General features: G+C 38.2%; 5 protein-coding genes across 5 annotated transcripts in view; all 5 read left to right on the top strand.

Annotated features, from left to right (window-relative positions):
- Positions 1-6,579, top strand: part of LOC142940915 (nuclear GTPase SLIP-GC-like) — a 9,502-nt gene extending 2,923 nt beyond the window's left edge. The window contains exons 8-22 of the mRNA XM_076083118.1: positions 279-495; positions 592-819; positions 1,316-1,522; positions 1,635-1,819; positions 2,066-2,159; positions 2,247-2,334; positions 2,476-2,597; positions 2,901-3,074; positions 3,169-3,323; positions 3,525-3,648; positions 3,928-4,036; positions 4,158-4,291; positions 4,520-4,601; positions 4,744-4,822; positions 4,907-6,579. Of these exons, the coding sequence (XP_075939233.1) occupies positions 279-495; positions 592-819; positions 1,316-1,522; positions 1,635-1,819; positions 2,066-2,159; positions 2,247-2,334; positions 2,476-2,597; positions 2,901-3,074; positions 3,169-3,323; positions 3,525-3,648; positions 3,928-4,036; positions 4,158-4,291; positions 4,520-4,601; positions 4,744-4,822; position 4,907 (1,999 nt within the window). The 3' untranslated portion in view covers positions 4,908-6,579. The remainder of the gene's footprint in view (positions 1-278; positions 496-591; positions 820-1,315; positions 1,523-1,634; positions 1,820-2,065; positions 2,160-2,246; positions 2,335-2,475; positions 2,598-2,900; positions 3,075-3,168; positions 3,324-3,524; positions 3,649-3,927; positions 4,037-4,157; positions 4,292-4,519; positions 4,602-4,743; positions 4,823-4,906) is intronic.
- Positions 6,580-14,704: 8,125 nt separating this feature from the next.
- Positions 14,705-25,569, top strand: LOC142940916 (nuclear GTPase SLIP-GC-like). The gene is made up of 20 exons (XM_076083119.1): positions 14,705-14,782; positions 15,077-15,167; positions 15,771-15,987; positions 16,084-16,311; positions 16,808-17,014; positions 17,127-17,311; positions 17,558-17,651; positions 17,739-17,826; positions 17,968-18,089; positions 18,393-18,566; positions 18,661-18,815; positions 19,017-19,140; positions 19,414-19,522; positions 19,644-19,777; positions 20,006-20,087; positions 20,230-20,308; positions 20,393-22,110; positions 23,391-23,472; positions 23,595-23,673; positions 23,758-25,569. Coding segments are annotated over exons 2-17 (2,058 nt in total). The 5' UTR covers positions 14,705-14,782; positions 15,077-15,108; the 3' UTR covers positions 20,394-22,110; positions 23,391-23,472; positions 23,595-23,673; positions 23,758-25,569.
- Positions 25,570-28,097: 2,528 nt separating this feature from the next.
- Positions 28,098-40,974, top strand: LOC142940913 (nuclear GTPase SLIP-GC-like). The gene is made up of 24 exons (XM_076083116.1): positions 28,098-28,169; positions 29,167-29,248; positions 29,473-29,585; positions 29,768-29,815; positions 29,958-29,991; positions 30,167-30,259; positions 30,455-30,557; positions 31,161-31,377; positions 31,474-31,701; positions 32,198-32,404; positions 32,517-32,710; positions 32,957-33,050; positions 33,138-33,225; positions 33,367-33,488; positions 33,792-33,965; positions 34,060-34,214; positions 34,416-34,539; positions 34,819-34,927; positions 35,049-35,182; positions 35,411-35,492; positions 35,635-35,713; positions 35,798-37,515; positions 39,000-39,078; positions 39,163-40,974. Coding segments are annotated over exons 2-22 (2,466 nt in total). The 5' UTR covers positions 28,098-28,169; positions 29,167-29,181; the 3' UTR covers positions 35,799-37,515; positions 39,000-39,078; positions 39,163-40,974.
- A 2,528-nt stretch (positions 40,975-43,502) lies between these two features.
- LOC142940914 (nuclear GTPase SLIP-GC-like) lies at positions 43,503-56,379 on the top strand. The gene is made up of 22 exons (XM_076083117.1): positions 43,503-43,574; positions 44,572-44,653; positions 44,878-44,990; positions 45,173-45,220; positions 45,363-45,396; positions 45,572-45,664; positions 45,860-45,962; positions 46,566-46,782; positions 46,879-47,106; positions 47,603-47,809; positions 47,922-48,115; positions 48,362-48,455; positions 48,543-48,630; positions 48,772-48,893; positions 49,197-49,370; positions 49,465-49,619; positions 49,821-49,944; positions 50,224-50,332; positions 50,454-50,587; positions 50,816-50,897; positions 54,405-54,483; positions 54,568-56,379. Coding segments are annotated over exons 2-22 (2,466 nt in total). The 5' UTR covers positions 43,503-43,574; positions 44,572-44,586; the 3' UTR covers positions 54,569-56,379.
- Positions 56,380-59,116: 2,737 nt separating this feature from the next.
- On the top strand, positions 59,117-71,303 carry LOC142940918 (nuclear GTPase SLIP-GC-like; the record flags this gene model as incomplete). Its single annotated transcript, XM_076083120.1, has 12 exons — positions 59,117-59,198; positions 67,111-67,192; positions 67,417-67,529; positions 67,712-67,759; positions 67,902-67,935; positions 68,111-68,203; positions 68,498-68,588; positions 69,170-69,386; positions 69,484-69,699; positions 70,405-70,611; positions 70,694-70,869; positions 71,144-71,303. Coding segments are annotated over exons 2-12 (1,422 nt in total), but the record flags the coding sequence as incomplete, so codon positions are not given.
- Positions 71,304-71,309: the final 6 nt, after the last annotated feature.

Here is a 71,309-nt window from a genome sequence, read left to right as displayed (position 1 = left end):
AATGATGAAGTGATGACAATTTGGAAAGACATGGATGCAAACTGCAACTTGACTGTTTGTCTGAGGGATTCAGTCGTGAGGCGTTAATTCTAGTTCTGTTTGAAAAAAAAGTCTTAATTTACCCAAAATGTACAGTAAATGACTTCTACTGAAGATAGTACAATATGCTGAAGAGGGCTGTTCATAGACGGATCTCTTTCTGACTTTGACACATTCTATCAGTGTTTTTATGTTTTGAAACAAATTAATTAACCCGCACATAAACTCTTATACAACAGGAAAAAAATCAGTGATTTGAAGACGGACAAGAGGGAGGTGGTTGGTGTCTTTGGCAGAACCGGGGCTGGAAAGAGCTCTTTGATAAATGCCGTCATTGGAGAGAAGGATCTCCTGCCCTCTGGAGACATCAGAGCATGTACCTCAGTCATGATTAAAGTGGAGGCTAACATGCAGAACTCAAAGTATGAGGCAAACATTGAGTTCATTACAAAAGAGGTAAAATGAGCTGAATATGTTTGTTTACGTGAAACTATGCCAAATGTATGCCATATGATTTAACGAAGTTAAAGGTATTTTTTAAATTCTATTTAGGAGTGGAAAGATGAGTTGTGGTTCTTTAAAAATTTCCTTGGGGATAATGCGGATCAGGAAAGTGATCAGGAAAGTGACGATGATTGTCGGGACATAGATGACAAGCTGTCAGCGCTGTATGGAGAAGACTGGAAAATCAAATCTGTTGATGACCTCATGAATGACAGATATTTCAAAGAGATCCCAGAATTTCTCCTTTCCAAGAGGAAGATTTTGACAGTAAAAACAGTGAGTAAGAGTAAAAATCTTGTATCACTTCATAAGAAGCCTTCTTGTCTGTCTGACAGAGGGAAATGTTATTGAGGTTTATGTACAAATGTAAAAGTAAAATCAGTATGTGAAATTTAAAAACAGAGCCTTGATGCACCTGTCCTCGAAAACTACAAACCCATAGAAAATGTCCCCTTTATAGAAAAATCATGAAGAAGTTTGTCTACCGGTAGATAAATATATTTATATAACTGTTTTAACAACATCCAATCAGGATTTTTCCTCCATCTTTGTGCCCAAACATTTTACATTAGCATTAAATGACATCTTGTATTATTAAATCTCAACACTGCTTTTGTTGTTTCAATGATGGGGTAATTTAATTGCTCTTATTTTATATATTTTCTTGTTTTAATTCTTTTGTACAATTTGTAAAGCAGTTTGAAGTTGGGGTCTGTGCATATGAATGAAATATTCTTACGTTGCATTAATCTCATTTTATTATTTATTGCAGGCTAAAGAGCTATCTGCAAAATTAGTCAGATACACAAGAAGCGACCCAAAAGATGGAGAAGGTGAAGAAGTAAAGAGTTGGTATTGGCCACTAGTGAAGTGTGTGACTATCAAGGTGCCAAATAATGATCTTCTGAAGCACGTCACACTTGTGGATCTTCCTGGAAATGGGGATCGTAACAAGAGCAGGGACAAGATGTGGAAAACGGTAATTCATCACATGCAGTGCTGTTTAGTGTATTACTGTGTTAAACTGTGACATCATGATATTACAAAGTACTGATGACCATCATAATTAACTTGCTGTCATGTCCCTTCAGGTCGTTGGAAGTTGTTCCACTGTGTGGATCGTGACTGAAATGAATCGAGTTGCATCAGAGCGAGAAGCCTGGGAGATCCTGGAAAGTGCCTCTAGCTTCATGGGAAATGGTGGCCAGTGTCAGCACATTCACTTTATCTGCACCAAGTCTGACCTCACGGAAGATTCAGACGATTCAAAAGAGCAGTAAGTGATTTAAGATGCCAACAGTACATATACATATATGTTAAAAGAAAACTTCCTATTAGATCACGGACCTGTAAATTAAAGTGATGCACGTTTCAGTATAAATGGTGGATTCGATAGTTACAGCTGCAGGTTTAAAAGAGATCATTTAGACTTTTATTCTCGATGCAAAAAAAGTTGGAATTTGAGGTTTCAGTTCTCCAAAAACTGTTTGAGGTGCAAAATAATGCAAATATTTTCATTTAGTTCAGCAGCTGGTGTTCGTGCTTTGATATTGAAAAAAAACGATCGAGCCAAGAAAGAAGTGAGAGGAGAATTCAGCAAACTAAAGGAGGTTAAGGTGAGTTTTATAGACTGACAGAAAGTATAACATAAAGATTGTCTACGACTCTAAGCATTCCTTAAAACCAAAACGTTTTCTTTTCAGAAACATTTCAGTGATGGAAGTCTAAAAGTGTTCACAGTGAGCTCCAAAGAGTTTCTAAAACAGAAACGTCTAGATCCAGACGACACTGGTAGGTGAAGTCTTCATATATGAGCACATTTAGATTTACTTTACTTTAACAAAACAAACAAGAATGACTATTTGGATTATGGCAATAAAATGTTCGTCTGTTTTGTAACTATGTAAGATGCAAACTACATTTTTTTTACAGAAATACCCAAACTTCAGAAATTTCTGCAGGATCTCAATGACTGTCACTCAGAGACGTTAAACTGTGTGTCTGGAGCTCGTGGGATTCTCTCTCTGATTCAAGGGGCCCGCCGTAGAGGAGGGGTAAGATCAAGAAATAAAATCTCTTTCTTTGTCTTTAATCATTAATATTGACAGAAAATAATGTGAAAACATAAAGTCAAAGACAGACTACTTACATGTAATGTCATCCATACATATATTTTATCAATAAAGTTTCCTGATTTCGTGTTGCTTCAGAGAGGCTGCATAACGACAGTAATTAAAGGGTGGTCTCACTCAAAATCAACAACAGTTTGTATAAATGTGAATAACTCAAGAAAACTCAGTCAAGTAACAGAATGGTTTCATTGCTTTGAATACTGAATGTGTTGTTGTTGATTTCAGGCTGACACAAAGACAGCTGTGTACACAGTCCTTCAACAAAAGATGAGGGATGAACTTGATAAAGTCAGGAAACCAATGGAAGAGACTAATCAGGCTTTTGAAAAGTGCCTCAGTGAGGGGGTTGAAAAATCTAAAAGTTCATGTGAAAAAGCCTTGAAGTCTGTGATACATCCTGTACGTATTTGAATTATTACAACATCATTACAACGGATTTTGCACTTTATATGAATGTCTTAAAAATGTTTCTGTTTTTTCTGTTTTGTTTCAGAATAAGTCAGGTAGGGGTTTCCACAAGACACTGAAGTGTATAGTACAACATGATGGCATACACAAGACAACAAAGGGGAAACAAATAAACCTCAATATGAAGTTATCTTCATGCCTGACTGAGAGCATTGATGAGGAATTCAAGAAGACCTTCCCGTAAGAAATGACTTAATAAAGACATAAAACCCTGAGCAGGCTAATTGTACAAACTATGGAGAATGTCTAGAAATAACAAATTGTACATTATACAGTTATACAAGTTATGAGATATAATGCATACATACAAATTACATTATTGAAATACAAACTTGTCAATGATGCATTTATGAAACATTTCAACTTGTTAACATGTTTCAGAAATGAAGGAAAATGTGGACCTTTCAGCGGAGTCCTCAATTCATTTTCACTTGACACGAAGATGATGAAAGAGAAGACAGAGTACAAAGATGTCGAACTGCAATTGATATTTCTCATTACAGAGGTAAAAGAGGAGAATAGTACCGTTAATCTTTATTAAGCTATTAGTCCAGGTCAGAAAGGCTTCAGCAGACATGAAGAATGTCATTAGACATTAGAGAATAAATGAAATATAGATGTTTTTAGCTGTTAACATATATACACTGAATATGAAGAAGTCTATCAATACAGTCAATGTCAGTTACAACTGGAGACGCCCTTTGAAAAATGATGAGCCTTATTTGTATATTACCTTGATTTTATCTAAAATATGTGGATCTACGATTCATATTCTCTCTCTTAGGAAGAACAGATTAAGACAAAACTCAACAAAATCATCTGTGACCGTAAGAAAACAATCTACAGCAGTCTGACGACAACAATTGAGACAAACATGCAGAAATGCTATGACGGTACGATAAAGATCATCACATATAAAACCTGACACTGTAAAGATGCACATTATTCATCATAATTGTGCAGAATGTAATTATAATAACATTTAATTGACGAATGTTTTCTGTTTTATTGTAGAAGCAAAACAAATTGAGGGAACGGACATGCTGAATAAAATGAGAGAAACTATGGTGAAGCACGTACTTGATCCAAAAAACGTCATGTTTCAGAAAGCTAAAGCTGTTATGTTGAAACAGCTGAGGGACTTGATGGTTTGTAACATTTTATAATAAGTCGTACGATGAGGATATAGTAAAACATGTTGTGCTGCTTATCTTTATCTACAATTCTAGGTCATCATATATATAATCAAGTGGAATATGCCTCTTTTTGAATGCAGCTTTTACTACTAACACACTGCAGGCCCTTTCACAAACATTCAGCTATTGTTATAAGACACATTTTGTCTGTGAGTGATAAAGATTTTTATGCTAATTTAGAATGACATCCTGAAAAATCTGGAAGAATCAATGCAGGAATCAATCGAGCTGTCGCTCAAGACAGATGGTGTCTCAATCCCAGGTAAAGACAACGTTACAAAATAATAACATGATGATCACTAAAATTACTCAAAATATTTGATTGAAATGAATAGGTCAACAAATTTCCAATATTGTGATTAATAGTGAACTTGATGTTAACATTATGTTGTTGTTGTTTTAAGACGTTGAATTGGAACTTGTGATGGTGAAGAAACACTACAAAGAACTGAAGGGAAGCCCAGATCAAGAACCACTAATTTGGTAAAACTGTAGTTAAAATATCTACATAATGCCTCCAGATTGAGCTGTTCTGGATAATGCTAACAATGCTTTTTATTACACTAGAGCTGTTCCGCCCAGCCCGGCAGCTGCACAGCTGACAACCAACTGAAGAGCCCTGCATGCACGCTGGTTAGAGACGTGAGGCCTCTGGATTTGGTCTCAACCATTTTTGTCAACTCATCTTATCCAGGTTCTCTTTGAGTGTTGTTTTGATATGTACTTTGAATTAGCTTGTTGTGAAAGACATAGAAATTCTATATTTTCTATCTTTTGTAGGACATTTTTGCTTTTAAATGATTAATGATCAGATGCAGACAGAAAATGTGTGTGGGGTACAGGTCTTAGAGACTGGTCCACTATGATGTCCCAGATACATTTTGTTTTAATGATTTAACATTTTTTTCTTGATTTCTATACGTTTTTAGTCCAATTTTAATTGACATTCCAATGATTTTATGGGTGTTTAACATAAATCCTGAACCTTGATCACAGTACGTACTGTATGTTTAATTTTCAAAGAATGATCTGACCTTCTTTCTATTGTTGAAGTGTCCACCAAGAATGTCCGAGACACACTACACCCTAGAAACCCATCTCTCTATTCTGCAATTAAAATAATTGATACACCAAATGATTAACACCTCTCTGCCTGAGGAGCGAGAGGCGAGACCCCAAAAAGCGTTAAGGCAGCATCCTGTGGTTTGAGCATCTGGCTGACACTTACACAATTTAGTCTTCTAGGCGTGTTGTAGATTCACACCTAAACCGGCATGTATGAAACATGACCCCTGTGACCTCGAGCCAGACAGGAGGTCCTATCTTAATGTGTTGTTTGTATTTCATACAAGTTGTTTATCCTCTATTGTCTTTCCATTGTCTATGATGAGTTACGATCTATTGTTTATTATCAAGCTAAGAGTTGTATTTTCAGATATCAATATACTCGTTACATGTAATCCCATATTGTTTAGGGATGGTTCAATGATTTTGATTTAATGTGTGACTTTCTATCATTTACCAAAATATAATCATACGTGCTTGTAGTGTTGACTGTTTGTTAAAACTAATGAAATAAGTGAACTTTTAGTGAACTCACTCTGACAGGATGATTGACAGTCACCAGGAGAGAAAGGCTGTAAACTCAGGAAACTAATCAGTTAGTAGAGAGACATCCTGTTCAATGGGGCCTGTGTACTGGAACATCCTGCTTCAGGCCGTAAAGTTAGAGAAGCATAAGAAGTGCTTTATCTGTGTAACAGACACACCGATATATACATTTTATCCTTAAAGCGTAGAACATGAGAATATACAATAAGTAGTTCTTAACGTCTCAGAAGAAGAGGACATATGTGCAGGCAGTCAGCTGCATGGATCACAAGTTCCCACTACACACCTTCCACAAAGGGGGGGGTTGTTTACCCTAAAAAGTAGGTCTGTCAGAAGTGATAAGACTATTAGGACTGTTTCGTCCAATGATTTGAGAATGATCTGTTGTCTACCATATATGGACCTGGAGGTTGCAGGAAGCGCCAAGGAGAAGCGTATATATAGGAGACAGCAAAGGATCGAGGCTTTTTGGCCTTTTTTGGATGACTTCTGGTGGGTTCATACTCTTAACATTTGACATTTTGTATTAACTTTTACATCGATTTTTTGGTATTCATTTTTGTTAATCTTTTTTTCCTTTCTGTAAAAAACAAATAAAACTGGTTTGTATTTTGTGCATTCCAACCAAAGTCCAGTGTTGCTCATCTCTGGTGGGGTCCTCTAGTCTCCTAAAGGTAGAGTGCTCTTCCCCTGGGATAGGCTGTCCTGATAATGATTGCTCTTCATGTACAAACAGGTTTAGTAAAGGTGTGTTGTTATTAATTAACGATTGATGGTAGTGGAATGTATTATGCTTGTTCATGCATTGTTCATGCAAGTGCCACTTAATGATGCAAGAACATGGAACATGCGGACACACAGATGGGCCTTAAATAGGGACGGGCATCATTTTGCACAATTATAGTTCCTTTCTTATTACTGTGCAAGAAAAATAATAACATAATGCAATAATAATTGAACAAAATAGAAAGAAAAGAGGGATCATAGAGGCCATTACATCAGGTCACCACTAAAACCTTTAACTACCGACCACACTGCATCATGAGAGTTTCTCCCCTGCGATGCTCGTTGGGTCAATCCAGTTTCACTGTAAACATTTTATTTTAATTTTATAATCAGAGACCAGAAAATTCAAAATAATTTCAGAATTTATTCTGGTAATAAAAAACATTAAAAAGTACCTTTTCTTTTTTTTAAAGAGAGAGTACAGCAATGTCATCAAACAACATCAAGACACTGAATACTTTTGACGTAGAAATGATGTCTGTGTGGTATCACAGTGAACTAGTGGGTGTACCAATTCCTTAACAACAATATATTCTTATATTTAGTCTGACCCTCAGTGTTGACATGGCAGTCGACAATGAGGGAAAACTTACAGAGAATTTGACTCAATCGTCTCAGTAATTTAGTTTCACTCAGTGTTGCTGTGCATCTCCTGTTGTGTGAAGCTACATTAATGTAACAGTGCGCCACTGTGTAAAAAGAAATATCACCAATGTTGAAACACACTGAAATGCCTCAGAGTAATGTAAACTCAGCACCATTTAATACAGAAACAAAGAAGAAGAAGTTTTCTGTTTTATTGCAGTTTCAAAACAAATTAAAGGAGACGGCATGCTGAGTAATATGAGGGACACTATTGTGAAGCACGTACTTGGGTTAAAAAACGTCATGTTTCAGGAAGCTAAAGCTGATATGTTGAAACAGCTGAGGGACTTGATGGTTTGTAACATTTTATAATAAGTCGTACGATGAGGATATTGTAAAACATGTTGTGCTGCTTATCTTTATCTACAATTCTAGGTCATCATATATATAATCAAGTGGAATATGCCTCTTGTTGAATGCTGCTATTGCTACTAACACACTGCAGGCCCTTTCACACACATTCAGCTATTGTTATAAGACACATTTTGTGTGTGAGTGATCAAGATTTTTATGCTAATTTAGAAATACATCCTGGTCAATCTGGAAAAAACAGTGCAGAAATCAATCGAGCTGTCGCTCAAGACAGATGGTGACTCAATCCCAGGTAAAGGCAACGTTGCAAAATAATAACATGATAATCATTAAAAATATTGACTGAAATGAATATGTCAACAAATTTCCAATAGTGTGATTAATAGTGAACTTGATGTTAACATGTTTTTTTAGACGTTACATCGGAGCTTGTGATGGTGAAGAAACACTACAAAGAACTAAAGGGAAGCCCAGACGAAGAACCACTAATTTGGTAAAACTGTAGTTAAAATATCTACATAATGCCTCCAGATTGAGCTGTTCTGAATAATGCTAACGATGCTTTTTATTACACTAGAGCTGGTCCGCCCAGCCCGGCAGCTGCACAGATGACAACCAACTGAAGAGCCCTGCATGCACGCTGGTTAGAGACGTGAGGCCTCTGGATTTGGTCTCAACCATTTTTGTCAACTCATCTTATCCAGGTTCTCTTTGAGTGTTGTTTTAATATGTACTTTGAATTAGCTTGTTGTGAAAGACATGCATAAAGATTATATGTGTTGTTGGGCATTTTTGCTTTTGAATGATTAATGATCAGATGCAGACAGAAAATGTGTGGGGGGTGAGAGCGGGATTTCATGCAGCAAAGGTCCCCAGTCTGATTCAAACCAGGTACATTGTGGTTTACACTGTACAGGTCTAATGCCGTGTTCACATTCGCGTCATTCGCGCCACCGGTCTCGCCGGGGACTATTTGTGTTCATTCGCGCGAACCGCGCTGGACGTGCCGAAGAGGGGGCGTGGCTTATTGCCCTGAAAGCCGTTCAACTGTCCGCCATTAACCATGGAAAAAATAACCTCTATTTCTGCTTAGTACGTGTTGTGGAAGTCACAGATATCCCGGGAAACTAAATGCCGTCTTGTCTGGGTTTATAATATTGTCCAGAGGAGCTCCGTGGATTTTATCGAGCTGTATTCACTGTGTCTAGCAAGCCACACGTCGCTGTTTACTACAGCTGTATGAACACAAAATAAACAGATTTGGCTGTGATTTAACGACAATAAACCGACAAAAAGGGACTCCGAAACAACTACGTAATGATGCCGATTTGTAGGCTACTTGTCTTCTCAATGGAGCTCGGATGGTGCTAGGCTAAGCTAACATTGTAGCAGCTCCATCAACACTCAACATAACGTCACACAGGCGTAAATACGGCAGCATTTATTCATTGTTTGTACCGGATGGTTTACACAAATATTTATACACATAGTTTGGTCCGGTCTCTATTGATATGTGGTATTGTAGAGCTCTGGGTGAACACAGACGGCTACAGTATTTATTTCCTGATTCAACAACGGCAGGAAGTCAGTGATGACAGGAGCATCTCAACGCTGATAGGCTATCGCGCTGGGGCGTAACGCGAATATTTCGCTGAAGTTGAAAAATTTCAACTCACACGCTTGGGGCGATTTGCCGTTTGACGCGAATTCGCATCAATCGCGTCGCGCCATTGCAAATTCGCGCCGCGGCAGTCTCATTGCATCTGTGCATAGACTTTGTATGTATGTATTTCATGATTTAACATTTTTTTCTTCATTCATCAATGTTCTTAATTGTTTTTAAATCTCCTTTTCTTTTGCCTTATGTTTTGATGTTTTTAATGGTTTTATGTGACGAACTTTGAATTGCCTTGTTGATGAAATGTGCTATACAAATAAACTTGCCTAGCCTATGTTGTAAAATTATCTAAAACTTAAAACTTCTCATCTTAGATCTGACCTAAAATTGAATTGCCTGAAACAAATCTACATCAGTTCCCAAGCATTTTTAGTAACACACACCACAAATACTATATATATTATAAATGTGTGATAAATCCTGAACCTTGATCACAGTACATACTGTATGTTGAATTTTCAAAGAATGATCTGACCTTTTTTCTTTCATGTTCAAGGACAAAACTTTATTACTGCAAAATAATGTTTTCTAAGTGTGTTAATTCATATATCAAAAATTGGATAGAACTAGATGATAGTAATAAACCATTCTATGTTTTCTCATTATTTACTTAAAAATATTTTTTTCTTAATCTACACTGATTCTAAATTAATTGAATGTATTTGACATGGTATACTGACCAATAAAGTTCACTTTTAAAGTGCCACATGTACTTTGGCTTCTTTGTTGTTTATGTTGTAAAATTATCTAAAAGCTTCTTTATGTTCTCACTAACATCAGCTTTTATTGTGAGATGAACAAATGATTTTCCAACTTTGTTCTTTTCAAATTCTTCTTACTTAAAACTTCTCGTCTTAGATTTGACCCTAAAATTAAATTGCCTGACACAAACCTACATTACATTACAGTCATTTAGCAGACGCTTTTATCCAAAGCGACTTAAAATTCAGATTCAGATCACATTTCTACACCGTAGGCACAACTACGGGAGCAATTTTGGGGTTAAGTGTCTTGCTCGAGGACACATCGACATGCGACTAGCAGAGCCGGGGATTGAACCGCCGACCCTCTGAAAGACGGCCCTGCTATCCACAGTCGCCCCACTGTTCCCAAGCATGCAGTTCCCAAGCATGTTTAGTAACACACACCAGAAATACTATATATATATTATAAATGTGTGATCAATTATAACATAGTAGTTAAGACCTGTTAGTAGGTGTGTTCACACAGGAGCCTAATGCTCTTGAAACAGAACGTGTCAACGTGTAAAGATGTGTAATTCTGCATGTTTGTGGCTAATTTACTCAGCAACTATGAGGATTATGTCTATAAACTGATATGACATTAACATTGTCATTGAAAAGTCATGTTGTTTTTGCACCTAATTTTAAACATGTAGAAAAAACTTATCTCCACAATCCAGATGCTGTAAATCTCCAAACCAGTTTGTCCTGATAATGATTGCTCTTCATGTACAAACAGGTTTAGTAAAGGTGTGTTGTTATTCATTTAGGATTCATGCTTGTTCATGCTTCAAACTGCCACTTATTGATGCAAGAACATGGAACATGCAGACACATGTAGGGACGGGCATCATTAATACTGCTTTTTGGTCCAGAGGTTTATCACAACTCTTATAACTTCCTTTCTAATTACTGTCCAAGTAAAATAACAACTTCTCACAGAGACAATAACATCAGTGTCATCATATCAGACCACCAGTAAACCTTCTTTTTAACAAGTGGCTGACCTTGTATGCCTTCAGGTTAGTTTCTCTTCAGGATAAACTATTTGCATGAGTTTGTTTGTTTTGGGTGTGTGCTTTGGTGAGTAATCTGCTGTTGATCCCAGGGAGTTATAAATGATGTGTACACACGATAGGAACAATATCAGTACACAAACAGATTCACTTTTTTAGCTATACTGTATATAATAATCATTAAGATGATTATTTACAATCAAGGACAAAACTTTCTTACTGCGAAATAATGTTTTCTAAGTGTGTTAATTCATATCAAAAATGTGATAGAACTAGATGATAGTAATAAACCAGCCTATCTGGTTTCTCATTATTTACTGAACAATTATGTTTTGACAAAATGAGTCCTGTTTTTAATACTGTGCTTAAGCAATCATAAAATAACTGTATAGCGCTTACATCCTGATTGATTAGTTGACAATCAAGCTATTAGGTGTTTGACCAGGTGACACATGTATTGGTCAATTGGTCCATGGCTGTGGCATTTGATTGGCAGTGTTTTGAAAGACAAGTGACTTTATGTGAGAGTCCTGTGTCTCATGTAGTGAACTGTGTGCAGTGTGTTACAAAAAGTGTCACTTTGAATTGCAAATTAAATGTAAAGCAGAAAATGTGTTTAGAGTTTTGGAGACTTGACCTTAGGTTTTGCTCTCACAGTGTTAGTCTCAGTAATTGTGCTTTATGTGTCATGTTAGTGTGTTAGCATTGAAAACAACTGTAATCACAGAAGTTGATTATGTATTTGCAAATTTTGTAATAAGCGCTGACTTTTACTTGTAACCATTTCTAACCTGGGTGCTGTGGCTCAGAGTTAAAGCTGGTTGTCTTTCAATCAAAAGATCAGCGGTTGGATCGGATCCTCCAGTCCATGTCCTAAATAACCCTAAATAAATCAATGTGATGAATGGGTGTGAATGATAATGGATCAAATGACACCTGTACAAATACAAGTCTATTTACCATTTATGAACCATGTCTAACCTGTTTATGACTTTGTCATAGTACTTTTCAGGTAGTTCGCATATAAAACATACTTCATACACCAGCACACTTAACTGACAACTGCAGTTAGTTGCTTTTCAGAGTAAGATTTTACATTAAAATATTTGATAAACTCATAAAATGTAATGTTCAAGATTAAAACAGTGGTTTCCAGCCTGTTACAACCTGTTCCAGCCTGTTCCAACGGTTGTGTCCCCTTTACACAACCGTTCCTCCCTTTAATGTTTCAGTTGTCAGTATTTAGTTCAGTATGTTCAAACATGTCATTTACAGTTTGAGGCTCAAAAAGCTAAATTATACATCATTTTACCCACATTATTTGAGAAAAGTACAAACAAATTTGTGTAGCAGAACACGGTCTTGTGTCGACAATTTTCATAAGAACGAATAAAAGAAATACATAAGTAGGGAGATTCATCATGGGAGGAGTTTCACAACCAGGAATCAAAAACACTTTAGGTTTCTTTTTCCTGTGTGGTGTCGGACAACTATTGAGAACAAAGGACTGCTCCACCTTGGAGGACCGGCATCGATCTACATCTATTGCCTACACGCTACAAGTAACTGCTGGAATTAATATTATGATGTTAAGGAAATCAAACACCGCGGGTGATTCTTATTTACATTTTGTCTTTTAATCTCTTATTGACCGTTTGAAAGCCGGAAGATCTCCTCCGTGAATAACAAACAAAAGGCTGTAAAGTTACACGCTAGAATTTAAATAATGAAGTGCCCTTATCCCGACTTGATGAAAAGTTGGTACTCTTGGGGACAAACAACATATTGCCAGATATCTAACGCTACATGGGAGATTGCGTAAACGTAACGTATGCTGATAGCGACGCACCCTGCATTAGAGTATTTAAACAGGCCTGGTGCTGCAGTGGTTTATTCAGGAACAGGTACTGAATGTATTTCAATGCAGAACAATAGCCCGTATGCCTGTTATTCAATTATATCATTAGATTCTCATAACTCCTGCAGGAAGCAGGATTTTATTGTTGTAGTTAATTAATTGGTGTAGGACGGCAATTTATTATCATTTTCATCATGGATTAATCTGCTGAACATTTTCTCTTTTAATCGTTTGTTTGTTTGGTTTGTAAACAAATTGAGAAAATAGTGAGAAATGCTGTCACAATTACCCAGATGCCAAAAGTGACACCTTCACAATGGTCCAACAAGCATTATTTTTATTTAATATTTTTTAAATTAGGACTGTTGCCAAAGCTAAACATATTAAATATAAAATAAGATAAAGAGAACCTGGAGCCATAAAATGTTTTAACATGAAAATTGACTTTATCAAAATAGTTGCAAATTATTTTTCTGGCAATTGACTAGTTGATGAATTGATTAATCATTTCAGTTGTTGTATGAACTGATGTATGTCTATATGAGGTGTACCGTTCATTGTGACGTGACTCGTTTTTTCAGTCTTTGCTTTTTCCTTGAGTCTGATAATAGAAGTTTCATAACTTCTTTTCCTTCAGTGAAATGTAACTCTCCAAAGTTGCAGTGGTTGATTTAAAACATGATTATTTGTTTACCTTCCAGTTGCCGTTCGTGGTCATGGATGATTTTGTTCGTAATAAATTAACTGAATGGGGTCTCAGCCAGTTGATACCAATATTTGAAGGTAAAGTATTACCATGACTCTTTTATGGGCACAGATTTTATACAGTGTTTATATGACCTAACAATACTGAAACGTATAAGCATCTACAGAACTAAAAGAACTATGAAAAATGCTGCAATGTTGTTCTTCAGTACAATGCTGACATATTCTTGACAGACATAGTTTTAGGAAAATGGGGGAGCTCAGTTCTGACTAATCCTGGAAATTCTTCTTGTTAATTGCAGAACATGGCTTTAACACAGAAAGTCTTTACCTTCTGAATGATCAACAAATTGACAAGTTGATCCCAAAAATGGGACCAATGTTAATTTTCAAGAACAGACTCAAGTTGTTGAAGGTAACGTTCTGTACTGTGAACACAATTTACACAAATACTGTATTTACAATTTACAAGAGCACAGACTTCTGTTTTCATGACACATAATTGATAATAATAACTCATTAACAATAATAGCATGTGCTAGAATTTTAGCATTTATTTACTATTATGGATTTGCAACTATTGTCTTTCATGTCTAAAAGGAACAAAACACAGCAAATCCAGAAACAGTTGATTCATCTGCTCAAGTAAGTTGAATAAAGTTTAAGCACTCAGGTATCATAAGGCATTTATTATAATTATATAGATCATGTTTTCATTGTCTATTCAAACTTTTACATGTTACACTTAGTATTGATTTAAGACACAAATGTTCATGTTCACCCTCAGGTTTGTCCGTCCACCAGTGACACAAGTGATAAAGGTGAGACACACTTTATCTTATTGGTTACATGTAGTGTTCATTGAAGTTTTTTGAGGAGGTAATATCTTACTTTGACTAAGAAACGATATCGAGACCATGTTTTAATATTGTGAGAGGCAGATGCAACAAACCTTTCTTTCTGCTTTTTTTTTTCCAACTAAAAATATCCAAAAAGTAAAGAGAAAGTCAGATCTTCAGGATGAGTCCAGCCAACGTCAATCACCAACTAGAAAACAACGACTTGTCATCAAACCAGGATCAGACTCAGGTATTTATAATACTTTACAAACAATGGCAACCTACAACTTACTATAGGGTTAACTTTTTTATGTAATAACATTTTTACTTAGCTTACTTACATAGCAAATGTGTGTTTCTATAGCTTGGCCACAAAAAATACTCTCATTTGCTGCCATATGCAATCTTGTCATCTTATCAATCTTATCCTACATGGACCTGGCAGAGAAAGTCCCTCTCACGCTCTCCTCATTGTGCATTACCGCTTACTTGATACACTGGTTCATGGTTCCTGCTGAACAGTTCTTTACTTTCACTCTGACAGAAGAAATCATACTGTCTGATGTGAAAAACATCATGAGATGTGTCAGTCTGAAAATACCTCCCCAAGACAACAAGCTCAACAACTTCCTGAAGTAAGTATAAAGTTTATTAAAGTTTCCATATTAATATGTTATACGGGCCTGGTTCCACTGCTGACCAGAGGCCAGTTTCACTAAGAGATTTAAGACTGATAGTGTTGAGCCAGACATCATGGGTTTGTCCGTCCGTACGTACGTACGTACGTATGTCCATTTCTCACCAACGTCTCGAAGGAATTTGTTTTGGACTCAAGGATGAACTGATTACAATTTGGTGGTCACAGGTCAAGGTCACTGTGACCTCACAAAACACATTTTTGATCATAACTGAAGAATTCAGTTAATTATGACAATTCCACACAAATGTCTAATAGGATAAAATGATGAAGTGATGACAATTTGGAAAGACATGGATGCAAACTGCAACTTGACTGTTTGTCTGAGGGATTCAGTCGTGAGGCGTTAATTCTAGTTCTGTTTGAAAAAAAAGTCTTAATTTACCCAAAATGTACAGTAAATGACTTCTACTGAAGATAGTACAATATGCTGAAGAGGGCTGTTCATAGACGGATCTCTTTCTGACTTTGACACATTCTATCAGTGTTTTTATGTTTTGAAACAAATTAATTAACCCGCACATAAACTCTTATACAACAGGAAAAAAATCAGTGATTTGAAGACGGACAAGAGGGAGGTGGTTGGTGTCTTTGGCAGAACCGGGGCTGGAAAGAGCTCTTTGATAAATGCCGTCATTGGAGAGAAGGATCTCCTGCCCTCTGGAGACATCAGAGCATGTACCTCAGTCATGATTAAAGTGGAGGCTAACATGCAGAACTCAAAGTATGAGGCAAACATTGAGTTCATTACAAAAGAGGTAAAATGAGCTGAATATGTTTGTTTACGTGAAACTATGCCAAATGTATGCCATATGATTTAACGAAGTTAAAGGTATTTTTTAAATTCTATTTAGGAGTGGAAAGATGAGTTGTGGTTCTCTAAAAATTTCCTTGGGGATAATGCGGATCAGGAAAGTGATCAGGAAAGTGACGATGATTGTCGGGACATAGATGACAAGCTGTCAGCGCTGTATGGAGAAGACTGGAAAATCAAATCTGTTGATGACCTCATGAATGACAGATATTTCAAAGAGATCCCAGAATTTCTCCTTTCCAAGAGGAAGATTTTGACAGTAAAAACAGTGAGTAAGAGTAAAAATCTTGTATCACTTCATAAGAAGCCTTCTTGTCTGTCTGACAGAGGGAAATGTTATTGAGGTTTATGTACAAATGTAAAAGTAAAATCAGTATGTGAAATTTAAAAACAGAGCCTTGATGCACCTGTCCTCGAAAACTACAAACCCATAGAAAATGTCCCCTTTATAGAAAAATCATGAAGAAGTTTGTCTACCGGTAGATAAATATATTTATATAACTGTTTTAACAACATCCAATCAGGATTTTTCCTCCATCTTTGTGCCCAAACATTTTACATTAGCATTAAATGACATCTTGTATTATTAAATCTCAACACTGCTTTTGTTGTTTCAATGATGGGGTAATTTAATTGCTCTTATTTTATATATTTTCTTGTTTTAATTCTTTTGTACAATTTGTAAAGCAGTTTGAAGTTGGGGTCTGTGCATATGAATGAAATATTCTTACGTTGCATTAATCTCATTTTATTATTTATTGCAGGCTAAAGAGCTATCTGCAAAATTAGTCAGATACACAAGAAGCGACCCAAAAGATGGAGAAGGTGAAGAAGTAAAGAGTTGGTATTGGCCACTAGTGAAGTGTGTGACTATCAAGGTGCCAAATAATGATCTTCTGAAGCACGTCACACTTGTGGATCTTCCTGGAAATGGGGATCGTAACAAGAGCAGGGACAAGATGTGGAAAACGGTAATTCATCACATGCAGTGCTGTTTAGTGTATTACTGTGTTAAACTGTGACATCATGATATTACAAAGTACTGATGACCATCATAATTAACTTGCTGTCATGTCCCTTCAGGTCGTTGGAAGTTGTTCCACTGTGTGGATCGTGACTGAAATGAATCGAGTTGCATCAGAGCGAGAAGCCTGGGAGATCCTGGAAAGTGCCTCTAGCTTCATGGGAAATGGTGGCCAGTGTCAGCACATTCACTTTATCTGCACCAAGTCTGACCTCACGGAAGATTCAGACGATTCAAAAGAGCAGTAAGTGATTTAAGATGCCAACAGTACATATACATATATGTTAAAAGAAAACTTCCTATTAGATCACGGACCTGTAAATTAAAGTGATGCACGTTTCAGTATAAATGGTGGATTCGATAGTTACAGCTGCAGGTTTAAAAGAGATCATTTAGACTTTTATTCTCGATGCAAAAAAAGTTGGAATTTGAGGTTTCAGTTCTCCAAAAACTGTTTGAGGTGCAAAATAATGCAAATATTTTCATTTAGTTCAGCAGCTGGTGTTCGTGCTTTGATATTGAAAAAAAACGATCGAGCCAAGAAAGAAGTGAGAGGAGAATTCAGCAAACTAAAGGAGGTTAAGGTGAGTTTTATAGACTGACAGAAAGTATAACATAAAGATTGTCTACGACTCTAAGCATTCCTTAAAACCAAAACGTTTTCTTTTCAGAAACATTTCAGTGATGGAAGTCTAAAAGTGTTCACAGTGAGCTCCAAAGAGTTTCTAAAACAGAAACGTCTAGATCCAGACGACACTGGTAGGTGAAGTCTTCATATATGAGCACATTTAGATTTACTTTACTTTAACAAAACAAACAAGAATGACTATTTGGATTATGGCAATAAAATGTAAGTATGTTTTGTAACTATGTAAGATGCAAACTACATTTTTTTTACAGAAATACCCAAACTTCAGAAATTTCTGCAGGATCTCAATGACTGTCACTCAGAGACGTTAAACTATGTGTCTGGAGCTCGTGGGATTCTCTCTCTGATTCAAGGGGCCAGCCGTAGAGGAGGGGTAAGATCAAGAAATAAAATCTCTTTCTTTGTCTTTAATCATTAATATTGACAGAAAATAATGTGAAAACATAAAGTCAAAGACAGACTACTTACATGTAATGTCATCCATACATATATTTTATCAATAAAGTTTCCTGATTTCGTGTTGCTTCAGAGAGGCTGCATAACGACAGTAATTAAAGGGTGGTCTCACTCAAAATCAACAACAGTTTGTATAAATGTGAATAACTCAAGAAAACTCAGTCAAGTAACAGAATGGTTTCACTGCTTTGAATACTGAATGTGTTGTTGTTGATTTCAGGCTGACACAAAGACAGCTGTGTACAAAGTCCTTCAACAAAAGATGAGGAATGAACTTGATAAAGTCAGGAAACCAATGGAAGAGACTAATCAGGCTTTTGAAAAGTGCCTCAGTGAGGGGGTTGAAAAATCTAAAAGTTCATGTGAAAAAGCCTTGAAGTCTGTGATACATCCTGTACGTATTTGAATTATTACAACATCATTACAACGGATTTTGCACTTTATATGAATGTCTTAAAAATGTTTCTGTTTTTTCTGTTTTGTTTCAGAATAAGTCAGGTAGGGGTTTCCACAAGACACTGAAGTGTATAGTACAACATGATGGCATACACAAGACAACAAAGGGGAAACAAATAAACCTCAATATGAAGTTATCTTCATGCCTGACTGAGAGCATTGATGAGGAATTCAAGAAGACCTTCCCGTAAGAAATTACTTAATAAAGACATAAAACCCTGAGCAGGCTAATTGTACAAACTATGGAGAATGTCTAGAAATAACAAATTGTACATTATACAGTTATACAAGTTATGAGATATAATGCATACATACAAATTACATTATTGAAATACAAACTTGTCAATGATGCATTTATGAAACATTTCAACTTGTTAACATGTTTCAGAAATGAAGGAAAATGTGGACCTTTCAGCGGAGTCCTCAATTCATTTTCACTTGACACGAAGATGATGAAAGAGAAGACAGAGTACAAAGATGTCGAACTGCAATTGATATTTCTCATTACAGAGGTAAAAGAGGAGAATAGTACCGTTAATCTTTATTAAGCTATTAGTCCAGGTCAGAAAGGCTTCAGCAGACATGAAGACTAAACATTAGAGAATAAATGAAATATAGATGTTTTTAGCTGTTAACATATATACACTGAATATGAAGAAGTCTATCAATACAGTCAATGTCAGTTACAACTGGAGACGCCCTTTGAAAAATGATGAGCCTTATTTGTATATTACCTTGATTTTATCTAAAATATGTGGATCTACGATTCATATTCTCTCTCTTAGGAAGAACAGATTAAGACAAAACTCAACAAAATCATCTGTGACCGTAAGAAAACAATCTACAGCAGTCTGACGACAACAATTGAGACAAACATGCAGAAATGCTATGACGGTACGATAAAGATCATCACATATAAAACCTGACACTGTAAAGATGCACATTATTCATCATAATTGTGCAGAATGTAATTATAATAACATTTAATTGACGAATGTTTTCTGTTTTATTGTAGAAGCAAAACAAATTGAGGGAACGGACATGCTGAATAAAATGAGAAAAACTATGGAGAAGCACGTACTTGATCCAAAAAACGTCATGTTTCAGAAAGCTAAAGCTGTTATGTTGAAACAGCTGAGGGACTTGATGGTTTGTAACATTTTATAATAAGTCGTACGATGAGGATATAGTAAAACATGTTGTGCTGCTTATCTTTATCTACAATTCTAGGTCATCATATATATAATCAAGTGGAATATGCCTCTTTTTGAATGCAGCTTTTACTACTAACACACTGCAGGCCCTTTCACAAACATTCAGCTATTGTTATAAGACACATTTTGTCTGTGAGTGATAAAGATTTTTATGCTAATTTAGAATGACATCCTGAAAAATCTGGAAGAATCAATGCAGGAATCAATCGAGCTGTCGCTCAAGACAGATGGTGTCTCAATCCCAGGTAAAGACAACGTTACAAAATAATAACATGATGATCACTAAAATTACTCAAAATATTTGATTGAAATGAATAGGTCAACAAATTTCCAATATTGTGATTAATAGTGAACTTGATGTTAACATTATGTTGTTGTTGTTTTAAGACGTTGAATTGGAACTTGTGATGGTGAAGAAACACTACAAAGAACTGAAGGGAAGCCCAGATCAAGAACCACTAATTTGGTAAAACTGTAGTTAAAATATCTACATAATGCCTCCAGATTGAGCTGTTCTGGATAATGCTAACAATGCTTTTTATTACACTAGAGCTGTTCCGCCCAGCCCGGCAGCTGCACAGCTGACAACCAACTGAAGAGCCCTGCATGCACGCTGGTTAGAGACGTGAGGCCTCTGGATTTGGTCTCAACCATTTTTGTCAACTCATCTTATCCAGGTTCTCTTTGAGTGTTGTTTTGATATGTACTTTGAATTAGCTTGTTGTGAAAGACATAGAAATTCTATATTTTCTATCTTTTGTAGGACATTTTTGCTTTTAAATGATTAATGATCAGATGCAGACAGAAAATGTGTGTGGGGTACAGGTCTTAGAGACCGGTCCACTATGATGTCCCAGATACATTTTGTTTTAATGATTTAACATTTTTTTCTTGATTTCTATACGTTTTTAGTCCAATTTTAATTGACATTCCAATGATTTTATGGGTGTTTAACATAAATCCTGAACCTTGATCACAGTACGTACTGTATGTTTAATTTTCAAAGAATGATCTGACCTTCTTTCTATTGTTGAAGTGTCCACCAAGAATGTCCGAGACACACTACACCCTAGAAACCCATCTCTCTATTCTGCAATTAAAATAATTGATACACCAAATGATTAACACCTCTCTGCCTGAGGAGCGAGAGGCGAGACCCCAAAAAGCGTTAAGGCAGCATCCTGTGGTTTGAGCATCTGGCTGACACTTACACAATTTAGTCTTCTAGGCGTGTTGTAGATTCACACCTAAACTGGCATGTATGAAACATGACCCCTGTGACCTCGAGCCAGACAGGAGGTCCCATCTTAATGTGTTGTTTGTATTTCAGACAAGTTGTTTATCCTCTATTGTCTTTCCATTGTCTATGATGAGTTACGATCTATTGTTTATTATCAAGCTAAGAGTTGTATTTTCAGATATCAATATACTCGTTACATGTAATCCCATATTGTTTAGGGATGGTTCAATGATTTTGATTTAATGTGTGACTTTCTATCATTTACCAAAATATAATCATACGTGCTTGTAGTGTTGACTGTTTGTTAAAACTAATGAAATAAGTGAACTTTTAGTGAACTCACTCTGACAGGATGATTGACAGTCACCAGGAGAGAAAGGCTGTAAACTCAGGAAACTAATCAGTTAGTTAGAGAGACATCCTGTTCAATGGGGCCTGTGTACTGGAACATCCTGTTTCAGGCCGTAAAGTTAGAGAAGCATAAGAAGTGCTTTATCTGTGTAACAGACACACCGATATATACATTTTATCCTTAAAGCGTAGAACATGAGAATATACAATAAGTAGTTCTTAACGTCTCAGAAGAAGAGGACATAGGTGCAGGCAGTCAGCTGCATGGATCACAAGTTCCCACTACACACCTTCCACAAAGGGGGGGTTGTTTACCCTAAAAAGTAGGTCTGTCAGAAGTGATAAGACTATTAGGACTGTTTCGTCCAATGATTTGAGAATGATCTGTTGTCTACCATATATGGACCTGGAGGTTGCAGGAAGCGCCAAGGAGAAGCGTATATATAGGAGACAGCAAAGGATCGAGGCTTTTTGGCCTTTTTTGGATGACTTCTGGTGGGTTCATACTCTTAACATTTGACATTTTGTATTAACTTTTACATCGATTTTTTGGTATTCATTTTTGTTAATCTTTTTTTCCTTTCTGTAAAAAACAAATAAAACTGGTTTGTATTTTGTGCATTCCAACCAAAGTCCAGTGTTGCTCATCTCTGGTGGGGTCCTCTAGTCTCCTAAAGGTAAGAGTGCTCTTCCCCTGGGATAGGCTGTCCTGATAATGATTGCTCTTCATGTACAAACAGGTTTAGTAAAGGTGTGTTGTTATTAATTAACGATTGATGGTAGTGGAATGTATTATGCTTGTTCATGCATTGTTCATGCAAGTGCCACTTAATGATGCAAGAACATGGAACATGCGGACACACAGATGGGCCTTAAATAGGGACGGGCATCATTTTGCACAATTATAGTTCCTTTCTTATTACTGTGCAAGAAAAATAATAACTTAATGCAATAATAATTGAACAAAATAGAAAGAAAAGAGGGATCATAGAGGCCATTACATCAGGTCACCACTAAAACCTTTAACTACCGACCACACTGCATCATGAGAGTTTCTCCCCTGCGATGCTCGTTGGGTCAATCCAGTTTCACTGTAAACATTTTATTTTAATTTTATAATCAGAGACCAGAAAATTCAAAATAATTTCAGAATTTATTCTGGTAATAAAAAACATTAAAAAGTACCTTTTCTTTTTTTTAAAGAGAGAGTACAGCAATGTCATCAAACAACATCAAGACACTGAATACTTTTGACGTAGAAATGATGTCTGTGTGGTATCACAGTGAACTAGTGGGTGTACCAATTCCTTAACAACAATATATTCTTATATTTAGTCTGACCCTCAGTGTTGACATGGCAGTCGACAATGAGGGAAAACTTACAGAGAATTTGACTCAATCGTCTCAGTAATTTAGTTTCACTCAGTGTTGCTGTGCATCTCCTGTTGTGTGAAGCTACATTAATGTAACAGTGCGCCACTGTGTAAAAAGAAATATCACCAATGTTGAAACACACTGAAATGCCTCAGAGTAATGTAAACTCAGCACCATTTAATACAGAAACAAAGAAGAAGAAGTTTTCTGTTTTATTGCAGTTTCAAAACAAATTAAAGGAGACGGCATGCTGAGTAATATGAGGGACACTATTGTGAAGCACGTACTTGGGTTAAAAAACGTCATGTTTCAGGAAGCTAAAGCTGATATGTTGAAACAGCTGAGGGACTTGATGGTTTGTAACATTTTATAATAAGTCGTACGATGAGGATATAGTAAAACATGTTGTGCTGCTTATCTTTATCTACAATTCTAGGTCATCATATATATAATCAAGTGGAATATGCCTCTTGTTGAATGCTGCTATTGCTACTAACACACTGCAGGCCCTTTCACAAACATTCAGCTATTGTTATAAGACACATTTTGTGTGTGAGTGATCAAGATTTTTATGCTAATTTAGAAATACATCCTGGTCAATCTGGAAAAAACAGTGCAGAAATCAATCGAGCTGTCGCTCAAGACAGATGGTGACTCAATCCCAGGTAAAGGCAACGTTGCAAAATAATAACATGATAATCATTAAAAATATTGACTGAAATGAATATGTCAACAAATTTCCAATAGTGTGATTAATAGTGAACTTGATGTTAACATGTTTTTTTAGACGTTACATCGGAGCTTGTGATGGTGAAGAAACACTACAAAGAACTAAAGGGAAGCCCAGACGAAGAACCACTAATTTGGTAAAACTGTAGTTAAAATATCTACATAATGCCTCCAGATTGAGCTGTTCTGAATAATGCTAACGATGCTTTTTATTACACTAGAGCTGGTCCGCCCAGCCGGCAGCTGCACAGCTGACAACCAACTGAAGAGCCCTGCATGCACGCTGGTTAGAGACGTGAGGCCTCTGGATTTGGTCTCAACCATTTTTGTCAACTCATCTTATCCAGGTTCTCTTTGAGTGTTGTTTTGATATGTACTTTGAATTAGCTTGTTGTGAAAGACATGCATAAAGATTCTATGTGTTGTTGGGCATTTTTGCTTTTGAATGATTAATGATCAGATGCAGACAGAAAATGTGTGGGGGGTGAGAGCGGGATTTCATGCAGCAAAGGTCCCCAGTCTGATTCAAACCAGGTACATTGTGGTTTACACTGTACAGGTCTAATGCCGTGTTCACATTCGCGTCATTCGCGCCACCGGTCTCGCCGGGGACTATTTGTGTTCATTCGCGCGAACCGCGCTGGACGTGCCGAAGAGGGGGCGTGGCTTATTGCCCTGAAAGCCGTTCAACTGTCCGCCATTAACCATGGAAAAAATAACCTCTATTTCTGCTTAGTACGTGTTGTGGAAGTCACAGATATCCCGGGAAACTAAATGCCGTCTTGTCTGGGTTTATAATATTGTCCAGAGGAGCTCCGTGGATTTTATCGAGCTGTATTCACTGTGTCTAGCAAGCCACACGTCGCTGTTTACTACAGCTGTATGAACACAAAATAAACAGATTTGGCTGTGATTTAACGACAATAAACCGACAAAAAGGGACTCCGAAACAACTACGTAATGATGCCGATTTGTAGGCTACTTGTCTTCTCAATGGAGCTCGGATGGTGCTAGGCTAAGCTAACATTGTAGCAGCTCCATCAACACTCAACATAACGTCACACAGGCGTAAATACGGCAGCATTTATTCATTGTTTGTACCGGATGGTTTACACAAATATTTATACACATAGTTTGGTCCGGTCTCTATTGATATGTGGTATTGTAGAGCTCTGGGTGAACACAGACGGCTACAGTATTTATTTCCTGATTCAACAACGGCAGGAAGTCAGTGATGACAGGAGCATCTCAACGCTGATAGGCTATCGCGCTGGGGCGTAACGCGAATATTTCGCTGAAGTTGAAAAATTTCAACTCACACGCTTGGGGCGATTTGCCGTTTGACGCGAATTCGCATCAATCGCGTCGCGCCATTGCAAATTCGCGCCGCGGCAGTCTCATTGCATCTGTGCATAGACTTTGTATGTATGTATTTCATGATTTAACATTTTTTTCTTCATTCATCAATGTTCTTAATTGTTTTTAAATCTCCTTTTCTTTTGCCTTATGTTTTGATGTTTTTAATGGTTTTATGTGACGAACTTTGAATTGCCTTGTTGATGAAATGTGCTATACAAATAAACTTGCCTAGCCTATGTTGTAAAATTATCTAAAACTTAAAACTTCTCATCTTAGATCTGACCTAAAATTGAATTGCCTGAAACAAATCTACATCAGTTCCCAAGCATTTTTAGTAACACACACCACAAATACTATATATATTATAAATGTGTGATAAATCCTGAACCTTGATCACAGTACATACTGTATGTTGAATTTTCAAAGAATGATCTGACCTTTTTTCTTTCATGTTCAAGGACAAAACTTTATTACTGCAAAATAATGTTTTCTAAGTGTGTTAATTCATATATCAAAAATTGGATAGAACTAGATGATAGTAATAAACCATTCTATGTTTTCTCATTATTTACTTAAAAATATTTTTTTCTTAATCTACACTGATTCTAAATTAATTGAATGTATTTGACATGGTATACTGACCAATAAAGTTCACTTTTAAAGTGCCACATGTACTTTGGCTTCTTTGTTGTTTATGTTGTAAAATTATCTAAAAGCTTCTTTATGTTCTCACTAACATCAGCTTTTATTGTGAGATGAACAAATGATTTTCCAACTTTGTTCTTGTCAAATTCTTCTTACTTAAAACTTCTCGTCTTAGATTTGACCCTAAAATTAAATTGCCTGACACAAACCTACATTACATTACAGTCATTTAGCAGACGCTTTTATCCAAAGCGACTTAAAATTCAGATTCAGATCACATTTCTACACCGTAGGCACAACTACGGGAGCAATTTTGGGGTTAAGTGTCTTGCTCGAGGACACATCGACATGCGACTAGCAGAGCCGGGGATTGAACCGCCGACCCTCTGAAAGACGGCCCTGCTATCCACAGTCGCCCCACTGTTCCCAAGCATGCAGTTCCCAAGCATGTTTAGTAACACACACCAGAAATACTATATATATATTATAAATGTGTGATCAATTATAACATAGTAGTTAAGACCTGTTAGTAGGTGTGTTCACACAGGAGCCTAATGCTCTTGAAACAGAACGTGTCAACGTGTAAAGATGTGTAATTCTGCATGTTTGTGGCTAATTTACTCAGCAACTATGAGGATTATGTCTATAAACTGATATGACATTAACATTGTCATTGAAAAGTCATGTTGTTTTTGCACCTAATTTTAAACATGTAGAAAAAACTTATCTCCACAATCCAGATGCTGTAAATCTCCAAACCAGTTTGTCCTGATAATGATTGCTCTTCATGTACAAACAGGTTTAGTAAAGGTGTGTTGTTATTCATTTAGGATTCATGCTTGTTCATGCTTCAAACTGCCACTTATTGATGCAAGAACATGGAACATGCAGACACATGTAGGGACGGGCATCATTAATACTGCTTTTTGGTCCAGAGGTTTATCACAACTCTTATAACTTCCTTTCTAATTACTGTCCAAGAAAAATAAAAACTTCTCACAGAGACAATAACATCAGCATCATTATATCAGGCCACCAGTAAACCTTCTTTTCAACAAGTAGCTGACCTTGTATGCCTTCAGGTTAGTTTCTCTTCAGGATAAACTATTTGCATGACTTTGTTTTTGTGCTTTGGTGAGTAATCTGCTGTTGATCCCAGGGAGTTATAAATGATGTGTACACACGATAGGAAGAATATCAGCACACAAACAGATTCACTTTTTTAGCTATACTGTATATAATAATCATTAAGATGATTATTTACAATCAAGGACAAAACTTTCTTACTGCGAAATAATGTTTTTTAAGTGTGTTAATTCATATCAAAAATGTGATAGAACTAGATGATAGTAATAAACCAGCCTATCTGGTTTCTCATTATTTACTGAACAATTATGTTTTGACAAAATGAGTCCTGTTTTTAATACTGTGCTTAAGCAATCATAAAATAACTGTATAGCGCTTACATCCTGATTGATTAGTTGACAATCAAGCTATTAGGTGTTTGACCAGGTGACACATGTATTGGTCAATTGGTCCATGGCTGTGGCTTTTGATTGGCAGTGTTTTGAAAGACAAGTGACTTTATGTGAGAGTCCTGTGTCTCATGTAGTGAACTGTGTGTAGTGTGTTACAAAAAGTGTCACTTTGAATTGCAAATTAAATGTAAAGCAGAAAATGTGTTTAGAGTTTTGGAGACTTGACCTTAGGTTTTGCTCTCACAGTGTTAGTCTCAGTAATTGTGCTTTATGTGTCATGTTAGTGTGTTAGCATTGAAAACAACTGTAATCACAGAAGTTGATTATGTATTTGCAAATTTTGTAATAAGCGCTGACTTTAACTTGTAACCATTTCTAACCTGGGTGCTGTGGCTCAGAGTTAAAGCTGGTTGTCTTTCAATCAAAAGATCAGCGGTTGGATCGGATCCTCCAGTCCATGTCCTAAATAACCCTAAATAAATCAATGTGATGAATGGGTGTGAATGATAATGGATCAAATGACACCTGTACAAATACAAGTCTATTTACCATTTATGAACCATGTCTAACCTGTTTATGACTTTGTCATAGTACTTTTCAGGTAGTTCGCATATAAAACATACTTCATACACCAGCACACTTAACTGACAACTGCAGTTAGTTGCTTTTCAGAGTAAGATTTTACATTAAAATATTTGATAAACTCATAAAATGTAATGTTCAAGATTAAAACAGTGGTTTCCAGCCTGTTACAACCTGTTCCAGCCTGTTCCAACGGTTGTGTCCCCTTTACACAACCGTTCCTCCCTTTAATGTTTCAGTTGTCAGTATTTAGTTCAGTATGTTCAAACATGTCATTTACAGTTTGAGGCTCAAAAAGCTAAATTATACATCATTTTACCCACATTATTTGAGAAAAGTACAAACAAATTTGTGTAGCAGAACACGGTCTTGTGTCGACAATTTTCATAAGAACGAATAAAAGAAATACATAAGTAGGGAGATTCATCATGGGAGGAGTTTCACAACCAGGAATCAAAAACACTTTAGGTTTCTTTTTCCTGTGTGGTGTCGGACAACTATTGAGAACAAAGGACTGCTCCACCTTGGAGGACCGGCATCGATCTACATCTATTGCCTACACGCTACAAGTAACTGCTGGAATTAATATTATGATGTTAAGGAAATCAAACACCGCGGGTGATTCTTATTGAAATGTTCTCTTTTAATCTCTTATTGACCGTTTGAAAGCCGGAAGATCTCCTCCGTGAATAACAAACAAAAGGCTGTAAAGTTACACGCTAGAATTTAAATAATGAAGTGCCCTTATCCCGACTTGATGAAAAGTTGGTACTCTTGGGGACAAACAACATATTGCCAGATATCTAACGCTACATGGGAGATTGCGTAAACGTAACGTATGCTGATAGCGACGCACCCTGCATTCGAGTATTTAAACAGGCCTGGTGCTGCAGTGGTTTATTCAGGAACAGGTACTGAATGTATTTCAATGCAGAACAATAGCCCGTATGCCTGTTATTCAATTATATCATTAGATTCTCATAACTCCTGCAGGAAGCAGGATTTTATTGTTGTAGTTAATTAATTGGTGTAGGACGGCAATTTATTATCATTTTCATCATGGATTAATCTGCTGAACATTTTCTCTTTTAATCGTTTGTTTGTTTGGTTTGTAAACAAATTGAGAAAATAGTGAGAAATGCTGTCACAATTACCCAGATGCCAAAAGTGACACCTTCACAATGGTCCAACAAGCATTATTTTTATTTAATATTTTTTAAATTAGGACTGTTGCCAAAGCTAAACATATTAAATATAAAATAAGATAAAGAGAACCTGGAGCCATAAAATGTTTTAACATGAAAATTGACTTTATCAAAATAGTTGCAAATTATTTTTCTGGCAATTGACTAGTTGATGAATTGATTAATCATTTCAGTTGTTGTATGAACTGATGTATGTCTATATGAGCTGTACCGTTCATTGTGACGTGACTCGTTTTTTCAGTCTTTGCTTTTTCCTTGAGTCTGATAATAGAAGTTTCATAACTTCTTTTCCTTCAGTGAAATGTAACTCTCCAATGTTGCAGTGGTTGATTTAAAACATGATTATTTGTTTACCTTCCAGTTGCCGTTCGTGGTCATGGATGATTTTGTTTGTAATAAATTAACGGAATGGGATCTCAGCCAGTTGATACCAATATTTGAAGGTAAAGTATTACCATGACTCTTTTATGGGCACAGATTTTATAAAGTGTTTATATGACCTAACAATACTGAAACGTATAAGCATCTACAGAACTAAAAGAACTATGAAAAATGCTGCAATGTTGTTCTTCAGTACAATGCTGACATATTCTTGACAGACATCGTTTTAATAAAATGGGAGAGATCAGTTCTGACTAATGCTGGCAATTCTTCTTGTTAATTGCAGAACATGAAATTAACACAGAAAGTCTTTACCTTCTGAATGATCACGAAATCGACAACTTGATCCCAAAAATGGGACCAAGGTCAATTTTCAAGAACAGACTCAAGTTGTTAAAGGTAACGTTCTGTACTGTGAACACAATTTACACAAATACTGTATTTATAATTTATAGGAGCACAGACTTCTGTTTTCTTGACACATAATTGATAATAATAACTCATTAACAATAATAGCATGTGCTAGAATTTTAACATTCATTTACTATTGTGGATTTGCAACTATTGTCTTTCGTCACTAGGATGAACAAAACACAGCAAATCCAGAAACAGTTGAATCATCAGCTGAAGTAAGTTGAATAAAGTTTCAAGCACTCAGGCATCATAAGGCATTTATTATAATTATATAGATCATATTTTCAATGTCTGCTCAAACTTTTACTTGGCCACTTAGTATTGATTTAAGACACAAATGTTCATGTTCACCCTCAGGTTTGTCCGTCCACCAGTGACACAAGTGATAAAGGTGAGACACACTTTATCTTATTGGTTACATGTAGTGTTCATTGAAGTTTTGTAAGGTGGTAATATCTTACTTTGACTAAGAAACTATATCGAGAACATGTTTAAATATTGTGAGAGGTAGATGCAACAAACTTTTCTTTTTGCTTTTATTTTACCAAATAAAAATATCCAAAAAGTAAAGAGAGAGTCAGATCTTCAGGATGAGTCCAGCCAACGTCAATCACCAACTAGAAAACAACGACTTGTCATCAAACCAGGATCAGACTCAGGTATTTATAATACTTTACAAACAATGGCAACCTACAACTTACTATAGGGTTAACTTTTTTATGTAATAACATTTTTACTTAGCTTACTTACATAGCAAATGTGTGTTTCTATAGCTTGGCCACAAAAAATACTCTCATTTGCTGCCATATGCAATCTTGTCATCTTATCAATCTTATCCTACATGGACCTGGCAGAGAAAGTCCCTCTCACGTCTGTAGTGTCTAAGGTGAAAGACATCATGAGATGTGTCAGTCAGAAAATACCTCCCCAAGACAACAAGCTCAACAACTTCCTGAAGTAAGTATAAAGTTTATTAAAGTTTCCATATTAATATGTTATACGGGCCTGGTTCCACTGCTGACCAGAGGCCAGTTTCACTAAGAGATTTAAGACTGATAGTGTTGAGCCAGACATCATGGGTTTGTCCGTCCGTACGTACGTACGTACGTATGTCCATTTCTCACCAACGTCTCGAAGGAATTTGTTTTGGACTCAAGGATGAACTGATTACAATTTGGTGGTCACAGATCAAGGTCACTGTGACCTCACAAAACACATTTTTGATCATAACTGAAGAATTCAGTTAATTATGACAATTCCACACAAATGTCTAATAGGATAAAATGATGAAGTGATGACAATTTGGAAAGACATGGATGCAAACTGCAACTTGACTGTTTGTCTGAGGGATTCAGTCGTGAGGCGTTAATTCTAGTTCTGTTTGAAAAAAAAGTCTTAATTTACCCAAAATGTACAGTAAATGACTTCTACTGAAGATAGTACAATATGCTGAAGAGGGCTGTTCATAGACGGATCTCTTTCTGACTTTGACACATTCTATCAGTGTTTTTATGTTTTGAAACAAATTAATTAACCCGCACATAAACTCTTATACAACAGGAAAAAAATCAGTGATTTGGAGACAGACAAGAGGGAGGTGGTTGGTGTCTTTGGCAGAACCGGGGCTGGAAAGAGCTCTTTGATAAATGCCGTCATTGGAGAGAAGGATCTCCTGCCCTCTGGAGACATCAGAGCATGTACCTCAGTCATGATTAAAGTGGAGGCTAACATGCAGAACTCAAAGTATGAGGCAAACATTGAGTTCATTACAAAAGAGGTAAAATGAGCTGAATATGTTTGTTTACGTGAAACTATGCCAAATGTATGCCATATGATTTAACGAAGTTAAAGGTATTTTTTAAATTCTATTTAGGAGTGGAAAGATGAGTTGTGGTTCTCTAAAAATTTCCTTGGGGATAATGCGGATCAGGAAAGTGATCAGGAAAGTGACGATGATTGTCGGGACATAGATGACAAGCTGTCAGCGCTGTATGGAGAAGACTGGAAAATCAAATCTGTTGATGACCTCATGAATGACAGATATTTCAAAGAGATCCCAGAATTTCTCCTTTCCAAGAGGAAGATTTTGACAGTAAAAACAGTGAGTAAGAGTAAAAGTCTTGTATCACTTCATAAGAAGCCTTCTTGTCTGTCTGACAGAGGGAAATGTTATTGAGGTTTATGTACAAATGTAAAAGTAAAATCAGTATGTGAAATTTAAAAACAGAGCCTTGATGCACCTGTCCTCGAAAACTACAAACCCATAGAAAATGTCCCCTTTATAGAAAAATCATGAAGAAGTTTGTCTACCGGTAGATAAATATATTTATATAACTGTTTTAACAACATCCAATCAGGATTTTTCCTCCATCTTTGTGCCCAAACATTTTACATTAGCATTAAATGACATCTTGTATTATTAAATCTCAACACTGCTTTTGTTGTTTCAATGATGGGGTAATTTAATTGCTCTTATTTTATATATTTTCTTGTTTTAATTCTTTTGTACAATTTGTAAAGCAGTTTGAAGTTGGGGTCTGTGCATATGAATGAAATATTCTTACGTTGCATTAATCTCATTTTATTATTTATTGCAGGCTAAAGAGCTATCTGCAAAATTAGTCAGATACACAAGAAGCGACCCAAAAGATGGAGAAGGTAAAGACGTAAAGAGGTGGTATTGGCCACTAGTGAAGTGTGTGACTATCAAGGTGCCAAATAATGATCTTCTGAAGCACGTCACACTTGTGGATCTTCCTGGAAATGGGGATCGTAACAAGAGCAGGGACAAGATGTGGAAAACGGTAATTCATCACATGCAGTGCTGTTTAGTGTATTACTGTGTTAAACTGTGACATCATGATATTACAAAGTACTGATGACCATCATAATTAACTTGCTGTCATGTCCCTTCAGGTCGTTGGAAGTTGTTCCACTGTGTGGATCGTGACTGAAATGAATCGAGTTGCATCAGAGCGAGAAGCCTGGGAGATCCTGGAAAGTGCCTCTAGCTTCATGGGAAATGGTGGCCAGTGTCAGCACATTCACTTTATCTGCACCAAGTCTGACCTCATGGAAGATTCAGAAGATTCAGACGATTCAAAAGAGCAGTAAGTGATTTAAGATGCCAACAGTACATATACATATATGTTAAAAGAAAACTTCCTATTAGATCACGGACCTGTAAATTAAAGTGATGCACGTTTCAGTATAAATGGTGGATTCGATAGTTACAGCTGCAGGTTTAAAAGAGATCATTTAGACTTTTATTCTCGATGCAAAAAAAGTTGGAATTTGAGGTTTCAGTTCTCCAAAAACTGTTTGAGGTGCAAAATAATGCAAATATTTTCATTTAGTTCAGCAGCTGGTGTTCGTGCTTTGATATTGAAAAAAAACGATCGAGCCAAGAAAGAAGTGAGAGGAGAATTCAGCAAACTAAAGGAGGTTAAGGTGAGTTTTATAGACTGACAGAAAGTATAACATAAAGATTGTCTACGACTCTAAGCATTCCTTAAAACCAAAACGTTTTCTTTTCAGAAACATTTCAGTGATGGAAGTCTAAAAGTGTTCACAGTGAGCTCCAAAGAGTTTCTAAAACAGAAACGTCGAGATAAAGACGACACTGGTAGGTGAAGTCTTCATATATGAGCACATTTAGATTTACTTTACTTTAACAAAACAAACAAGAATGACTATTTGGATTATGGCAATAAAATGTTCGTCTGTTTTGTAACTATGTAAGATGCAAACTACATTTTTTTTACAGAAATACCCAAACTTCAGGAATTTCTGCAGGATCTCAATGACTGTCACTCAGAGACGTTAAACTGTGTGTCTGGAGCTCGTGGGATTCTCTCTCTGATTCAAGGGGCCAGCCGTAGAGGAGGGGTAAGATCAAGAAATAAAATCTCTTTCTTTGTCTTTAATCATTAATATTGACAGAAAATAATGTGAAAACATAAAGTCAAAGACAGACTACTTACATGTAATGTCATCCATACATATATTTTATCAATAAAGTTTCCTGATTTCGTGTTGCTTCAGAGAGCCTGCATAACGACAGTAATTAAAGGGTGGTCTCACTCAAAATCAACAACAGTTTGTATAAATGTGAATAACTCAAGAAAACTCAGTCAAGTAACAGAATGGTTTCATTGCTTTGAATACTGAATGTGTTGTTGTTGATTTCAGGCTGACACAAAGACAGCTGTGTACACAGTCCTTCAACAAAAGATGAGGGATGAACTTGATAAAGTCAGGAAACCAATGGAAAAGACTTATCAGGCTTTTGAAAAGTGCCTCAGTGAGGGGGTTGAAAAATCTAAAAGTTCATGTGAAAAAGCCTTGAAGTCTGTGATACATCCTGTACGTATTTGAATTATTACAACATCATTACAACGGATTTTGCACTTTATATGAATGTCTTAAAAATGTTTCTGTTTTTTCTGTTTTGTTTCAGAATAAGTCAGGTAGGGGTTTCCACAAGACACTGAAGTGTATAGTACAACATGATGGCATACACAAGACAACAAAGGGGAAACAAATAAACCTCAATATGAAGTTATCTTCATGCCTGACTGAGAGCATTGATGAGGAATTCAAGAAGACCTTCCCGTAAGAAATGACTTAATAAAGACATAAAACCCTGAGCAGGCTAATTGTACAAACTATGGAGAATGTCTAGAAATAACAAATTGTACATTATACAGTTATACAAGTTATGAGATATAATGCATACATACAAATTACATTATTGAAATACAAACTTGTCAATGATGCATTTATGAAACATTTCAACTTGTTAACATGTTTCAGAAATGAAGGAAAATGTGGACCTTTCAGCGGAGTCCTCAATTCATTTTCACTTGACACGAAGATGATGAAAGAGAAGACAGAGTACAAAGATGTCGAACTGCAATTGATATTTCTCATTACAGAGGTAAAAGAGGAGAATAGTACCGTTAATCTTTATTAAGCTATTAGTCCAGGTCAGAAAGGCTTCAGCAGACATGAAGAATGTCATTAGACATTAGAGAATAAATGAAATATAGATGTTTTTAGCTGTTAACATATATACACTGAATATGAAGAAGTCTATCAATACAGTCAATGTCAGTTACAACTGGAGACGCCCTTTGAAAAATGATGAGCCTTATTTGTATATTACCTTGATTTTATCTAAAATATGTGGATCTACGATTCATATTCTCTCTCTTAGGAAGAACAGATTAAGACAAAACTCAACAAAATCATCTGTGACCGTAAGAAAACAATCTACAGCAGTCTGACGACAACAATTGAGACAAACATGCAGAAATGCTATGACGGTACGATAAAGATCATCACATATAAAACCTGACACTGTAAAGATGCACATTATTCATCATAATTGTGCAGAATGTAATTATAATAACATTTAATTGACTAAAGTTTTCTGTTTTATTGTAGATGCAAAAAAGATTAAAGGAGACGGCAGCATGAATAATATGAGAGAAACTATGGTGAAGCACGTACATAGGTTAAAAAACGTCATGTTTCAGGAAGCTAAAGCTGTTATGTTGAAACAGCTGGATGACTTGATGGTTTGTAACATTTTATAATAAGTCGTACGATGAGGATATAGTAAAACATGTTGTGCTGCTTATCTTTATCTACAATTCTAGGTCATCATATATATAATCAAGTGGAATATGCCTCTTGTTGAATGCAGCTTTTACTACTAACACACTGCAGGCCCTTTCACACACATTCAGCTATTGTTATAAGACACATTTTGTCTGTGAGTGATAAAGATTTTTATGCTAATTTAGAAATACATCCTGGTCAATCTGGAAGAATCAATGCAGGAATCAATCGAGCTGTCGCTCAAGACAGATGGTGTCTCAATCCCAGGTAAAGACAACGTTACAAAATAATAACATGATGATCACTAAAATTACTCAAAATATTTGATTGAAATGAATAGGTCAACAAATTTCCAATATTGTGATTAACAGTGAACTTGATGTTAACATTATGTTGTTGTTGTTTTAAGACGTTGAATTGGAACTTGTGATGGTGAATAACCACTACAAAGAACTGAAGGGAAGCCCAGATCAAGAACCACTAATTTGGTAAAACTGTAGTTAAAATATCTACATAATGCCTCCAGATTGAGCTGTTCTGGATAATGCTAACAATGCTTTTTATTACACTAGAGCTGTTCCGCCCAGCCGGCAGCTGCACAGCTGACAACCAACTGAAGAGCCCTGCATGCACGCTGGTTAGAGACGTGAGGCCTCTGGATTTGGTCTCAACCATTTTTGTCAACTCATCTTATCCAGGTTCTCTTTGAGTGTTGTTTTGATATGTACTTTGAATTAGCTTGTTGTGAAAGACATAGAAATTCTATATTTTCTATCTTTTGTAGGACATTTTTGCTTTTAAATGATTAATGATCAGATGCAGACAGAAAATGTGTGTGGGGTACAGGTCTTAGAGACCGGTCCACTATGATGTCCCAGATACATTTTGTTTTAATGATTTAACATTTTTTTCTTGATTTCTATACGTTTTTAGTCCAATTTTAATTGACATTCCAATGATTTTATGGGTGTTTAACATAAATCCTGAACCTTGATCACAGTACGTACTGTATGTTTAATTTTCAAAGAATGATCTGACCTTCTTTCTATTGTTGAAGTGTCCACCAAGAATGTCCGAGACACACTACACCCTAGAAACCCATCTCTCTATTCTGCAATTAAAATAATTGATACACCAAATGATTAACACCTCTCTGCCTGAGGAGCGAGAGGCGAGACCCCAAAAAGCGTTAAGGCAGCATCCTGTGGTTTGAGCATCTGGCTGACACTTACACAATTTAGTCTTCTAGGCGTGTTGTAGATTCACACCTAAACCGGCATGTATGAAACATGACCCCTGTAACCTCGAGCCAGACAGGAGGTCCTATCTTAATGTGTTGTTTGTATTTCATACAAGTTGTTTATCCTCTATTGTCTTTCCATTGTCTATGATGAGTTACGATCTATTGTTTATTATCAAGCTAAGAGTTGTATTTTCAGATATCAATATACTCGTTACATGTAATCCCATATTGTTTAGGGATGGTTCAATGATTTTGATTTAATGTGTGACTTTCTATCATTTACCAAAATATAATCATACGTGCTTGTAGTGTTGACTGTTTGTTAAAACTAATGAAATAAGTGAACTTTTAGTGAACTCACTCTGACAGGATGATTGACAGTCACCAGGAGAGAAAGGCTGTAAACTCAGGAAACTAATCAGTTAGTTAGAGAGACATCCTGTTCAATGGGGCCTGTGTACTGGAACATCCTGCTTCAGGCCGTAAAGTTAGAGAAGCATAAGAAGTGCTTTATCTGTGTAACAGACACACCGATATATACTTTTTATCCTTAAAGCGTAGAACATGAGAATATACAATAAGTAGTTCTTAACGTCTCAGAAGAAGAGGACATATGTGCAGGCAGTCAGCTGCATGGATCACAAGTTCCCACTACACACCTTCCACAAAGGGGGGGGTTGTTTACCCTAAAAAGTAGGTCTGTCAGAAGTGATAAGACTATTAGGACTGTTTCGTCCAATGATTTGAGAATGATCTGTTGTCTACCATATATGGACCTGGAGGTTGCAGGAAGCGCCAAGGAGAAGCGTATATATAGGAGACAGCAAAGGATCGAGGCTTTTTGGCCTTTTTTGGATGACTTCTGGAGGGTTCATACTCTTAACATTTGACATTTTGTATTAACTTTTACATCGATTTTTTGGTATTCATTTTTGTTAATCTTTTTTTCCTTTCTGTAAAAAACAAATAAAACTGGTTTGTATTTTGTGCATTCCAACCAAAGTCCAGTGTTGCTCATCTCTGGTGGGGTCCTCTAGTCTCCTAAAGGTAAGAGTGCTCTTCCCCTGGGATAGGCTGTCCTGATAATGATTGCTCTTCATGTACAAACAGGTTTAGTAAAGGTGTGTTGTTATTAATTAACGATTGATGGTAGTGGAATGTATTATGCTTGTTCATGCATTGTTCATGCAAGTGCCACTTAATGATGCAAGAACATGGAACATGCGGACACACAGATGGGCCTTAAATAGGGACGGGCATCATTTTGCACAATTATAGTTCCTTTCTTATTACTGTGCAAGAAAAATAATAACTTAATGCAATAATAATTGAACAAAATAGAAAGAAAAGAGGGATCATAGAGGCCATTACATCAGGTCACCACTAAAACCTTTAACTACCGACCACACTGCATCATGAGAGTTTCTCCCCTGCGATGCTCGTTGGGTCAATCCAGTTTCACTGTAAACATTTTATTTTAATTTTATAATCAGAGACCAGAAAATTCAAAATAATTTCAGAATTTATTCTGGTAATAAAAAACATTAAAAAGTACCTTTTCTTTTTTTTAAAGAGAGAGTACAGCAATGTCATCAAACAACATCAAGACACTGAATACTTTTGACGTAGAAATGATGTCTGTGTGGTATCACAGTGAACTAGTGGGTGTACCAATTCCTTAACAACAATATATTCTTATATTTAGTCTGACCCTCAGTGTTGACATGGCAGTCGACAATGAGGGAAAACTTACAGAGAATTTGACTCAATCGTCTCAGTAATTTAGTTTCACTCAGTGTTGCTGTGCATCTCCTGTTGTGTGAAGCTACATTAATGTAACAGTGCGCCACTGTGTAAAAAGAAATATCACCAATGTTGAAACACACTGAAATGCCTCAGAGTAATGTAAACTCAGCACCATTTAATACAGAAACAAAGAAGAAGAAGTTTTCTGTTTTATTGCAGTTTCAAAACAAATTAAAGGAGACGGCATGCTGAGTAATATGAGGGACACTATTGTGAAGCACGTACTTGGGTTAAAAAACGTCATGTTTCAGGAAGCTAAAGCTGATATGTTGAAACAGCTGAGGGACTTGATGGTTTGTAACATTTTATAATAAGTCGTACGATGAGGATATAGTAAAACATGTTGTGCTGCTTATCTTTATCTACAATTCTAGGTCATCATATATATAATCAAGTGGAATATGCCTCTTGTTGAATGCTGCTATTGCTACTAACACACTGCAGGCCCTTTCACAAACATTCAGCTATTGTTATAAGACACATTTTGTGTGTGAGTGATCAAGATTTTTATGCTAATTTAGAAATACATCCTGGTCAATCTGGAAAAAACAGTGCAGAAATCAATCGAGCTGTCGCTCAAGACAGATGGTGACTCAATCCCAGGTAAAGGCAACGTTGCAAAATAATAACATGATAATCATTAAAAATATTGACTGAAATGAATATGTCAACAAATTTCCAATAGTGTGATTAATAGTGAACTTGATGTTAACATGTTTTTTTAGACGTTACATCGGAGCTTGTGATGGTGAAGAAACACTACAAAGAACTAAAGGGAAGCCCAGACGAAGAACCACTAATTTGGTAAAACTGTAGTTAAAATATCTACATAATGCCTCCAGATTGAGCTGTTCTGAATAATGCTAACGATGCTTTTTATTACACTAGAGCTGGTCCGCCCAGCCGGCAGCTGCACAGCTGACAACCAACTGAAGAGCCCTGCATGCACGCTGGTTAGAGACGTGAGGCCTCTGGATTTGGTCTCAACCATTTTTGTCAACTCATCTTATCCAGGTTCTCTTTGAGTGTTGTTTTGATATGTACTTTGAATTAGCTTGTTGTGAAAGACATGCATAAAGATTCTATGTGTTGTTGGGCATTTTTGCTTTTGAATGATTAATGATCAGATGCAGACAGAAAATGTGTGGGGGGTGAGAGCGGGATTTCATGCAGCAAAGGTCCCCAGTCTGATTCAAACCAGGTACATTGTGGTTTACACTGTACAGGTCTAATGCCGTGTTCACATTCGCGTCATTCGCGCCACCGGTCTCGCCGGGGACTATTTGTGTTCATTCGCGCGAACCGCGCTGGACGTGCCGAAGAGGGGGCGTGGCTTATTGCCCTGAAAGCCGTTCAACTGTCCGCCATTAACCATGGAAAAAATAACCTCTATTTCTGCTTAGTACGTGTTGTGGAAGTCACAGATATCCCGGGAAACTAAATGCCGTCTTGTCTGGGTTTATAATATTGTCCAGAGGAGCTCCGTGGATTTTATCGAGCTGTATTCACTGTGTCTAGCAAGCCACACGTCGCTGTTTACTACAGCTGTATGAACACAAAATAAACAGATTTGGCTGTGATTTAACGACAATAAACCGACAAAAAGGGACTCCGAAACAACTACGTAATGATGCCGATTTGTAGGCTACTTGTCTTCTCAATGGAGCTCGGATGGTGCTAGGCTAAGCTAACATTGTAGCAGCTCCATCAACACTCAACATAACGTCACACAGGCGTAAATACGGCAGCATTTATTCATTGTTTGTACCGGATGGTTTACACAAATATTTATACACATAGTTTGGTCCGGTCTCTATTGATATGTGGTATTGTAGAGCTCTGGGTGAACACAGACGGCTACAGTATTTATTTCCTGATTCAACAACGGCAGGAAGTCAGTGATGACAGGAGCATCTCAACGCTGATAGGCTATCGCGCTGGGGCGTAACGCGAATATTTCGCTGAAGTTGAAAAATTTCAACTCACACGCTTGGGGCGATTTGCCGTTTGACGCGAATTCGCATCAATCGCGTCGCGCCATTGCAAATTCGCGCCGCGGCAGTCTCATTGCATCTGTGCATAGACTTTGTATGTATGTATTTCATGATTTAACATTTTTTTCTTCATTCATCAATGTTCTTAATTGTTTTTAAATCTCCTTTTCTTTTGCCTTATGTTTTGATGTTTTTAATGGTTTTATGTGACGAACTTTGAATTGCCTTGTTGATGAAATGTGCTATACAAATAAACTTGCCTAGCCTATGTTGTAAAATTATCTAAAACTTAAAACTTCTCATCTTAGATCTGACCTAAAATTGAATTGCCTGAAACAAATCTACATCAGTTCCCAAGCATTTTTAGTAACACACACCACAAATACTATATATATTATAAATGTGTGATAAATCCTGAACCTTGATCACAGTACATACTGTATGTTGAATTTTCAAAGAATGATCTGACCTTTTTTCTTTCATGTTCAAGGACAAAACTTTATTACTGCAAAATAATGTTTTCTAAGTGTGTTAATTCATATATCAAAAATTGGATAGAACTAGATGATAGTAATAAACCATTCTATGTTTTCTCATTATTTACTTAAAAATATTTTTTTCTTAATCTACACTGATTCTAAATTAATTGAATGTATTTGACATGGTATACTGACCAATAAAGTTCACTTTTAAAGTGCCACATGTACTTTGGCTTCTTTGTTGTTTATGTTGTAAAATTATCTAAAAGCTTCTTTATGTTCTCACTAACATCAGCTTTTATTGTGAGATGAACAAATGATTTTCCAACTTTGTTCTTGTCAAATTCTTCTTACTTAAAACTTCTCGTCTTAGATTTGACCCTAAAATTAAATTGCCTGACACAAACCTACATTACATTACAGTCATTTAGCAGACGCTTTTATCCAAAGCGACTTAAAATTCAGATTCAGATCACATTTCTACACCGTAGGCACAACTACGGGAGCAATTTTGGGGTTAAGTGTCTTGCTCGAGGACACATCGACATGCGACTAGCAGAGCCGGGGATTGAACCGCCGACCCTCTGAAAGACGGCCCTGCTATCCACAGTCGCCCCACTGTTCCCAAGCATGCAGTTCCCAAGCATGTTTAGTAACACACACCAGAAATACTATATATATATTATAAATGTGTGATCAATTATAACATAGTAGTTAAGACCTGTTAGTAGGTGTGTTCACACAGGAGCCTAATGCTCTTGAAACAGAACGTGTCAACGTGTAAAGATGTGTAATTCTGCATGTTTGTGGCTAATTTACTCAGCAACTATGAGGATTATGTCTATAAACTGATATGACATTAACATTGTCATTGAAAAGTCATGTTGTTTTTGCACCTAATTTTAAACATGTAGAAAAAACTTATCTCCACAATCCAGATGCTGTAAATCTCCAAACCAGTTTGTCCTGATAATGATTGCTCTTCATGTACAAACAGGTTTAGTAAAGGTGTGTTGTTATTCATTTAGGATTCATGCTTGTTCATGCTTCAAACTGCCACTTATTGATGCAAGAACATGGAACATGCAGACACATGTAGGGACGGGCATCATTAATACTGCTTTTTGGTCCAGAGGTTTATCACAACTCTTATAACTTCCTTTCTAATTACTGTCCAAGAAAAATAAAAACTTCTCACAGAGACAATAACATCAGCATCATTATATCAGGCCACCAGTAAACCTTCTTTTCAACAAGTAGCTGACCTTGTATGCCTTCAGGTTAGTTTCTCTTCAGGATAAACTATTTGCATGACTTTGTTTTTGTGCTTTGGTGAGTAATCTGCTGTTGATCCCAGGGAGTTATAAATGATGTGTACACACGATAGGAAGAATATCAGCACACAAACAGATTCACTTTTTTAGCTATACTGTATATAATAATCATTAAGATGATTATTTACAATCAAGGACAAAACTTTCTTACTGCGAAATAATGTTTTTTAAGTGTGTTAATTCATATCAAAAATGTGATAGAACTAGATGATAGTAATAAACCAGCCTATCTGGTTTCTCATTATTTACTGAACAATTATGTTTTGACAAAATGAGTCCTGTTTTTAATACTGTGCTTAAGCAATCATAAAATAACTGTATAGCGCTTACATCCTGATTGATTAGTTGACAATCAAGCTATTAGGTGTTTGACCAGGTGACACATGTATTGGTCAATTGGTCCATGGCTGTGGCTTTTGATTGGCAGTGTTTTGAAAGACAAGTGACTTTATGTGAGAGTCCTGTGTCTCATGTAGTGAACTGTGTGTAGTGTGTTACAAAAAGTGTCACTTTGAATTGCAAATTAAATGTAAAGCAGAAAATGTGTTTAGAGTTTTGGAGACTTGACCTTAGGTTTTGCTCTCACAGTGTTAGTCTCAGTAATTGTGCTTTATGTGTCATGTTAGTGTGTTAGCATTGAAAACAACTGTAATCACAGAAGTTGATTATGTATTTGCAAATTTTGTAATAAGCGCTGACTTTAACTTGTAACCATTTCTAACCTGGGTGCTGTGGCTCAGAGTTAAAGCTGGTTGTCTTTCAATCAAAAGATCAGCGGTTGGATCGGATCCTCCAGTCCATGTCCTAAATAACCCTAAATAAATCAATGTGATGAATGGGTGTGAATGATAATGGATCAAATGACACCTGTACAAATACAAGTCTATTTACCATTTATGAACCATGTCTAACCTGTTTATGACTTTGTCATAGTACTTTTCAGGTAGTTCGCATATAAAACATACTTCATACACCAGCACACTTAACTGACAACTGCAGTTAGTTGCTTTTCAGAGTAAGATTTTACATTAAAATATTTGATAAACTCATAAAATGTAATGTTCAAGATTAAAACAGTGGTTTCCAGCCTGTTACAACCTGTTCCAGCCTGTTCCAACGGTTGTGTCCCCTTTACACAACCGTTCCTCCCTTTAATGTTTCAGTTGTCAGTATTTAGTTCAGTATGTTCAAACATGTCATTTACAGTTTGAGGCTCAAAAAGCTAAATTATACATCATTTTACCCACATTATTTGAGAAAAGTACAAACAAATTTGTGTAGCAGAACACGGTCTTGTGTCGACAATTTTCATAAGAACGAATAAAAGAAATACATAAGTAGGGAGATTCATCATGGGAGGAGTTTCACAACCAGGAATCAAAAACACTTTAGGTTTCTTTTTCCTGTGTGGTGTCGGACAACTATTGAGAACAAAGGACTGCTCCACCTTGGAGGACCGGCATCGATCTACATCTATTGCCTACACGCTACAAGTAACTGCTGGAATTAATATTATGATGTTAAGGAAATCAAACACCGCGGGTGATTCTTATTGAAATGTTCTCTTTTAATCTCTTATTGACCGTTTGAAAGCCGGAAGATCTCCTCCGTGAATAACAAACAAAAGGCTGTAAAGTTACACGCTAGAATTTAAATAATGAAGTGCCCTTATCCCGACTTGATGAAAAGTTGGTACTCTTGGGGACAAACAACATATTGCCAGATATCTAACGCTACATGGGAGATTGCGTAAACGTAACGTATGCTGATAGCGACGCACCCTGCATTCGAGTATTTAAACAGGCCTGGTGCTGCAGTGGTTTATTCAGGAACAGGTACTGAATGTATTTCAATGCAGAACAATAGCCCGTATGCCTGTTATTCAATTATATCATTAGATTCTCATAACTCCTGCAGGAAGCAGGATTTTATTGTTGTAGTTAATTAATTGGTGTAGGACGGCAATTTATTATCATTTTCATCATGGATTAATCTGCTGAACATTTTCTCTTTTAATCGTTTGTTTGTTTGGTTTGTAAACAAATTGAGAAAATAGTGAGAAATGCTGTCACAATTACCCAGATGCCAAAAGTGACACCTTCACAATGGTCCAACAAGCATTATTTTTATTTAATATTTTTTAAATTAGGACTGTTGCCAAAGCTAAACATATTAAATATAAAATAAGATAAAGAGAACCTGGAGCCATAAAATGTTTTAACATGAAAATTGACTTTATCAAAATAGTTGCAAATTATTTTTCTGGCAATTGACTAGTTGATGAATTGATTAATCATTTCAGTTGTTGTATGAACTGATGTATGTCTATATGAGCTGTACCGTTCATTGTGACGTGACTCGTTTTTTCAGTCTTTGCTTTTTCCTTGAGTCTGATAATAGAAGTTTCATAACTTCTTTTCCTTCAGTGAAATGTAACTCTCCAATGTTGCAGTGGTTGATTTAAAACATGATTATTTGTTTACCTTCCAGTTGCCGTTCGTGGTCATGGATGATTTTGTTTGTAATAAATTAACGGAATGGGATCTCAGCCAGTTGATACCAATATTTGAAGGTAAAGTATTACCATGACTCTTTTATGGGCACAGATTTTATAAAGTGTTTATATGACCTAACAATACTGAAACGTATAAGCATCTACAGAACTAAAAGAACTATGAAAAATGCTGCAATGTTGTTCTTCAGTACAATGCTGACATATTCTTGACAGACATCGTTTTAATAAAATGGGAGAGATCAGTTCTGACTAATGCTGGCAATTCTTCTTGTTAATTGCAGAACATGAAATTAACACAGAAAGTCTTTACCTTCTGAATGATCACGAAATCGACAACTTGATCCCAAAAATGGGACCAAGGTCAATTTTCAAGAACAGACTCAAGTTGTTAAAGGTAACGTTCTGTACTGTGAACACAATTTACACAAATACTGTATTTATAATTTATAGGAGCACAGACTTCTGTTTTCTTGACACATAATTGATAATAATAACTCATTAACAATAATAGCATGTGCTAGAATTTTAACATTTATTTACTATTGTGGATTTGCAACTATTGTCTTTCGTCACTAGGATGAACAAAACACAGCAAATCCAGAAACAGTTGAATCATCAGCTGAAGTAAGTTGAATAAAGTTTCAAGCACTCAGGCATCATAAGGCATTTATTATAATTATATAGATCATATTTTCAATGTCTGCTCAAACTTTTACTTGGCCACTTAGTATTGATTTAAGACACAAATGTTCATGTTCACCCTCAGGTTTGTCCGTCCACCAGTGACACAAGTGATAAAGGTGAGACACACTTTATCTTATTGGTTACATGTAGTGTTCATTGAAGTTTTGTAAGGTGGTAATATCTTACTTTGACTAAGAAACTATATCGAGAACATGTTTAAATATTGTGAGAGGTAGATGCAACAAACTTTTCTTTTTGCTTTTATTTTACCAAATAAAAATATCCAAAAAGTAAAGAGAGAGTCAGATCTTCAGGATGAGTCCAGCCAACGTCAATCACCAACTAGAAAACAACGACTTGTCATCAAACCAGGATCAGACTCAGGTATTTATAATACTTTACAAACAATGGCAACCTACAACTTACTATAGGGTTAACTTTTTTATGTAATAACATTTTTACTTAGCTTACTTACATAGCAAATGTGTGTTTCTATAGCTTGGCCACAAAAAATACTCTCATTTGCTGCCATATGCAATCTTGTCATCTTATCAATCTTATCCTACATGGACCTGGCAGAGAAAGTCCCTCTCACGTCTGTAGTGTCTAAGGTGAAAGACATCATGAGATGTGTCAGTCAGAAAATACCTCCCCAAGACAACAAGCTCAACAACTTCCTGAAGTAAGTATAAAGTTTATTAAAGTTTCCATATTAATATGTTATACGGGCCTGGTTCCACTGCTGACCAGAGGCCAGTTTCACTAAGAGATTTAAGACTGATAGTGTTGAGCCAGACATCATGGGTTTGTCCGTCCGTACGTACGTACGTACGTATGTCCATTTCTCACCAACGTCTCGAAGGAATTTGTTTTGGACTCAAGGATGAACTGATTACAATTTGGTGGTCACAGATCAAGGTCACTGTGACCTCACAAAACACATTTTTGATCATAACTGAAGAATTCAGTTAATTATGACAATTCCACACAAATGTCTAATAGGATAAAATGATGAAGTGATGACAATTTGGAAAGACATGGATGCAAACTGCAACTTGACTGTTTGTCTGAGGGATTCAGTCGTGAGGCGTTAATTCTAGTTCTGTTTGAAAAAAAAGTCTTAATTTACCCAAAATGTACAGTAAATGACTTCTACTGAAGATAGTACAATATGCTGAAGAGGGCTGTTCATAGACGGATCTCTTTCTGACTTTGACACATTCTATCAGTGTTTTTATGTTTTGAAACAAATTAATTAACCCGCACATAAACTCTTATACAACAGGAAAAAAATCAGTGATTTGGAGACAGACAAGAGGGAGGTGGTTGGTGTCTTTGGCAGAACCGGGGCTGGAAAGAGCTCTTTGATAAATGCCGTCATTGGAGAGAAGGATCTCCTGCCCTCTGGAGACGTCAGAGCATGTACCTCAGTCATGATTGAAGTGGAGGCTAACATGCAGAACTCAAAGTATGAGGCAAACATTGAGTTCATTACAAAAGAGGTAAAATGAGCTGAATATGTTTGTTTACGTGAAACTATGCCAAATGTATGCCATATGATTTAACGAAGTTAAAGGTATTTTTTAAATTCTATTTAGGAGTGGAAAGATGAGTTGTGGTTCTCTAAAAATTTCCTTGGGGATAATGCGGATCAGGAAAGTGATCAGGAAAGTGACGATGATTGTCGGGACATAGATGACAAGCTGTCAGCGCTGTATGGAGAAGACTGGAAAATCAAATCTGTTGATGACCTCATGAATGACAGATATTTCAAAGAGATCCCAGAATTTCTCCTTTCCAAGAGGAAGATTTTGACAGTAAAAACAGTGAGTAAGAGTAAAAGTCTTGTATCACTTCATAAGAAGCCTTCTTGTCTGTCTGACAGAGGGAAATGTTATTGAGGTTTATGTACAAATGTAAAAGTAAAATCAGTATGTGAAATTTAAAAACAGAGCCTTGATGCACCTGTCCTCGAAAACTACAAACCCATAGAAAATGTCCCCTTTATAGAAAAATCATGAAGAAGTTTGTCTACCGGTAGATAAATATATTTATATAACTGTTTTAACAACATCCAATCAGGATTTTTCCTCCATCTTTGTGCCCAAACATTTTACATTAGCATTAAATGACATCTTGTATTATTAAATCTCAACACTGCTTTTGTTGTTTCAATGATGGGGTAATTTAATTGCTCTTATTTTATATATTTTCTTGTTTTAATTCTTTTGTACAATTTGTAAAGCAGTTTGAAGTTGGGGTCTGTGCATATGAATGAAATATTCTTACGTTGCATTAATCTCATTTTATTATTTATTGCAGGCTAAAGAGCTATCTGCAAAATTAGTCAGATACACAAGAAGCGACCCAAAAGATGGAGAAGGTAAAGACGTAAAGAGGTGGTATTGGCCACTAGTGAAGTGTGTGACTATCAAGGTGCCAAATAATGATCTTCTGAAGCACGTCACACTTGTGGATCTTCCTGGAAATGGGGATCGTAACAAGAGCAGGGACAAGATGTGGAAAACGGTAATTCATCACATGCAGTGCTGTTTAGTGTATTACTGTGTTAAACTGTGACATCATGATATTACAAAGTACTGATGACCATCATAATTAACTTGCTGTCATGTCCCTTCAGGTCGTTGGAAGTTGTTCCACTGTGTGGATCGTGACTGAAATGAATCGAGTTGCATCAGAGCGAGAAGCCTGGGAGATCCTGGAAAGTGCCTCTAGCTTCATGGGAAATGGTGGCCAGTGTCAGCACATTCACTTTATCTGCACCAAGTCTGACCTCATGGAAGATTCAGAAGATTCAGACGATTCAAAAGAGCAGTAAGTGATTTAAGATGCCAACAGTACATATACATATATGTTAAAAGAAAACTTCCTATTAGATCACGGACCTGTAAATTAAAGTGATGCACGTTTCAGTATAAATGGTGGATTCGATAGTTACAGCTGCAGGTTTAAAAGAGATCATTTAGACTTTTATTCTCGATGCAAAAAAAGTTGGAATTTGAGGTTTCAGTTCTCCAAAAACTGTTTGAGGTGCAAAATAATGCAAATATTTTCATTTAGTTCAGCAGCTGGTGTTCGTGCTTTGATATTGAAAAAAAACGATCGAGCCAAGAAAGAAGTGAGAGGAGAATTCAGCAAACTAAAGGAGGTTAAGGTGAGTTTTATAGACTGACAGAAAGTATAACATAAAGATTGTCTACGACTCTAAGCATTCCTTAAAACCAAAACGTTTTCTTTTCAGAAACATTTCAGTGATGGAAGTCTAAAAGTGTTCACAGTGAGCTCCAAAGAGTTTCTAAAACAGAAACGTCGAGATAAAGACGACACTGGTAGGTGAAGTCTTCATATATGAGCACATTTAGATTTACTTTACTTTAACAAAACAAACAAGAATGACTATTTGGATTATGGCAATAAAATGTTCGTCTGTTTTGTAACTATGTAAGATGCAAACTACATTTTTTTTACAGAAATACCCAAACTTCAGGAATTTCTGCAGGATCTCAATGACTGTCACTCAGAGACGTTAAACTGTGTGTCTGGAGCTCGTGGGATTCTCTCTCTGATTCAAGGGGCCAGCCGTAGAGGAGGGGTAAGATCAAGAAATAAAATCTCTTTCTTTGTCTTTAATCATTAATATTGACAGAAAATAATGTGAAAACATAAAGTCAAAGACAGACTACTTACATGTAATGTCATCCATACATATATTTTATCAATAAAGTTTCCTGATTTCGTGTTGCTTCAGAGAGCCTGCATAACGACAGTAATTAAAGGGTGGTCTCACTCAAAATCAACAACAGTTTGTATAAATGTGAATAACTCAAGAAAACTCAGTCAAGTAACAGAATGGTTTCATTGCTTTGAATACTGAATGTGTTGTTGTTGATTTCAGGCTGACACAAAGACAGCTGTGTACACAGTCCTTCAACAAAAGATGAGGGATGAACTTGATAAAGTCAGGAAACCAATGGAAGAGACTTATCAGGCTTTTGAAAAGTGCCTCAGTGAGGGGGTTGAAAAATCTAAAAGTTCATGTGAAAAAGCCTTGAAGTCTGTGATACATCCTGTACGTATTTGAATTATTACAACATCATTACAACGGATTTTGCACTTTATATGAATGTCTTAAAAATGTTTCTGTTTTTTCTGTTTTGTTTCAGAATAAGTCAGGTAGGGGTTTCCACAAGACACTGAAGTGTATAGTACAACATGATGGCATACACAAGACAACAAAGGGGAAACAAATAAACCTCAATATGAAGTTATCTTCATGCCTGACTGAGAGCATTGATGAGGAATTCAAGAAGACCTTCCCGTAAGAAATGACTTAATAAAGACATAAAACCCTGAGCAGGCTAATTGTACAAACTATGGAGAATGTCTAGAAATAACAAATTGTACATTATACAGTTATACAAGTTATGAGATATAATGCATACATACAAATTACATTATTGAAATACAAACTTGTCAATGATGCATTTATGAAACATTTCAACTTGTTAACATGTTTCAGAAATGAAGGAAAATGTGGACCTTTCAGCGGAGTCCTCAATTCATTTTCACTTGACACGAAGATGATGAAAGAGAAGACAGAGTACAAAGATGTCGAACTGCAATTGATATTTCTCATTACAGAGGTAAAAGAGGAGAATAGTACCGTTAATCTTTATTAAGCTATTAGTCCAGGTCAGAAAGGCTTCAGCAGACATGAAGAATGTCATTAGACATTAGAGAATAAATGAAATATAGATGTTTTTAGCTGTTAACATATATACACTGAATATGAAGAAGTCTATCAATACAGTCAATGTCAGTTACAACTGGAGACGCCCTTTGAAAAATGATGAGCCTTATTTGTATATTACCTTGATTTTATCTAAAATATGTGGATCTATGATTCATATTCTCTCTCTTAGGAAGAACAGATTAAGACAAAACTCAACAAAATCATCTGTGACCGTAAGAAAACAATCTACAGCAGTCTGACGACAACAATTGAGACAAACATGCAGAAATGCTATGACGGTACGATAAAGATCATCACATATAAAACCTGACACTGTAAAGATGCACATTATTCATCATAATTGTGCAGAATGTAATTATAATAACATTTAATTGACTAAAGTTTTCTGTTTTATTGTAGATGCAAAAAAGATTAAAGGAGACGGCAGCATGAATAATATGAGAGAAACTATGGTGAAGCACGTACATAGGTTAAAAAACGTCATGTTTCAGGAAGCTAAAGCTGTTATGTTGAAACAGCTGGATGACTTGATGGTTTGTAACATTTTATAATAAGTCGTACGATGAGGATATAGTAAAACATGTTGTGCTGCTTATCTTTATCTACAATTCTAGGTCATCATATATATAATCAAGTGGAATATGCCTCTTGTTGAATGCAGCTTTTACTACTAACACACTGCAGGCCCTTTCACACACATTCAGCTATTGTTATAAGACACATTTTGTCTGTGAGTGATAAAGATTTTTATGCTAATTTAGAAATACATCCTGGTCAATCTGGAAGAATCAATGCAGGAATCAATCGAGCTGTCGCTCAAGACAGATGGTGTCTCAATCCCAGGTAAAGACAACGTTACAAAATAATAACATGATGATCACTAAAATTACTCAAAATATTTGATTGAAATGAATAGGTCAACAAATTTCCAATATTGTGATTAATAGTGAACTTGATGTTAACATTATGTTGTTGTTGTTTTAAGACGTTGAATTGGAACTTGTGATGGTGAATAACCACTACAAAGAACTGAAGGGAAGCCCAGATCAAGAACCACTAATTTGGTAAAACTGTAGTTAAAATATCTACATAATGCCTCCAGATTGAGCTGTTCTGGATAATGCTAACAATGCTTTTTATTACACTAGAGCTGTTCCGCCCAGCCGGCAGCTGCACAGATGACAACCAACTGAAGAGCCCTGCATGCACGCTGGTTAGAGACGTGAGGCCTCTGGATTTGGTCTCAACCATTTTTGTCAACTCATCTTATCCAGGTTCTCTTTGAGTGTTGTTTTGATATGTACTTTGAATTAGCTTGTTGTGAAAGACATAGAAATTCTATATTTTCTATCTTTTGTAGGACATTTTTGCTTTTAAATGATTAATGATCAGATGCAGACAGAAAATGTGTGTGGGGTACAGGTCTTAGAGACCGGTCCACTATGATGTCCCAGATACATTTTGTTTTAATGATTTAACATTTTTTTCTTGATTTCTATACGTTTTTAGTCCAATTTTAATTGACATTCCAATGATTTTATGGGTGTTTAACATAAATCCTGAACCTTGATCACAGTACGTACTGTATGTTTAATTTTCAAAGAATGATCTGACCTTCTTTCTATTGTTGAAGTGTCCACCAAGAATGTCCGAGACACACTACACCCTAGAAACCCATCTCTCTATTCTGCAATTAAAATAATTGATACACCAAATGATTAACACCTCTCTGCCTGAGGAGCGAGAGGCGAGACCCCAAAAAGCGTTAAGGCAGCATCCTGTGGTTTGAGCATCTGGCTGACACTTACACAATTTAGTCTTCTAGGCGTGTTGTAGATTCACACCTAAACCGGCATGTATGAAACATGACCCCTGTAACCTCGAGCCAGACAGGAGGTCCTATCTTAATGTGTTGTTTGTATTTCATACAAGTTGTTTATCCTCTATTGTCTTTCCATTGTCTATGATGAGTTACGATCTATTGTTTATTATCAAGCTAAGAGTTGTATTTTCAGATATCAATATACTCGTTACATGTAATCCCATATTGTTTAGGGATGGTTCAATGATTTTGATTTAATGTGTGACTTTCTATCATTTACCAAAATATAATCATACGTGCTTGTAGTGTTGACTGTTTGTTAAAACTAATGAAATAAGTGAACTTTTAGTGAACTCACTCTGACAGGATGATTGACAGTCACCAGGAGAGAAAGGCTGTAAACTCAGGAAACTAATCAGTTAGTTAGAGAGACATCCTGTTCAATGGGGCCTGTGTACTGGAACATCCTGCTTCAGGCCGTAAAGTTAGAGAAGCATAAGAAGTGCTTTATCTGTGTAACAGACACACCGATATATACTTTTTATCCTTAAAGCGTAGAACATGAGAATATACAATAAGTAGTTCTTAACGTCTCAGAAGAAGAGGACATATGTGCAGGCAGTCAGCTGCATGGATCACAAGTTCCCACTACACACCTTCCACAAAGGGGGGGGTTGTTTACCCTAAAAAGTAGGTCTGTCAGAAGTGATAAGACTATTAGGACTGTTTCGTCCAATGATTTGAGAATGATCTGTTGTCTACCATATATGGACCTGGAGGTTGCAGGAAGCGCCAAGGAGAAGCGTATATATAGGAGACAGCAAAGGATCGAGGCTTTTTGGCCTTTTTTGGATGACTTCTGGAGGGTTCATACTCTTAACATTTGACATTTTGTATTAACTTTTACATCGATTTTTTGGTATTCATTTTTGTTAATCTTTTTTTCCTTTCTGTAAAAAACAAATAAAACTGGTTTGTATTTTGTGCATTCCAACCAAAGTCCAGTGTTGCTCATCTCTGGTGGGGTCCTCTAGTCTCCTAAAGGTAAGAGTGCTCTTCCCCTGGGATAGGCTGTCCTGATAATGATTGCTCTTCATGTACAAACAGGTTTAGTAAAGGTGTGTTGTTATTAATTAACGATTGATGGTAGTGGAATGTATTATGCTTGTTCATGCATTGTTCATGCAAGTGCCACTTAATGATGCAAGAACATGGAACATGCGGACACACAGATGGGCCTTAAATAGGGACGGGCATCATTTTGCACAATTATAGTTCCTTTCTTATTACTGTGCAAGAAAAATAATAACTTAATGCAATAATAATTGAACAAAATAGAAAGAAAAGAGGGATCATAGAGGCCATTACATCAGGTCACCACTAAAACCTTTAACTACCGACCACACTGCATCATGAGAGTTTCTCCCCTGCGATGCTCGTTGGGTCAATCCAGTTTCACTGTAAACATTTTATTTTAATTTTATAATCAGAGACCAGAAAATTCAAAATAATTTCAGAATTTATTCTGGTAATAAAAAACATTAAAAAGTACCTTTTCTTTTTTTTAAAGAGAGAGTACAGCAATGTCATCAAACAACATCAAGACACTGAATACTTTTGACGTAGAAATGATGTCTGTGTGGTATCACAGTGAACTAGTGGGTGTACCAATTCCTTAACAACAATATATTCTTATATTTAGTCTGACCCTCAGTGTTGACATGGCAGTCGACAATGAGGGAAAACTTACAGAGAATTTGACTCAATCGTCTCAGTAATTTAGTTTCACTCAGTGTTGCTGTGCATCTCCTGTTGTGTGAAGCTACATTAATGTAACAGTGCGCCACTGTGTAAAAAGAAATATCACCAATGTTGAAACACACTGAAATGCCTCAGAGTAATGTAAACTCAGCACCATTTAATACAGAAACAAAGAAGAAGAAGTTTTCTGTTTTATTGCAGTTTCAAAACAAATTAAAGGAGACGGCATGCTGAGTAATATGAGGGACACTATTGTGAAGCACGTACTTGGGTTAAAAAACGTCATGTTTCAGGAAGCTAAAGCTGATATGTTGAAACAGCTGAGGGACTTGATGGTTTGTAACATTTTATAATAAGTCGTACGATGAGGATATAGTAAAACATGTTGTGCTGCTTATCTTTATCTACAATTCTAGGTCATCATATATATAATCAAGTGGAATATGCCTCTTGTTGAATGCTGCTATTGCTACTAACACACTGCAGGCCCTTTCACAAACATTCAGCTATTGTTATAAGACACATTTTGGCTGTGAGTGATAAAGATTTTTATGCTAATTTAGAAATACATCCTGGTCAATCTGGAAAAAACAGTGCAGAAATCAATCGAGCTGTCGCTCAAGACAGATGGTGACTCAATCCCAGGTAAAGGCAACGTTGCAAAATAATAACATGATAATCATTAAAAATATTGACTGAAATGAATATGTCAACAAATTTCCAATAGTGTGATTAATAGTGAACTTGATGTTAACATGTTTTTTTAGACGTTACATCGGAGCTTGTGATGGTGAAGAAACACTACAAAGAACTAAAGGGAAGCCCAGACGAAGAACCACTAATTTGGTAAAACTGTAGTTAAAATATCTACATAATGCCTCCAGATTGAGCTGTTCTGAATAATGCTAACGATGCTTTTTATTACACTAGAGCTGGTCCGCCCAGCCGGCAGCTGCACAGCTGACAACCAACTGAAGAGCCCTGCATGCACGCTGGTTAGAGACGTGAGGCCTCTGGATTTGGTCTCAACCATTTTTGTCAACTCATCTTATCCAGGTTCTCTTTGAGTGTTGTTTTGATATGTACTTTGAATTAGCTTGTTGTGAAAGACATGCATAAAGATTCTATGTGTTGTTGGGCATTTTTGCTTTTGAATGATTAATGATCAGATGCAGACAGAAAATGTGTGGGGGGTGAGAGCGGGATTTCATGCAGCAAAGGTCCCCAGTCTGATTCAAACCAGGTACATTGTGGTTTACACTGTACAGGTCTAATGCCGTGTTCACATTCGCGTCATTCGCGCCACCGGTCTCGCCGGGGACTATTTGTGTTCATTCGCGCGAACCGCGCTGGACGTGCCGAAGAGGGGGCGTGGCTTATTGCCCTGAAAGCCGTTCAACTGTCCGCCATTAACCATGGAAAAAATAACCTCTATTTCTGCTTAGTACGTGTTGTGGAAGTCACAGATATCCCGGGAAACTAAATGCCGTCTTGTCTGGGTTTATAATATTGTCCAGAGGAGCTCCGTGGATTTTATCGAGCTGTATTCACTGTGTCTAGCAAGCCACACGTCGCTGTTTACTACAGCTGTATGAACACAAAATAAACAGATTTGGCTGTGATTTAACGACAATAAACCGACAAAAAGGGACTCCGAAACAACTACGTAATGATGCCGATTTGTAGGCTACTTGTCTTCTCAATGGAGCTCGGATGGTGCTAGGCTAAGCTAACATTGTAGCAGCTCCACCAACACTCAACATAACGTCACACAGGCGTAAATACGGCAGCATTTATTCATTGTTTGTACCGGATGGTTTACACAAATATTTATACACATAGTTTGGTCCGGTCTCTATTGATATGTGGTATTGTAGAGCTCTGGGTGAACACAGACGGCTACAGTATTTATTTCCTGATTCAACAACGGCAGGAAGTCAGTGATGACAGGAGCATCTCAACGCTGATAGGCTATCGCGCTGGGGCGTAACGCGAATATTTCGCTGAAGTTGAAAAATTTCAACTCACACGCTTGGGGCGATTTGCCGTTTGACGCGAATTCGCATCAATCGCGTCGCGCCATTGCAAATTCGCGCCGCGGCAGTCTCATTGCATCTGTGCATAGACTTTGTATGTATGTATTTCATGATTTAACATTTTTTTCTTCATTCATCAATGTTCTTAATTGTTTTTAAATCTCCTTTTCTTTTGCCTTATGTTTTGATGTTTTTAATGGTTTTATGTGACGAACTTTGAATTGCCTTGTTGATGAAATGTGCTATACAAATAAACTTGCCTAGCCTATGTTGTAAAATTATCTAAAACTTAAAACTTCTCATCTTAGATCTGACCTAAAATTGAATTGCCTGAAACAAATCTACATCAGTTCCCAAGCATTTTTAGTAACACACACCACAAATACTATATATATTATAAATGTGTGATAAATCCTGAACCTTGATCACAGTACATACTGTATGTTGAATTTTCAAAGAATGATCTGACCTTTTTTCTTTCATGTTCAAGGACAAAACTTTATTACTGCAAAATAATGTTTTCTAAGTGTGTTAATTCATATATCAAAAATTGGATAGAACTAGATGATAGTAATAAACCATTCTATGTTTTCTCATTATTTACTTAAAAATATTTTTTTCTTAATCTACACTGATTCTAAATTAATTGAATGTATTTGACATGGTATACTGACCAATAAAGTTCACTTTTAAAGTGCCACATGTACTTTGGCTTCTTTGTTGTTTATGTTGTAAAATTATCTAAAAGCTTCTTTATGTTCTCACTAACATCAGCTTTTATTGTGAGATGAACAAATGATTTTCCAACTTTGTTCTTGTCAAATTCTTCTTACTTAAAACTTCTCGTCTTAGATTTGACCCTAAAATTAAATTGCCTGACACAAACCTACATTACATTACAGTCATTTAGCAGACGCTTTTATCCAAAGCGACTTAAAATTCAGATTCAGATCACATTTCTACACCGTAGGCACAACTACGGGAGCAATTTTGGGGTTAAGTGTCTTGCTCGAGGACACATCGACATGCGACTAGCAGAGCCGGGGATTGAACCGCCGACCCTCTGAAAGACGGCCCTGCTATCCACAGTCGCCCCACTGTTCCCAAGCATGCAGTTCCCAAGCATGTTTAGTAACACACACCAGAAATACTATATATATATTATAAATGTGTGATCAATTATAACATAGTAGTTAAGACCTGTTAGTAGGTGTGTTCACACAGGAGCCTAATGCTCTTGAAACAGAACGTGTCAACGTGTAAAGATGTGTAATTCTGCATGTTTGTGGCTAATTTACTCAGCAACTATGAGGATTATGTCTATAAACTGATATGACATTAACATTGTCATTGAAAAGTCATGTTGTTTTTGCACCTAATTTTAAACATGTAGAAAAAACTTATCTCCACAATCCAGATGCTGTAAATCTCCAAACCAGTTTGTCCTGATAATGATTGCTCTTCATGTACAAACAGGTTTAGTAAAGGTGTGTTGTTATTCATTTAGGATTCATGCTTGTTCATGCTTCAAACTGCCACTTATTGATGCAAGAACATGGAACATGCAGACACATGTAGGGACGGGCATCATTAATACTGCTTTTTGGTCCAGAGGTTTATCACAACTCTTATAACTTCCTTTCTAATTACTGTCCAAGAAAAATAAAAACTTCTCACAGAGACAATAACATCAGCATCATTATATCAGGCCACCAGTAAACCTTCTTTTCAACAAGTAGCTGACCTTGTATGCCTTCAGGTTAGTTTCTCTTCAGGATAAACTATTTGCATGACTTTGTTTTTGTGCTTTGGTGAGTAATCTGCTGTTGATCCCAGGGAGTTATAAATGATGTGTACACACGATAGGAAGAATATCAGCACACAAACAGATTCACTTTTTTAGCTATACTGTATATAATAATCATTAAGATGATTATTTACAATCAAGGACAAAACTTTCTTACTGCGAAATAATGTTTTTTAAGTGTGTTAATTCATATCAAAAATGTGATAGAACTAGATGATAGTAATAAACCAGCCTATCTGGTTTCTCATTATTTACTGAACAATTATGTTTTGACAAAATGAGTCCTGTTTTTAATACTGTGCTTAAGCAATCATAAAATAACTGTATAGCGCTTACATCCTGATTGATTAGTTGACAATCAAGCTATTAGGTGTTTGACCAGGTGACACATGTATTGGTCAATTGGTCCATGGCTGTGGCTTTTGATTGGCAGTGTTTTGAAAGACAAGTGACTTTATGTGAGAGTCCTGTGTCTCATGTAGTGAACTGTGTGTAGTGTGTTACAAAAAGTGTCACTTTGAATTGCAAATTAAATGTAAAGCAGAAAATGTGTTTAGAGTTTTGGAGACTTGACCTTAGGTTTTGCTCTCACAGTGTTAGTCTCAGTAATTGTGCTTTATGTGTCATGTTAGTGTGTTAGCATTGAAAACAACTGTAATCACAGAAGTTGATTATGTATTTGCAAATTTTGTAATAAGCGCTGACTTTTACTTGTAACCATTTCTAACCTGGGTGCTGTGGCTCAGAGTTAAAGCTGGTTGTCTTTCAATCAAAAGATCAGCGGTTGGATCGGATCCTCCAGTCCATGTCCTAAATAACCCTAAATAAATCAATGTGATGAATGGGTGTGAATGATAATGGATCAAATGACACCTGTACAAATACAAGTCTATTTACCATTTATGAACCATGTCTAACCTGTTTATGAATTTGTCATAGTACTTTTCAGGTAGTTCGCATATAAAACATACTTCATACACCAGCACACTTAACTGACAACTGCAGTTAGTTGCTTTTCAGAGTAAGATTTTACATTAAAATATTTGATAAACTCATAAAATGTAATGTTCAAGATTAAAACAGTGGTTTCCAGCCTGTTAGGCTTGTGTCCCCCTTACACAACCGTTCCTCCCTTTAATGTTGCAGTTGTCAGTATTTAGTTCAACCGTAGAGTTCAACCGTGGTTTCCAGCCTGTTCCAACCTGTTCCAGCCTGTTCCAACGGTTGTGTCCCCCTTACACAACCGTTCCTCCCTTTAATGTTGCAGTTGTCAGTATTTAGTTCAACCGTAGAGTTCAACCGTGGTTTCCAGCCTGTTCCAACCTGTTCCAGCCTGTTCCAACGGTTGTGTCCCCTTTACACAACCGTTCCTCCCTTTAATGTTTCAGTTGTCAGTATTTAGTTCAGTATGTTCAAACATGTCATTTACAGTTTGAGGCTCAAAAAGCTAAATTATACATCATTTTACCCACATTATTTGAGAAAAGTACAAACAAATTTGTGTAGCAGAACACGGTCTTGTGTCGACAATTTTCATAAGAACGAATAAAAGAAATACATAAGTAGGGAGATTCATCATGGGAGGAGTTTCACAACCAGGAATCAAAAACACTTTAGGTTTCTTTTTCCTGTGTGGTGTCGGACAACTATTGAGAGCAAAGGACTGCTCCACCTTGGAGGACCGGCATCGATCTACATCTATTGCCTACACGCTACAGGTAACTGCTGGAATTAATATTATGATGTTAAGGAAATCAAACACCGCGGGTGATTCTTATTGAAATGTTCTCTTTTAATCTCTTATTGACCGTTTGAAAGCCGGAAGATCTCCTCCGTGAATAACAAACAAAAGGCTGTAAAGTTACACGCTAGAATTTAAATAATGAAGTGCCCTTATCCCGACTTGATGAAAAGTTGGTACTCTTGGGGACAAACAACATATTGCCAGATATCTAACGCTACATGGGAGATTGCGTAAACGTAACGTATGCTGATAGCGACGCACCCTGCATTCGAGTATTTAAACAGGCCTGGTGCTGCAGTGGTTTATTCAGGAACAGGTACTGAATGTATTTCAATGCAGAACAATAGCCCGTATGCCTGTTATTCAATTATATCATTAGATTCTCATAACTCCTGCAGGAAGCAGGATTTTATTGTTGTAGTTAATTAATTGGTGTAGGACGGCAATTTATTATCATTTTCATCATGGATTAATCTGCTGAACATTTTCTCTTTTAATCGTTTGTTTGTTTGGTTTGTAAACAAATTGAGAAAATAGTGAGAAATGCTGTCACAATTACCCAGATGCCAAAAGTGACACCTTCACAATGGTCCAACAAGCATTATTTTTATTTAATATTTTTTAAATTAGGACTGTTGCCAAAGCTAAACATATTAAATATAAAATAAGATAAAGAGAACCTGGAGCCATAAAATGTTTTAACATGAAAATTGACTTTATCAAAATAGTTGCAAATTATTTTTCTGGCAATTGACTAGTTGATGAATTGATTAACCCTTCCGTTGCCCTCAGTCCGTCTGTATAAATCCCATGTCCTGTGGCTGAAGCCGTCCCGAGGACTTCACCGATTGCCGCATGTAGGGCAGAATGCCAGTGTACAGCCTTTGCATATATATATTTTACACCTGTAGCACACAGTGTGGGTTTTACAGTCCTTCTTCGGTGGGCAGATCTGACACCTCTTGCGCTTACTTGCCGCGGGTGGCGAAACGGAGGCAGCCTCCTCCGCCGCCGTTGCCGCAGCGGTGCCCGGGGCAGCCGGATGCTGCGGTTGATCACGTGATCTAGCCCTCTGGACGGCTTTCACGAGAGCGGCGGAGGCTTCCGTGCGGGGGAGACGCTCCCGCCTTTCCATGAACGGAGTCACAAGGGCCTTTCCCAGCTGCTCGAGGAACACCCTCCTCTTGTTCCGCTTACCAGGCATCCAGTCGGGGTTGATCTCTCGCCATATCACGAACGCGTTGTACGAGGACACGTCAATGATGTTGTGAAACACGACCAGGGGCCATCGGGCGGTCGTCCTTCTGCAGCTGTACGTGCCGATCACCTTGTCTAGGTTGTCCACGCCTCCTTTGTTGCGGTTGTAGTCTAGGATGACGACAGGCTTCCTGTCGTCGCGCTCGCTAATGTCGGCCTCCGTGTGCCTCGTGCTCAGAAGTACCACGTTCTTGTTCTTCTTTGGGAGGTAAGAGACCACAGTGGTCGTGGGCGTGAAGGCAAACTTGGAGGACAAGACCTCTCTGTCCTTCAATGCTAGCAGTGTAGAGGGGAGCTCGGGTTTGTTCTTTCGAACCGTGCCAACCATGGTGATGTTCCTCTCCAGGAGCTGCCTTGCGAGTTCGTAAGAGGTGAAGTAATTGTCACATGTGACATTGAGACCCCTCAGTCCCTCTGTGACATCAAGCACAACCCGCATCCCCTGGTTCCGCTCTGGGCCTCCGCCAATGGCCTTGCCGGTGTAGACTTGCATCTTCCAAGCGTAGCTGGATTTGGCGTCGCAGGCCACCCACGACTTGATCCCGTATTTCGCCGGCTTGCTGGGCATGTACTGCCGGAAGGGACAACGGCCTGGGGGCGGGGCGGGGCGGGTAAATAATAATAATTGGTTATCAGCGTGTCACGGAAACAGGTGGTGGTGACGATATTGTCTTTTATATATTATTTTATTGCAAAAAAAAGGATTACAGATACGGCTAATGACAGTACATCATGTTTGTTTGTTTGTTACATTGTAATAATTGTACCTCGGAACGAAACCAGTTGCTCGTCCACTGTCACCTCAGGCCCTGGGTTGTAGAGGAGCGGCAGCCGCTCCACCCACGTGTCCCAAACCTCTCTCACGGCTGCCAGTTTGTCCGTGGCACGTCTCGCTTGTCTCGTCTCGCGGTCGTCGAAGCGGATGAGTCTGGAGTACGTGTGAAAGAGTTTGAGTGGCATCGTGGCACGGAAAATCACCCTGCCGCTCTCTGCGTCCCACAGGCTAGCTGCGGCCTCGCCCCGGGACCTGTATACACCGGCCAAGATTAGCAGCCCTATGTAGGCGCGCAGATCGGTTTCGTCCATTCCTTTCCACCCGTCCCCGTATTTCCGAAAGCCCTCGAGATTGGTGTTGTCCAGGATGATTCTTTCTATTGACGGTGTGACAAAGAGGCAGAAGGTAGAGGCGATGTCACGGGCGTGGCACGCGGCGTACCTTGTGGGTCCACCAGGGGTTGTCGGCGTGGCATTTCGCCTAGCTCTGCCCCGGTGTTGCGCGTAGGAAGCGGAGGACCAAGTTATTTCTCCGTTTTTTGAGAGGAAGGTCCGCCTTTGCACTTGAGATGGGTCGACTTGGTAATCGTCTTCTCCTTCTTCGTCTTCTCCGTCTTCGTCTTCCCCTTCTTCGTGGTTACGCGAAGGTGATTCGGGCCGCACTGGGTTGTAGTCTTCTGCTTCTTCTTCGTCGCCTTCTCCTTCGGCGTCTTCGCCTGCTTCTTCTTCTTGTTCTTCTTCTCCGGACACATCGTCTTCTTCGGACACATCTTCCTCCACCTGGTCTTCCGAATCACAGTAGTCCTGCTGGTCGCTTGAGAAAATCTGTTCGAGTACCTGTTCGACAGTGAAACGCGCAGTCATTCCGTAACTACCCGAGAGATGTCCACCGTCACCACCACCGCCACCACATGTCTGTACATGTAGAGAAGATGACGTTAGTAATGGTTCGTTATTGGGGGGGGTTTGTCCCCAGAACGGGTCGCTTTCGACCCACGCGAGGACAACGGGAGTGAGAGACGCGAGGATAGAGACTCTGAGGCGGGTCGTTTTGACCCAATGGGGACAACGGGAGGTGGCGTAGCGATGGGAGAGACTCTGAGGCGGGTCGCTTTGACCCACCCGAGGACAACGGGAGTGAGAGATGTGAGAGAGAGGGTAGAGAGACAGCGAGGGGAGAAGAGACTCTGAGGCGGGTCGCTTTGACCCACCCGAGGACAACGGGAGGTAGCGTAGCGTAGCGAGGGGAGAGAGAGAGAGAGAGAGAGAGAGAGAGAGAGAGAGAGAGAGAGAGAGAGAGAGAGAGAGAGAGAGAGACTCTGAGGCGGGTCGTTTTGACCCACCCGAGGACAACGGGAGTGAGAGACGCGATGGGAGAGACCTCTGAGGCGGGTCGCTTTGACCCACCCGAGGACAACGGGAGTGAGAGACGCGAGGATAGAGACTCTGAGGCGGGTCGTTTTGACCCAATGGGACAACGGGAGTGAGAGACGCGAGGATAGAGACTCTGAGGCGGGTCGTTTTGACCCACCCGAGGACAACGGGAGTGAGAGACGCGATGGGAGAAACTCTGAGGCGGGTCGTTTTGACCCACCCGAGGACAACGGGAGTGAGAGATGTGAGAGAGAGGGTAGAGAGACGCGAGGGGAGAAGAGACTCTGAGGCGGGTCGTTTTGACCCACCCGAGGACAACGGGAGTGAGAGACGCGATGGGAGAGACTCTGAGGCGGGTCGCTTTGACCCACCCGAGGACAACGGGAGTGAGAGACGCGAGGATAGAGACTCTGAGGCGGGTCGTTTTGACCCAATGGGACAACAGGAGTGAGAGACGCGAGGATAGAGACTCTGAGGCGGGTCGTTTTGACCCACCCGAGGACAACGGGAGTGAGAGACGCGATGGGAGAGACTCTGAGGCGGGTCGCTTTGACCCACCCGAGGACAACGGGAGTGAGAGACGCGAGGATAGAGACTCTGAGGCGGGTCGTTTTGACCCAATGGGACAACAGGAGTGAGAGACGCGAGGATAGAGACTCTGAGGCGGGTCGTTTTGACCCACCCGAGGACAACGGGAGTGAGAGACGCGATGGGAGAGACTCTGAGGCGGGTCGTTTTGACCCACCCGAGGACAACGGGAGTGAGAGACGCGATGGGAGAGACTCTGAGGCGGGTCGTTTTGACCCACCCGAGGACAACGGGAGTGAGAGACGCGAGGATAGAGACTCTGAGGCGGGTCGTTTTGACCCACCCGAGGACAACGGGAGTGAGAGACGCGATGGGAGAAACTCTGAGGCGGGTCGTTTTGACCCACCCGAGGACAACGGGAGTGAGAGATGTGAGAGAGAGGGTAGAGAGACGCGAGGGGAGAAGAGACTCTGAGGCGGGTCGTTTTGACCCACCCGAGGACAACGGGAGTGAGAGACGCGATGGGAGAGACTCTGAGGCGGGTCGCTTTGACCCACCCGAGGACAACGGGAGTGAGAGACGCGAGGATAGAGACTCTGAGGCGGGTCGTTTTGACCCAATGGGACAACAGGAGTGAGAGACGCGAGGATAGAGACTCTGAGGCGGGTCGTTTTGACCCACCCGAGGACAACGGGAGTGAGAGACGCGATGGGAGAGACCTCTGAGGCGGGTCGTTTTGACCCACCCGAGGACAACGGGAGTGAGAGACGCGAGGATAGAGACTCTGAGGCGGGTAGCTTTGACCCGTCGGGACAACGGGAGAGAGAGACGCAAGGACAGAGACTCTGAGGCGGGTCGCTTTGACCCACCCGAGGACAACGGGAGTGAGAGATGTGAGAGAGAGGGTAGAGAGACGCGAGGACAGAGAATCTGAGGCGGGTAGCTTTGACCCGTCGGGACAACGGGAGAGAGAGACGCGAGGACAGAGACTCTGAGGCGGGTCGCTTTGACCCACCCGAGGACAACGGGAGTGGGAGATGTGAGAGTGTAGAGAGATGCGATGGGAGAGACTCTGAGGCGGGTCGCTTTGACCCACCCTAGGACAACGGGAGTGAGAGATGTGAGAGAGAGGGTAGAGAGACGCGAGGACAGAGACTCTGAGGCGGGTCGCTTTGACCCACCCGAGGACAACGGAAGGGGTTTAACCAAACGATCGATTATCCTACGCCGGTCGTTTCACACGCACACACACGCACACACACACACACACACACCAACGCTAAACACGGGGATTGTTGCACTTTGACAATGAACACTCGCACACCGTAGCAATTGGTATACCCAAGGACTTATTTTATTTCCTTTTATTTTTAACACAACAAACACGGGTTACACAGCACGTTGCAAAGCATTACAAGGGCAGGAAAACAACAAAGCGACCCGGTCCCATCGCCACGTCCGTCCAAACCGGTCGAGATCGTCAACGTTCCGACGCAACGTCGTCGACCGAGGCGGACAGTTCGCTCGCCAGGTCCATTCGGTCGATTTGCGAGAAGATGAGACGCATCACAAACGCCGCAGAGCGAGAGTGCGCCGATACGATCGCGTAAGATAGGTCCCCGGGGTTCATTTTCTCGATCCTTCCGAAGGGCAAACGCTGGCAACCCTCGACGAGGTCCCAGGACAGCAAGAGTTTCACTCTGTCCAGGTCGCGTCGCGGCAGGTCCCGCAACGCCCTGCTCAAACGCGACGCCCCGATGGGCTTTCCGAGCAGATCGCACGCCGCGAGTTCCTCGGGGTTGAGCGCATCCAGATCGGTCACTCGGAACGCGGGGTCCAGGCTTCGGAGCGTGTCGGCTATCGCGTTTCGGGCGAGGTCCTCGCCCAAGTGCTGCCACATCTTCTCCATCAGAGTCTCCGGGTATTTCGCGTACGACTTGTTGGACCTGAGCTTCCGACGCATGAGGCCGATCTCCGCCTTCGCGTCGGGATTCAGGGGGAGGTGTTCGTAGTCTCGTATAGCCGCTACCAGCTTGTCAAAGTTGTCCCTGTTCCTCTGCAGGTAGTTCGCCATTTGAAACATGGGAGTCGGGTTCATTTTCGCGTCTCTCCTCTCTTACTGTCTGCTTGCTGTCTGCTCTCTCGGACGAGCGGAGATGCGCGAGTGTACACCCGCGTTCGTATCGCTTAGCCAATAAGTATGTGTAATGTGATATATATATATATATATATATATATATATATATATATATAGATATATATATATATATATATATATATATATATATATATATATATATATATATATATATATATATATATATATATATATATATATATATATATATATATATATATAAAATAATATTAAAAGGTCAGAGTTGTGGTGGGTGTGTTTGCGCGTGCGCCCGGGATCGTCAATGATCGGGCGTGTACTCGGCCACCGCGGCGGACAGTTCGCTCGCCAGGTCCATTCGGTCGATTTGCGAGAAGATGAGACGCATCACAAACGCGGCAGAGCGAGAGTGCTCGGAGACGATCGCGTTCGACAGGTCCCCCGCGTTCATTCTCGCGATCCTTCCGAAGGGCAAACGCTGGCAACCCTCGACGAGGTCCCAGGACAGCAAGAGTTTCACTCTGTCCAGTTCGCGTCGCGGCAGGTCCTTCAACAGTTTGCTCAAGCGCGACGTCCCGATGGGCTTTCCGAGCAGATCGCACGCCGCGAGGTCCTCGGGTTTGAGCGCATCCAGATCGGTCACTCGGAACGCGGGGTCCAGGCTTCGGAGCGTGTCAGCTATCGCGTTCCAAGCCACGTCATCGCTCAACGACTTCCACATCCTCTCCATCAGAGTCTCTGGGTATTTCGCGTACGACTTGTTGGACCTGTGCCTCTTAAGCATGAGGCCGATCTCCTTCTTCGCCTCGGGATTCAGGGGGTGGTGTTCGTAGTCTCGTATAGCCGCCACGAGCTTGTCGAACGTGTCCCTGTTCGTCCTCAGGTAGTTCGCCATTTGAAAAAACGGAGTCGGTTGCATTTTCGCGTCTCTCCTCTCTACTGTCTGCTCTCTCGGACGACCGAAGATGCGCGAGTGTACAACGTAGTAGTATAGCGCCTAGAATATATGTGTAAGTAAATAAATATATATATATATATATAGATAGAGTAGCGAGGGGAGGGACTCTGAGGCGGGTCGTTTTGACCCACCCGAGGACAACGGGGGGTGGCGTAGCGTAGCGAGGAGAGGAGAAGAGACTCTGAGGCGGGTCGTTTTGACCCGTCGAGACGACGGGAGGCAGCGTAGCGTAGCGAGGAGAGGAGAAGAGACTCTGAGGCGGGTCGTTTTGACCCACCCGAGGACAACGGGAGGTGGCGTAGCGTAGCGAGGAGAGGAGAAGAGACTCTGAGGCGGGTCGTTTTGACCCACCCGAGGACAACGGGAGTGGGAGATGTGAGAGGGTAGAGAGACGCGAGGACAGAGACTCTGAGGCGGGTCGTTTTGACCCACCCGAGGACGACGGGAGGTAGCGTAGCGTAGCGTAGCGAGGAGAGGAGAAGAGACTCTGAGGCGGGTCGTTTTGACCCACCCGAGGACAACGGGATAGAGATAGTGAGTGTGAGTAAGGGGAGTAAGATGAGATAGCCGGGAGAGTCAAAGGTGGGTCACTTTGACCCACCAGAAGAAGACAAGGGGAGATAGACAGCGGGGAGACTCCGATGTGGGTCGCTTTGACCCCTCGAGACGACGGAAGGGTTAATCATTTCAGTTGTTGTATGAACTGATGTATGTCTATATGAGCTGTACCGTTCATTGTGACGTGACTCGTTTTTTCAGTCTTTGCTTTTTCCTTGAGTCTGATAATAGAAGTTTCATAACTTCTTTTCCTTCAGTGAAATGTAACTCTCCAAAGTTGCAGTGGTTGATTTAAAACATGATTATTTGTTTACCTTCCAGTTGCCGTTCGTGGTCATGGATGATTTTGTTCGTAATAAATTAACTGAATGGGGTCTCAGCCAGTTGATACCAATATTTGAAGGTAAAGTATTACCATGACTCTTTTATGGGCACAGATTTTATAAAGTGTTTATATGACCTAACAATACTGAAACGTATAAGCATCTACAGAACTAAAAGAACTATGAAAAATGCTGCAATGTTGTTCTTCAGTACAATGCTGACATATTCTTGACAGGCATAGTTTTAATAAAATGGGAGAGATCAGTTCTGACTAATGCTGGAAATTCTTCTTGTTAATTGCAGAACATGAAATTGACACAAAAAGTCTTTACCTTCTGAATGATGGAGACATCTCCGACTTGATCCCAAAAGTGGGACCAAGGTCAAAATTCAAGATGAGTCTCAAGTTGTTAAAGGTAACGTTCTGTACTGTGAACACAATTTACACAAATACTGTATTTATAATTTATAGGAGCACAGACTTCTGTTTTCTTGACACATAATTGATAATAATAACTCATTAACAATAATAGCATGTGCTAGAATTTTAACATTTATTTACTATTGTGGATTTGCAACTATTGTCTTTCGTCACTAGGATGAACAAAACACAGCAAATCCAGAAACAGTTGAATCATCAGCTGAAGTAAGTTGAATAAAGTTTCAAGCACTCAGGCATCATAAGGCATTTATTATAATTATATAGATCATATTTTCAATGTCTGCTCAAACTTTTACTTGGCCACTTAGTATTGATTTAAGACACAAATGTTCATGTTCACCCTCAGGTTTGTCCGTCCACCAGTGACACAAGTGATAAAGGTGAGACACACTTTATCTTATTGGTTACATGTAGTGTTCATTGAAGTTTTTTGAGGAGGTAATATCTTACTTTGACTAAGAAACGATATCGAGAACATGTTTTAATATTGTGAGAGGCAGATGCAACAAACCTTTCTTTCTGCTTTTTTTTTTCCAACTAAAAATATCCAAAAAGTAAAGAGAGAGTCAGATCTTCAGGATGAGTCCAGCCAACGTCAATCACTAACTAGAAAAGAACGACTTGCCAACAAACCAGGATCATACTCAGGTATTTATAATACTTTACAAACAATGGCAACCTACAACTTACTATAGGGTTAACTTTTTTATGTAATAACATTTTTACTTAGCTTACTTACATAGCAAATGTGTGTTTCTATAGCTTGGCCACAAAAAATACTCTCATTTGCTGCCATATGCAATCTTGTCATCTTATCAATCTTATCCTACATGGACCTGGCAGAGAAAGTCCCTCTCACGCTCTCCTCATTGTGCATTACCGCTTACTTGATACACTGGTTCATGGTTCCTGCTGAACAGTTCTTTACTTTCACTCTGACAGAAGAAGAGATACTGTCTGATGTGAAAGACATCATGGAATGTGTCAGTCAGAAAATACCTCACGAAGACAACAAGCTCAACAAGTTCCTGACGTAAGTATAAAGTTTATTAAAGTTTCCATATTAATATGTTATACGGGCCTGGTTCCACTGCTGACCAGAGGCCAGTTTCACTAAGAGATTTAAGACTGATAGTGTTGAGCCAGACATCATGGGTTTGTCCGGCCGTACGTACGTACGTACGTATGTCCATTTCTCACCAACGTCTCGAAGGAATTTGTTTTGGACTCAAGGATGAACTGATTACAATTTGGTGGTCACAGATCAAGGTCACTGTGACCTCACAAAACACATTTTTGATCATAACTGAAGAATTCAGCTAATTATGACAATTTCACATAAATGTCTAATCGGATAAAATGATGAAGTGATGACAATTTGGAAAGACATGGATGTAAACTACAACTTGACTGTTTGTCTGAGGGATTCAGTTGTGAGGCGATAATTCTTTTAATAATCCAAATTTACAGCAAATTACTTCTACTGAAGATAGTACAATATGCTGAAGAGGGCTGTTTATAGACGGATCTCTTTCTGATTTTAACACATTCTGTCAGTGTTTTTATGTTTTTGAAACAAATGAATTAACCCACACATAAACTCTTGTACAACAGGGAAAGAATCAGTGATTTGAAGACAGACAAGAAGGAGAGGGTTGGTGTCTTTGGCAAAACCGGGGCTGGAAAGAGCTCTTTGATAAATGCCGTCATTGGAGAGAAGGATCTCCTGCCCTCTGGAGACTTCCGTGCATGTACCTCAGTCATGATTGAAGTGGAGGCTAACATGCAGAACTCAAAGTATGAGGCAAACATTGAGTTCATTACAAAAGAGGTAAAATGAGCTGAATATGTTTGTTTACTTGAAGCTATTTAAAAAGGTATGCCATATAATTTAACAAAGTTAAAGGTATTTTTTAAATTGTATTTAGGAGTGGAAAGATGAGTTGTGGTTCTCTAAAAATTTCCTTGGGGATAATGCGGATCAGGAAAGTGACGATGATTCTCGGGACATAGTTGAAAAGCTGTCAGCGCTGTATGGAGAAGACTGGAAAAACAAATCTCCTGATGACCTCATGAATGACAGATATTTCAAAGAGATCCCAGAATTTCTCCTTCCCAAGGAGAAGATTTTGACAGTAAAAACAGTGAGTAAGAGTAAAAATCTTGAATCACTTCATGAGAAGCCTTCTTGTCTGTCTGACAGAGGGAAATGTTATTGAGGTTTATGTAATATGCATGCTGCCTAGCCATTCCAGGTTGGTTTAGTTCAACAAATGTAAAAGTAAAATCATTATGTGAAACTTTCTACTTAAAAACAGAGTGGCCTTGATGCACCTGTCCTCGAAAACTACAAACCCATAGAAAATGTCCCCTTTATAGAAAAATCATAAAGAAGTTTGTATACCAGTAACTAAATATATTTATATAACTGTTTTAACATCCAAACAGGATTTTTCCTCCGTCTTTGTGCCCAAACATTTTACATTGAGATTAAATTACATCTTGTATTATTAAATCTCAACACTGCTTTTGTTCACACTTTAGTTCAGCTGGTAATAGTAATAGTAATTATTGTATCTCTTAAAATCTGATCATCATCAATTTAAAACCTAATTGTCACCCAAAATAGCACTTTTGTGTCCACTTCCGGTTTAGTATTTAATATTTATTGATCCAAATGTAGCTTTTTGCTTTTGTTGTTTCAATGATGGGGTAACTTAATTGCTCTTCTTTTGTATATTTTCCTGTTTTAATTATTTTGTGCAATTTGTAAAGCAGTTTGAAGTTGGAGTCTGCTTATGAATGATATCACTTACGTTGCCTTAATCTCGTTTTATTATTTATTGCAGGCTAAAGAGCTATCTGCAAAATTAGTCAGATACACAAGAAGTGACCCAAAAGATGAAGAAGGTAAAGACATAAAGAGGTGGTATTGGCCACTAGTGAAGTGTGTGACTATCAAGGTGCCAAATAATGATCTTCTGAAGCACGTCACACTTGTGGATCTTCCTGGAAATGGGGATCGTAACAAGAGCAGGGACAAGATGTGGAAAAAGGTAATTCATCACATGCAATGCTGTTTAGTGTATTACTGTAGTACTGGTAACCATCATAATGCTTGCTGTCATGTCCCTTCAGCTTGTTGGAAGTTGTTCCACTGTGTGGATCGTGACTGAAATGAATCGAGCTGCATCAGAGCGAGAAGCCTGGGAGATCCTGGAAAGTGCCTCTAGCTTCATGGGAAATGGTGGCCAGTGTCAGCACATTTACTTTATCTGCACCAAGTCTGATCTTATTAAAAACTCAAAACATCAGTAAGTGATTTAAGATGCCAACAGTACATATACATATATATTAAAGGAACTGTGAGGACTTTTGAAGTGTTCATGAAACAGTCTCAATAATAATACTGATGTCTCTATATGACCTACATGAGAAAACGGGACCACCAGCGAGTAGATTGTCTATTTCTATAGAGTCATTCTTAATGCTTGTCATCTGTTTTATCAGTTCTTTCAAAGAAATTCCTTTAGAAATCAATAACTGCTCACACAGGTGACACAAAATAATGCAAATATTTTCATTTAGTTCCACAGCTGATGTTCGTGCTTTGATATTGGAAAGAAACGAACAAGCCAAGAAAGAAGTGAAAGAAGAATTCAGCAAACTAAAGGAGATTAAGGTGAGTTTTATAGACAGAAAGTACAACATAAAGATTGTCGGCGACTCTAAGCATGTCTTAAAACTAGTGCTG

Source organism: Anarhichas minor, unplaced genomic scaffold (assembly GCF_050575085.1).
Source record: "Anarhichas minor isolate MPS153535 unplaced genomic scaffold, ASM5057508v1 ptg000120l, whole genome shotgun sequence".
Lineage (NCBI taxonomy): Eukaryota > Metazoa > Chordata > Actinopteri > Perciformes > Anarhichadidae > Anarhichas > Anarhichas minor.
Note: the sequence above shows the minus strand (reverse complement) of the source record. Positions and strands in the feature narration are given on the sequence as shown.

Excerpts from the sequence above, each read along its gene's own strand:
- LOC142940913 (XM_076083116.1), top strand. The coding sequence starts at position 29,182 with ATGGATGATTTTGTTTGTAATAAATTAACGGAATGGGATCTCAGCCAG. Across the intron at positions 33,051-33,137 it reads GCAAACTAAAGGAGGTTAAG|AAACATTTCAGTGATGGAAG; the intron begins GTGAGTTTTATA and ends TTTTCTTTTCAG. Across the intron at positions 33,489-33,791 it reads GGGCCAGCCGTAGAGGAGGG|GCTGACACAAAGACAGCTGT; the intron begins GTAAGATCAAGA and ends TGTTGATTTCAG.
- LOC142940916 (XM_076083119.1), top strand. The coding sequence starts at position 15,109 with ATGAGATGTGTCAGTCTGAAAATACCTCCCCAAGACAACAAGCTCAAC. Across the intron at positions 15,168-15,770 it reads AAGCTCAACAACTTCCTGAA|GAAAAAAATCAGTGATTTGA; the intron begins GTAAGTATAAAG and ends CTTATACAACAG. Across the intron at positions 17,827-17,967 it reads TCTAGATCCAGACGACACTG|AAATACCCAAACTTCAGAAA; the intron begins GTAGGTGAAGTC and ends TTTTTTTTACAG.
- LOC142940914 (XM_076083117.1), top strand. The coding sequence starts at position 44,587 with ATGGATGATTTTGTTTGTAATAAATTAACGGAATGGGATCTCAGCCAG. Across the intron at positions 48,116-48,361 it reads TCAGACGATTCAAAAGAGCA|TTCAGCAGCTGGTGTTCGTG; the intron begins GTAAGTGATTTA and ends ATTTTCATTTAG. Across the intron at positions 48,631-48,771 it reads TCGAGATAAAGACGACACTG|AAATACCCAAACTTCAGGAA; the intron begins GTAGGTGAAGTC and ends TTTTTTTTACAG.